At 40.8% G+C, this 52728-nt stretch overlaps 1 protein-coding gene across 1 annotated transcript; it reads right to left on the bottom strand.

Moving 5' to 3' along the window:
• On the bottom strand, window positions 5675-32431 carry MRPS31 (mitochondrial ribosomal protein S31). The gene is made up of 7 exons (XM_005687480.3): window positions 32125-32431; window positions 27134-27418; window positions 22846-23001; window positions 21973-22113; window positions 19381-19460; window positions 15718-15861; window positions 5675-5982 (listed from the first exon to the last, which is right to left on the bottom strand). Exons 1-7 carry the CDS (start codon window positions 32247-32249, stop codon window positions 5753-5755), a joined length of 1161 nt encoding a protein of 386 aa, XP_005687537.2. The 5' UTR covers window positions 32250-32431; the 3' UTR covers window positions 5675-5752.

Below are 52728 nucleotides of genomic sequence, written 5' to 3' on the forward strand. Positions count from 1 at the left end.
CTCTCTCCTGCCTCCGTGACTTAACAGTGTTGTGTTTATCATTCTCATGATCTTTATTATAATCCTATTTAATGCTCTGCAATATATTCAGAATTGTAAAGAGGAGGATATTACATGCATTCTTCTGCAACTTACTTTTCACTCAACGTCTGAATTCATCTGCATTGATGTGTATAGCTCTATTTTCACCGTTTTTGCTTGTATAGAGTCCTGTGGCATGAATAAGCCACAGTTTATTTATTAGCTCTCCAGGCAACAGGCACTTTTCTCCCCTGATTTTCACTACTTCGAACATTTTTTTTTACAGGTGACATTATTTTCTTTTAGCCTGTCGTTTTATCTTCAAAATTTTAGTTACTTGTTTGTGGCTGTGCTGGGTCTTCCTTGCTGTGCGGGCTTTTCTCTAGTTGCGGAGGCGGGGGGGCTACTCTTTTGTTGCAGTGTGGCGGGCTTCTCATTGCTGTGGCTTCTCTTGTTGCAAAGCACAGGCTCTGGGGCACACAGGCTTCAGTAGTTGCTGCCCTGTGGGCTCAACAGTTGCAGCTCCCAGGCTCTAGAGCGCACGCTCAGTACTTGTGGCACTCAGGCTTAGCTGCTGTTCAGCATGTGGGATCCTCCCAGTCCTGGGATGGAACCCGTGTCTTTTGCATTGTGGGGTAGATTATTTACCACTGGGCCACCAGAGAAGCCCTACTTTGAACATTTTTTTATGTGCCTCCCAGCGCATATCTACAAGTGTTTCTTTAGGTATATACACAAGGAGCAGAACTGATTGTTCAAAGATTATATAAATATGTATACATATGATGATAGATGTTTATATATGTATGTATAAATATTCAAATATATAACTGTTTCATGTATAATTGTTCTATATTTATATATTGTATCTGTATATAATATATAGATTATAGATTATAATTATGTAATTCCAAGAGTGTGCGAATTTATACTCCTACCAACATCAACATATGTGTGACATTATCTAACTTCTAATTTTTTAACCATTTAAAGAGTACAAAAACGTTATCTTAATGGTTATCTTATATGGTTATCTTAATGTTATATAGTTTCTATTTTTTAAATTTTTTTATAGCTATACTGTTTTATTAACATTCAAACCAAGAGTTCAAGCAAATGATTATTGAAATAAAATTATAATAGGGAGAGCTTTTACTGGAGCAATGTATTGAACACTGCAGATTACATAGACAACCTCGAAGGTGGTGTTGACTACGTATTCGGCTTTAGAACAAGCCCTGGAATTGGAAGTAAAACCCACCAGTGACTGAACAGAAGTCCTTGGTTGCTGACAAAATCTTCGACTTAAGACAAAACTGAGGGAGTCTGTAATGAAGTCCAGGATCAGTAAACGACAGCAGCTAGTCTAACCACAGATTCCAACCCTTAGATGGTTTTCCCAAGCAGGGTAAATACGGTTTTTACAACAATTTTTTAATTGAAAGATTCTTTAAATTTTAGAGTGCTTTAAAATTTTCAGAAGTTTCACACTGATTGATTTTAAATAATCACATAATAGACTTCCCTCCTGCCTTCCCTCTCCCCACTGGTAACCACAAGTTTGTTGTCTATGAGTCTATTTCTTTTTTTTATTCACTAGTTTGTTGTATTTTTTAGATTTCAAATATAAGTGATAACATTTGAATTTTTCTGACTTATTTCAGCAACATCCACTTGCTGCAAATGGCAAAAACGTATTCTTTTTTATGGCTGAGTAGGATTCCATTGTGTACAGATACATCTTTACCCATTCATCTGTTGATGGACACTTAGGTTGCTTCCATAACTTGGCAATTATAAATAATGCTGCTATGAAGTATTGGGGTGCATCTATCTTTTTGAATTACTGTTTTCTCAATATGGTTTTCATTTGCATTTCCCTCACATTTTCCATATACTTATTAGCCATTTATATTTTTTCTTCTATGAAATGCCTTTTTATGTTTTGACCATATTCTTTGCAACCATTTGTTTTCTTCTAGTTGATTTTTGGAAGTTCTTTGTAAACTCTACAAACTCCTCATTTGGTGATTATACGTGAAGCATTTACCTTCTCCATGTTGGACACTTGTCTTTTTGCTCTTGGTGGTGTCTTTTTTGATTTAAAGTTCTAAATTTTAACATAGCCAAATGTATTAATATTATTCTTGGAGATTGTGCTTTTGGTTATCTTTTTTAAAAAATAATATTTATTTGACTGCATCTGGTCTTAATTGTGGCACACGGGGTCTTCACTGTGGTGTGCAGGCTTCTTTAGTTGTGGTACGCGGGCTTAGTTGCTCTGCAGGACGTTGGATCTTAGCTCCTCCACCAGGGATTGTTCCCTATGTCACAAGGCAGATTCTTAACCACTGGAATTCTCTGCTTTTGGTATCTTAAATCCTTGCCTACACTGGAGTCATACATTTTAAGTTTTCTTTTAAATGTTTATAATTTTATCTTTCTCATTTAGGTTTCAAATTCAATTGAATTGGATTTTTTTTGTATTCTGTGAAGCTGAGAATCTGCTTTCTTTCCTTCAGTTGGATAGCCAATTATCCTAACACCATTCATTGAATATGCACTCTTCCCACTGATTTGCAATGCCGACTTTGTCATATATTGTTTCCATATACTAATGGGCCTATTTCTGCGTTCTCTACGCTCTTCTATCAGTTTATTTAATCATCTGTGTGTAATATCCTGCTGTCTAATCATCATAGCTTTATACTAAGTATTGATAGCTTAAAAATTAAGGCAAATTCCTTATCTCAGTCTTCTTTTTCAAGTGTTTTGACTCTTCTTAGTTTTTTGCTTTCCTTTATAATTTTAACATAAATTGTGAAGTTCTATTAAAAAAACCTTGTCAGAAATTTTAATGAAATTTCATTGAAGCTATAAATTTGGAAAGAATATCTTTATGATACTAAGTGTGCTTACCCATGAACTTTTTTATCCATCTCCTTACCTATTTTTAAGTTTTTATTACTTACTACATTTCATTAAAGTTTTTAAAAGTTTCCTTTATAAATATCTTGCTCATTCATGACTTTTATGGTACTATAAATGGTATCTTATACATTTTATGTAATCTATTTGTTGCTGGTATATAGGCATGCAACTACAAACTTGCTAAACTAGCCTATTCTTTTAATTTATAGATTTGTTTTCTATACAAACACAGGCTCTTAATAATGGCAGTTTGTTTCTTCCTTTTTTATAATATCTATTGGTGCATAAGAAAGTACATCAAACTTAGTGACTTAAGAGAACATACACTTACTATCTCCATGTTTTCGTGAGTCACTTAGCTGGGTCCCCTGCTCAGAGTCTCACAAGGCTACAATTAATGTCAGTTAAGCTGCAGTCCTTTTTAGAGCTTAGACCTCTCTTCCAAGATGACATGACCGCTGGCAGAATTGAGTTATTTGAGGCTGTAGAACTGACATCCCCATTTTGTTGTTGTCAGTTCCTAGTGACTCCCTCAGTTCCTTGCCATGGTGCCCATTCAAAGGCCTTCTTACACGGCAGTTTACTTCTTCAAAGCCAGTGGAACTCTCTCATCCAGTCTTCCCAGGTGGCTCGGTGATAAAGAATCTGCCTGCTAATCCAGGAGCCACAGAAGCGCTGATTCAACCCCTGGGTTGGGAAGATCTCCTGGAGGAGGAAATTGCAACGCACTCCAGTATTCTTGCCTGGAGAATCCCACAGACAGAGGAGCCTGGCGGGCTAGCCTACACAGTCAGACACAACCGAACACGCAGGCATCGCACCACAACCCAGTCAAGAGTGACTATACCCATCTTTGCCATATTCTATTTGTTAGAAGCAAGTCTTAGGTTCTGTCTATTCTCAAAAAGAGGATGTGATTCACTGGAGATTATCTTTGGGTCATAAGGTAATTTGCAGTCCCAGTTGCTTTTCTTGCTACAGTACAGTCTAGGCTTCCAGTATATTGCAGACAATAAATTGTGGTCTCATCTTCAAGGAAGTGGTTTAATGATTCACCATTAAGATGTCTGCTGTAGGTTTTTTTGTAAATGCCATTTACCAAGTTAAAGAAATTCTACTTGAAGTTTTCTAGTTTTAATGATAAATGACTGTTGAATTTTATCAAACTATTTTTTCTACACCATTTGAGGTATGTATTTTTTTTCTTTCCTCCATTGTCAAACCACCCTTGCATTCCTGGAATAAACTAGGTTGTCAACTTTTCTTTCCTATTCATTGCTGGATTTTGCTTGCTATTTTGGACTTTTCAAATGTCTTCACAATTGCAATTCATGTTTGTTATTCTGATCTCTTGAAATTGGGTTGGAATTGATTCCCTTTTTTATATGCTTTGGAATAATTTATAAGGTTAGGGTTATTTGCCTTCTGAATATTTTTAACTCTTGAAATGGTCTGAGCTTACTGTTTTCTTTCTGGGAAGATTTTAAAAATAGAGATCCTATTTCTTCTACAGTTATCATTTCTCTTTATCCAAAGAAAACTTCTGGCCCATTTCTTTTTCTCTTCTTAACATCTCACTGTACAAGTGTTACTATATTTGTCTTTACCTCTCTTTCATATTTTTCTCTCTGCTGCATGTAGCAAATTTCTTTAGATCTATTTTCCGGGGTCTGTTGTTAAAACCCTTCACTAAATTCTCAAATATGTTTAGTCACTTTTATAGTCTCCTGATCTTTACTTCATTCTAAGTTAGACATATTTTAGATTCTGAATATACGCCCAATATTTGAAGGCTTTATGAGTCTGATTCTGTTGTTTATGTTGGTACAAATTCATGGTGCTTTCTTATGTATTTTGTCATTTGAAGAATGGGTTTATGGTGAGTCGCTTCACATTCAATTTTTGTGTGCTTGTGCAAGGGCCTGAAACACCACTTGTCTGAGACCACTCCACTGTCAACTAAATTCTTATTTTGAGGTGTTTGTTTTTTTTTAAAGAATCCTCAATCCTGTCAGTTGTAAGAACTTGAATCGCACTGCTATGTACCATAATAGAAATTATTTCTAATTTGGGGATGATGACCCAAAATACTAAAAGCGATTAGTATAAGTCCTTTGCTTCTACAAGGTTACTTCACTACAGTGATCCAGACTTAGGTAAAAAAAATATGTGTATATGCAAATATTGGGCTTCCCCTATGGCTCAAGGGTAACAAATCTGCCTGCCAATGCAGGAGATTCAAGAGATGCAGGTTCAATCCCTGGGTTGGAAAGATCCCCTGGAGTAGGAAATGGCAACCTGCTCCAGTATTCTTGCCTGGAAAATTCTAGGGACAGAGGAATTTGGTGGGCTACAGTCTGTGGGATTGCAAAGAGTCAGAAACAGCTGAGCACAAATATGCAAATATAGAAACTGCAGTTTACATATAGTCATGCATGTAAGTTTGTAAATCCTCTCAACTGTTATAGCCCTCTGATGACATCAGATATATGACTAATTATATTTCAAAGAAGTATGCTTACTGCATGAAAAGAAAAAGCTTAGAGAAAGTTGTCTTATTACTAATTCTAAGATATTCTTTTTGTTTAGAATTACTAGTTGAATCCATAAAAGCTGGTGATTTTTTTCTATGCAGGAATATTTTTCAATTACTACCATATATACTTTTAAATAATTTAGTATTTATACCATTCAAATCAGATACAATAATGAACACAGTATATTAAAACATCTAGTAAAATTATTTTATTTAGTTATAATATGAATCTCCAACAGCTTGAAAGAAAAATTTCCATGGTCTTCAACTAAAGTGTATGCCACTTTCTTTTAGAATGTCCTGTTTTTCATTAAAATAATTTCTAAACCACTCTATATGTTCAACCTTCTGTTTAACACTCAGATATGGGTTTTTGGAAAGGCCACAGGTCACCAGCTCCATGAAGTGGCGAATTGGTCCTTGTTTCGGAAAACCCTCCAGATATTTATCCAGAAATATATGTTCATGAAATTCTGAACCATCATCATCAAAACCTAGGAAATGAGACAAAATACATTACAATTTTTAATGTAAAACCTACACCAATACAGTACATTAACACATACATATGGAATTTAGAAAGATGGTAATGACGACCCTATATGTGAGACAGCAAAAGAGACACAGATATAAAGAACAGACTTATGGACTCTGCGAGAGAAGGTGAGGATGGGATGACTTGAGAGAACAGCATTGACACACGTATATTACCATGTGTGAAACAGATCGCCAGTCCAGGTTCGATGCATGAGACAGGGCACTCAAAGCCGGTGCACTGAGACCAGCCAGAGGGATGGGGTGGCGCAGGGGGGGGCGGTTTGGGACAGGGGGACACGTGCACCCGTGGCTGATTCATGTCAATGCACCCGTGGCTGATGCGTATCAATGTATGGCAAAAACCACCACAATATTGTAAAGTAATTAGCCTCCAATTAAAATAAATAAATTAATCCAAAAAACCCCACTACAATATAAAACTAACATTAATGAGGTAGTATTACAGTTAAAGGCATGAACTTTAGAGTCAGACAGAGGTTTGCTCACCAATTTAACAACCATGTGACTGGGCAAGTTAACTTCTCTGAACATCAGTTTCCTCAGGCACAAAATGAGTATTAGAACAGCACGTTCTTCATGGGGTTTTTGTAAAGATTAAAGATTAAATAGACAGAAAGCTTGTAAAACTCTTTTACACTGCTTAGCATTTTACAAATATTCAAAATGGGGCAGTAATTATTACTAATGGATATTTTAATATCTAAAGAAACCACTAAGAAAACTATACAAACTACACTAAAAAATACATAAAATAACATGGAATCCTAAGATATATTCAGGCAACTCACAGAAAGCCAAGAAAAGACAGAGGAGAGAGAAACAGAAAAATGAACAGAAAACAAATAACAAAATGAGACTTAAATCCTAACAGATCAATAATTACTTAAACGTAAATGGCCTATACCAATCAAAAGAAAAACATGATCCAACTATATGCTGTATACAAGAAACTCACTTCAAACACCTATAACATAGGTGTTGAAAGTATGGAGGAGGACATACCTTGCTAACATTAACTTTTAAAAGGAATGCAGGAGTGGCTACATGAACATCACATAAAGTAGACTCCAGAGCAAATATCAGAAAGAGGAATATTACATAATAAAGGGATTAACCCACTAAGAAGATAGCAATCTGAATTACGCATTCACCAAACAAAAGTTTCTAAATACATGAAAGAAAAACTGATAGAAACATAGAAATAGAAAAATCCACAATTATGGTTTTACTATCCCCCTGTCAGCAGTTGATAAAACAGCCAAGTAGACAATCAGCAAAGACATAGAAGAACCAAATATTAACCAACAGGATTACACTTGGCATCTACAGAACACTCCCAACTGCTGCAGCACACAAATTCTTTTCAAGCAACCCTGGAACGCTCACCTGGCTTAACCATACCCTGGGTCGAAAAACAAACATCAACACATTTAAAATGACTGAAATAATACACAGTATCAGTAACAGGAAAACAGCAGGAAAATCTTTAAACAGTTAGAAATTAACACAAGTAATTCATGGTAAAAAACACAACTGAATGAAAAGGTGGCCATGTGCTAGCCAAGGAGCGAGACCTCTGGAGGAACTAACACCGCCAACACCCGGGTCTTGGACTCCCAGCCTGCAGACTATGAGAAAGGCTGTTCTGTTGTTTAAGGTACCCGGTCTGTGATATTCTGTTATGCAAGCCCTAGCAGACTAACACGGATCCACACGAATATGCCAACTTTCCACAAAGATGCATAGATGATTCAATGGAGAAAGGACAGTCTTTTTGATGAATGGTGCCAGAGAACTGGGTATCACTGACCAGAAAGAAAAAGAATCAAAGCTTCCTACTTCAAATTAACAAAGAACGGATAATGGTCTAAACTACATATATAATATGGCATAGCCACTCTGAAAACAACTTGAAAGGTTCTTTAAAAAGTAGTATTTAACTACCATACAACCCAGCAATTGCACCCCTAGGTATTTATCCCAGGAAAATGGAAATTTGTATTCATACAGAAACTTGTACATGAATATTTATAGCACCTTTATTGTTAACAGGCAAAAACTGGAAACAACCCAGATGTCTCTTATCAGGTGAATGGTTAAACAATAAGGTACATTCGAACCACGAAATATTACTCAGCAATAAAACAATAGCAAAAAACCCCTACTGACACACGTAACAACTTGGATAAATCTCCAGAGATTAATTATCCTGTGGGGGGGGCACTCGGAAAAAAGGTTACATACTATGTGATTCCATTTGTATGGAAAAAATTAGAGAAATGGAAAATGGATTTGGTGATTGCCAGGGGTCAGAGACTAAGAAGGGGAGGCAGTGGGAGGTGAGCGAAATGTGGCTATAAACGGGCATGAGAGAGATCCTAGAGGTGACAGTGCTGTTCTGCATGCTGACTGTGGTGACAGTCACGTGAACCTACGTACATGGTACAACTACACACAGCACACACACACTCGCCAATAGAGTGCAGGTGAAAGTGGTGACATCTGAACGAGGCTGAAACACTACCGATGCCGAGTGCCCGGCTGCGATGCTGTCCTGTGCTTATACGTGAGGGGAGCACGTACTAGGGGAGATGGGTACAGAGCACATGGACTATTTATCATTTCTTACAACTGCACATGAACCCACAATTATCTCAAAAACTATCTAAAAAATTATCTTAGAAATGCTCTCTCATTAGTTAGAATTATCTTCCACTTATTGAAAGAGACTTTTAAAATTTTATTTGAACACTTAAAGATCTAGTCATCACTTTTATAAAAACTAAAACACACAATAAATAAAACAAGGCATTAAATTGCTAAATGGCCACACACTACTACTATGCTTGTATATATAACCCTTTGCAATGTGCCTTTGCCCTTCTTCCCATAAAGAGGTAGATACAGCCTGTTGCTCCAACCCTTAAATTTGAGGTTGGCCAGGTGACCTGCTTGGTCAATGGGACATTACCAAACTCAACACAAAGGCCTGAAAAGCCTATACTATTGTTTTAGGAACTCTTCTACAGCTAGGTGAACAAGCCCAGCCTAGCCCATGAATGATGAGTGACATATAACTGCCTTATCGCCTCCCCTGACAATAGCCAACACCAGCTAGACATGTGAGAGAAACCAATCGGGAATGATCCAACCCCAGGCACCTACCCAAGCCAACCAGAAAACACATAAGCTCATGAGCAGTTATGACTTGGCTGTTGTTTTACGAAGTTTGGAGTGGCTTATTATGTAGCAAAAACAGAATTGGTTAAGGTTTTCCTAAGACTTCTTCAGGCTCCCCTGGTGGCTCAGACAGTAAAGAATCCACCTGCAGTGTAGGAGACGTGGGTTCAACCCCTCCGTCAGGAAGATCCCCTGGAGAAGGGAATGACAACTCACTCCAGTATTTTTGCCTGGAGAATTCCATGGACAGAGGATGCCAGTGGGCTAGAGACTTAACAGGTTGCAAAGAGCTGGACATGACTGAGCGACTAACACACAAGACTTCTTCACATTCAGAATCCAACTCTTCTGAATTGGCTTCTCAACCCTGAGCTGTCAGTGGCCATGCTTTGCAACATCCCATTAAGAACATCTGTGACGCAGCATTTCTTAAGGGCTCCACTATGGCCTCTTCTGATGCCCCCAATGCAAATTTAGATGCATATCCACAACAGGCAATGACAACTACCTCTTCACTGTGGCCTGACTAGCATAATAAGATACATCAGTTTCAGAGATATTTAGAACTCTGAAAAACAAAAGTATGTTGTATTTGATGAAATACAGGAAAAGAGACGTACAGGAATATTTTAAACAGAAGTTGTTCTCTATCCCATAACCCTCCAAAGTTCCTATTCACATTTTTCAAGGCCGATTACTTCCAAGACTAATCACTTCTAAGGTGTATATCCTTCTAGCCCTTTACCTAAATTCATGTGTATTTTTTCACACAAATTATTGTTTAAAAAAAGTCTTTCCTTGAATCCCATTGAGAATTCTCTACGGTTATCAATAGTTTACATCACCAGGCAAGCAAGTTGTTCCATCTTTACTTTTTTTTGTTTTTGTTTTTAAGGCATATGCACCCGGGGATAGGAACGGGGAAAATGCAATATAGAGGTAAAAATGAAAAAAAGTCTCACTCTGCTAGAGATCTTTTCCATATCATCAAATACTGCTTACAGTTCCACATGACAATATTCTTTTAAAGAAAAAAATATCAGTATGGCTAATATAATATGAAAAACAAGTCAGGTTTCAATGTTCAATAATATTTGGAACAGAGTACGTTAGGGCTAAAAACTAAGGCCTGTAGCATTAGAAACATAATAAATCAAGGTAATAATTGTTCTCAAAAATCTGAGGGTGACTCCTGGATTGAATGTCATGGTTGTTAGTTATTAGTATCCTTAGACGTACTTAAGATATAAGACTTAAGACAGAAAATTGTGCAAGAGAAACTATTTTTAAAAATAGTTGTACTAATACAAGATCAATAATTAGTTTGTTAAATCATTAACAGACCAACTATCTCTGACATAAAGTCATAATGAGTTAGACAAGCACAGAAATTATGACTATGCTCTATTAGGGGGAAGAGCATCTAAGGGCATAGGTGATCTTATCTTGTTACTCTTTCTCTAGATGATAAATCAATCATCTTTTTAACTTAGAAGCTATAATGAACAGATCCTTCCTGAATGAGTCAATGAGTGAAGAAAGCCTAGTACTGGGAAGTATAAAACAAACGAAAAAAAGAGAGAAAGCGATACAGAAGGGATACTATATACAAAACTAAGTTCCAGACAGATTAAACAGGAAAAAGCCAACAGATCGACGTCCCAATTAAAATCTCTGTTGGTTAAAGACACTCTGAACAGTTAAAAGATAAGCAACAAGGACTTCTAGTTAAAATGTAGATAGAACACATGATTTTTAAAGTCTCTGCTCCCTTTTAACACCTACTAGATGGGAGTAAAAGGAATAAAAAGTAAAAAAGTTCAAAAATAAACAGAACAGAAAATGAAACTGTAACAGGATTATCACCAAAATGTTAGAAGGAAAGTGGACAGATAAGTAGTAACTGAGAGTCAGCTGAGTTGAAAAATGCTAAAACCAAATTAAGAAGCAAACAGACATCAAAGGCTTTGGAAATTAGTGGCACCATATACCACTGAAATTAGGAGTGGGGATGAGGGACAAAAAACAGAAGACTAATTAAAAACTGGTTTAGGGGATAATTAGATCTCCCAAGATCCATCTTCTACCTGTACCTCTAGATAACTACACCATCCATCTCCCAAAGAAGATGGGCAGTTTTATTTTTTGGAGAAACTAAAACAAAAAGAGGAATCAATCATTTAATTGATAAGTAGGGTAATTAAGTCTGTATGCTGATTAGTGAATAATTCCTCCCCACTCCCACCAATGGTGGAATCATCCTCACCAGTTGGAGGATCGACTGGCTATCTTATTAGAAGAGAATGTGTCCATATTTATTGCAGTTTAAAATATGCCCGTTGTTTGACCCTTGAATTAACATACTCAGACATGGACAGAAGGATATGTATAACAGGATTCACTAAAGCTCTATTCATCAGTAGGAAAATGGTAAAAATAAATTCCAGTCATTCATACAATGGCATAGTACAGAATACTTAATAGTTCCCATTTTATAGAACTACTAAAACAAAGTTGATCTCTATGTACTGACAAGGAAATGCTTAAGACATACTGCTAAGTAAAACTAAATAAAATTAAAAAGCTACAGGACACTATATGTATCATACGGCCCCATTTAGACCAAAACAAAGATTAATGTGAAACTGTCATTTAAGGTGGATGTGGGGACATACATCAAACTACTGGCAATGGTTGTTTCAAGAAAAGGGAAGAGAACTGAGGGGTAAACTTTATTCTTTATTCTTCTGTATTACGTTTTTGTGAGTAAACTTTCATACATTCATTTCTATAGCTTAAAATACTTTTTAATAAGCAAAAGAAATAATATATAGTAAGGAAAAAATAAGAGTGGAAAATTACAGACAAGAAGGAAACCCCAGTGGTGTACAATTAACTAAAGCAACATAGGTTAAATCTGTGTCTAATTCTACTTTAAACATTAGTAAATGCAATTTAACACATTATTGACTGGAGACGTATTAACGCCATAGGCGTTAGTTTCTACAAAAATCCCCTGGTCAATAATGTGTTAGTATTACTGACTACAGCTAAAAATACAGTATAGCAAATAAAAGGTAAAATCCAGCGAATAGCAACGAACAATTTGACAAAGAGTGTATTACAGCACTGAAGCAAATTCACTTTCACTTTGACTTGTTTTCACTTCTATTTTGTCAAAACTATTATTTCTTTTCCAGGCAGTACTCTGAGGCTCTCGTTCACTGGCCACCATCTGAAACAACCAGCAGACTGTTTCAAACACAGACCTATCATCTTTATATTTGCCCCGATTTTCTCCACACTATATCCTCCCACATAACCACCACTGAGTTTTATGGTAATTCTGAGCTTTTCTAACTATTCTTGCTAGCTCATGTTATAGCACTCATTCAAGACACCCAGGCAAAGCATGGCATGTTATAAGTGAACAAATTTAAACCAACTGAAAAATAAAAGCATGACTGAGCTTTTTTGCCCACTGAAGCCTCCAAACTGAGAATTACTCTTGGAGGGCATTTCAAAGACACCTGTAATTTGGGTGGTATATACATGGCTGATGAATATTCAAGAGCAAGACTCTTGTTAACTGGGTAGTGATAAAAATGGGATTAAGTTTAGATAAAGCCAAATCTAAAATAAAAGTGATCTTATTGGAAAATCTACTGGAAATAATTCCACCTAACCATTCTTATATGGAGAAGGCAATGGCACCCCACTCCAGTACTCTTGCCTGGAAAATCCCATGGATGGAGGAGCCTGGTAGGCTGCAGTCCATGGGGTCACTAAGAGTCTGACATGACTGAGCAACTTCACTTTCACTTTTCACTTTCATGCATTGGAGATGGAAATGGCAACCCACTTCAGTGTTCTTGCCTAGAGAATCCCAGGGACAGGGGAGCCTGGTGGGCTGCCGTCTATGGAGTCGCACAGAGTCGGACACAACTGAAGCGACTTAGCAGTAGCAGCAACCATTCTTATAAATCTCTGGACTGGAAAAGCACATCAGAAGGGACAAGTCAGGTCTTAACTGGCCAAAAAATAATAATAATAATACATCAAATTGGAAAGACAATTTTTACATTTTAAGTAACAAAACAAACAACAGATTTTTTTTTTTTTTTTTAATGTAACAGAAAGACACAACACTGGGAAGTAAATTGTAAACACAGGACATGCCTTTAAGATGTTTTCAGCATTGTGTTCCCAACCTGACATGGTAAGCCCCTGTTTTTTCTTTGGGGGCGGGGGGAATCTTTTTCCAAAAGTATCAAAGTAAATCTTCATGAAACTAATTATTAGGAGAGAGAGCATGATATTTTGTTACTCTTAAAATTGAAGTATAAGAAACATAAAAGAACATTACTAAAGGGCTAAGACTCTGGGTTCTAAGGCCAGTCCTCTTATTAAAGTATTGAGAAGATCTTAAGTGTGTACTGAGGAGGGGTGATCAAAGTGAGAAAGTTTCCACAGTTCCCTTCCTGTTTTTCATTCAGATAACAATTGCCTTCAGGAGCTGGAAATGAGAAGCCTCCCTTTCTGACCCCAAAGCATCAATAATGTGTACAGTGTACATCGACACTTGTCACATTTATCTCCCCAACCTAACCAGAAAACATGTTTGGGTTTTTTTTTCCCCTTTCTCAGAAATCGCACTTTCTCGAAAACCAGGCCAAATCTAAGCTAAATTCTTTAGTATCTGAACACGCAAGATTTTGATGAACTGAAATGTTTCACTGCTGATGACAATGTATCACCAAGTCATGCTTTCCTATGATCCTATTTGGTGGTGCCTAGAAAATACACAATATCCTTGTGAATATTTTAAGATTTTAAAATGTTATAGAAGACAAAATAGTTATAATAGCAAATCCCCTCACAATATCATTGTTGTACAAATAGGGATGATGATGGTGACTTGTATAAGCTGACTTGTTTTTCAGAAGAATTCCGTAAAATAAGTCCTATTATTATTTCTATCATTTTATAAGATGGAGGACCTGAGGCTGGGAAAGATTAAGCCTCACTCAGGCACTTGACCTCTAACCACCACAGTTCACTGTTTTTCTGAAGTCACATATTCTATCTCAATAATGGGTTTTAAAACATGTCTGTCACCATGAGGACCTGGAACATCCAAGCTTCAACAAATACAGAATGAAGTCTTCCCTTAACATCATAGATTGTATTTCTTAGTTTGTTTTTTTTTTTTTTGCTATTTTAAAATTCTATGATCACATACAAGAGGGGAAAGGAACTAACATTTATTCCTAAGTATTATATGCCAAGAACTGTTCTGAGCAACTCACTAACTTAACTCTGATTTAATTATTACATTCTTCCAATGAGGTTTCTTTAATTTACAGATGAGGAAACTAAAGCTCAGGAGGTTAAATTATTACCTCAGAGGCAAATGGCTAATAACTGACAGAGTTGGAATCTGTATTCAGGTTTATACAAACAAGTCTGTGGATCTGGGTTTTTTTTTTTTACCTTACCCTGATACCTTTCAGAATGCACATTATGTAATAGATAAAACACAGATTTCTATATTATTGAATATATCATACAAATATTTAAAATATTAAGAATTTGCTTAAGGATGTGCAAGCCCCTAAACTTTTCCTATATAAAATACTACTATATGAAAATATGAGACTATTTAAACTTCCACCCCACTTATCCAAACAAATGAAAGGTTATCAAAAATTAAAATATTACAGTGCAGAATATTACAAAGGTTAAAATATGGACTACGTTTTCCTAAGACTTCCTGAGGTGTTTGCAATTTCTAGCTAATCTTACCATAAAAGTAAACGAATCTCTAACTGAAAATATACCTATAAATATTCAATGACATGTTTAGCTGATGATATCATGAGTGCCATAAAAAATAAATAGCAGAGTTAATACTGTTTTCCTTTTGACTGAGGAAGAGGTAACACCTCCAGAAAGATCTCCAGGAAAGGAGAAAATATTTTATTACCAGCTCAAAGTATCTAGGTATGCAGCCACAGTTCCAAGGAAGTTCAAAGCCTCCAAACATACTTGCTTTGAGAGGTTTTGAATACAAGAAACACGTGCCTTGTTAATGCAACGGTTTCAAATAAGACACTAGTGTACGACTTAAAGAGTTGTAATGTTGCCCCAAACTGAAGGATGATCTTACCCAGTATTTAATGTATTAGAAGATTTACCAAGTTATCTCCTGCTTAGCAAGCACAAAACTGTCATTTGCGGTTTTCAACACCTGGATGTCACAGAAATTCATGATGTCATTTCTGCCATAGAAATTTACTTTCTTATCGAACAATCAGAATTAAGTGAAATCTTAGTATTCTTCTTAAAAACACCGTCAGATTTCTTTTAGGACATCACAAAGATGTCTACACTAAGTTTTGAAATTCAGATAAATATCCAGAACCTACAACTGAACATCTACCAGATTAATCTCAATCAGAGTTTTATAAACCTCTGGTGTTAAGACTTACCCGCTTCATTATTAATTGGGAACTCCCACAACTTCCCCTCTTTTGTCCACTGGATCATCTCTTCAAAACCATTCTGAAAGGGCTGTTCAGTGACTGCTGCTAACTGCTTAGCAAATTCTACATCCCAAAGAGAAGGTGCTGCCTCTGTAGAATAAAGACATACAAAATACACACAGTTCTATGTAATTATCTTTCTTTTAAAAATGTTATCATCACCTCTGAACTGGCAATGTATTTTGAGATCTTGAAACTCATAATTAAACAGTATGTAATGAAAGGTCACTCTCTGATAGCTAAAATGGAAACAAAAACTATATATAAAGACTACAACCACAATAACTGTAAGCCTCAACTTTTGTTTTTACTACAATGCTAGGTAATTAACCCCTAGTCTCACAGTCCCCATGTGTTCAAGGATCCTTTTGATGAATGTGAGAACTTTTATACAACATGTGATTTCGATCTGTAAACTCTAGACTGTTTTAGTCTGTCGAGATAAGTTATTAATGTAAACTAAATCACAATGACAATGATAATACCGTTAATGTATACTGGGCATTTACTCTGTGCTAAATGGTTTTTATATATTAGTCCATTTAATCCTCACAACCAACTCTATGAGTAAGGTAATATAATGTTAGCTTATTATGATCACTATATCACATTTCAATCATTTATTTCCTTTGGAAATTCAAGACATCTTTGAAGAATGAGTCATATTCTCACCAACTGTTGCTGGTGGAAATGTAAAATGGTACACTGCTTTGTAAAAGAGTTTGGCAGTTTCTTAAGAAGTTAAGAATACACCTATCACACCATCATTTTTACTCCTATTTACTAAAAAAGATCCATACATAGATCTGTACATGGAAGTTCATGTATGACTGTGCCTGACCACATACTGACTGCTACCTATGAATTATGTTGGTCTTGTACGTGGGATAAGGAGAAGATTTCAGTAGTTAGGCTAATTAGCCACAGTTAGAGTAATCATAACAGAAAATAATTTAATTATTATGGATACAACTTTTAGATTTATTCAGTGGACACTGATCAACTTAAGTTTTTTCCATAATCATTATTAAGAGTCACAACTATTTATTGAACGCCCACTGTGTTCCAGACACTGTTGTTTAGTCGCTAAGTAGTGTCCAACTCTTCTGTGACCCTCTGGACTGTAGCCCGCCAGGCTCCTCTGTCCATGGGGTTTCCCAGGCAGGAGTACTGGAGTGGGTTGCCATCTCCTTCTCCAGGGGATTTTCCTGACCCAGGGACTGAACCCGTGTCTCCTGAGTCTCCTGCACTGACAGGTAGATTCTGCCCACTGAGCCACCTGGGAAGTCCATCCAGACACTACTTGACAGTTTAATTCTATTATCTCATTTAATCCTCGAGATGTGTGTATTACCCAGACTTCCTAAGTGGGAAAAGGGAGACTCTGAGAGGTTAGTAAGGCAGAATCTGAATCTGAATAATCAAGATTTATGCAACACCAAAACTCTTTCCATGAGGCTGAACTGCCTCCCAGCTCTAGGTTACTCCAGGATAAGCAGCTGGGTCTAAGATACGCAGCAGTGTAAGAACTTAGCAGGGAGCAAAATCTGGGAACCATGGGATGGAAGAACTCATTCAGTCAGTCAATAAATAATTAACGAATGCCAACATGTCAGGCATTATTTTTATCAACACGTGGTAGGGAAAGAGCAGTGAAAAAACACTAAATGTCAGTTTGCACATTGTTGCTATGATTGAATTTAACTGGGAACAAAAGACTTTCTTCAGATTCATGCAAGCAGAGCTTATTAGAATGCCTTCAATAGAGTACATTTATATAAATCTATGCATTACTTTCCTTAATAGAGCATAATCACTTAATTTTATTTTAGAAAATACATATACCTTCAGTATCTCTGGGTCAGCTCATCTTAAGTTTCAGGAATAGGATACCTGATTTTAAAAAGCAAGCTGGCTCCTTCAAGAATCCATGTGCCCCTTCTGGTTGTTCATTAGGCAGACAATAGCAGCTACCCTGTCAACAAATTCCCTTTCAGAGACAAGTTTAAGAGTTGCCACTTTGTTATTCTCTGGAGGTCTGGTGGTTTAAGATTCACCTTGATAGACCGGGTTCAATCCCTAGTCTAGTCGGGGAACTAAGATCCGCTAGTGCACAGTGTAGCCAAAAAGAGTTGCCACCTCAACAGGGGAGAGGTGATCCATTCTCCATGTCTGTGCTGTTGCACTTCCTTTTCATCAATCATCTATGACAGAATGCAGCTGTCACAGTACAAGAAGGGGGTTGGTCACCTAGTTTCATTTTCAGTTTAAATGAACAGTGACTGAATTAATGCCTTTTCTCCATGGTATTTATTTATAGCTCAATTTGTTTAAAAAAGAGATTTAAGATAACAGATTCCTATTATTTGTAAGCCACTTGGCTAGGGACTATTCATTACACAAAAATCAGTGAGACCTAGCCACTAATGTCAAGAGATTTATTGAACAGTGGGAAAATCAGATGTTTTTATAACCGATAGAGCCACTGGAAGATGGCCTAGGAACTTAAATATCAGAACTAAAATTATTTCTACCAAGGTTCAAAAAGCTAACTTACAATGTTTAGAAATGAAAGTCACTTATAAGCATAGACCATTTGTATGGAGTTTCTTCACTTACTTTATCAGTAAAACAAATTTAATGTCAAGCAAGAGGACACTCTTAGTTCTTTTTTAATTAGGATTAAAATGGTGACTAAGGAATCTGACTTCTTGCCGAAAGAGAGAAGAGAACAAAAACTAACCGATTAAGTGTGTTAAGAAAAAAACACTACAAGCCCACTAAATACATTTTCTGAAAGCTCTCCTTCCCATCTCCTAAATAATCTCTAAACCATTTCTACAAGTTAGCATCTATAAATGACACTCCTCTTCTAGATAGTAAGATGCCTTAGGGCAGACATTACAATTTTTCTTTACTAACAACACAGAGGTATGTTGCAAACAGTCTAATAGTTGATCATTAACATTTTAACCCAGGTTAGCAGCCACTCTATAGATCTGGATTCCTGAAGCAGACAGTACTTACCTCCTGTGTTCTATGGGGCTGCAACATTTCAAAGGGGAAACCTGACCAACACAAGTATGTTAACAACTACGTGAATAAGCACGATCCAGGCAGACAGGTCTTCCCTGATGGCTCAGTGAACACAGAATCCACTGCAATGCAGCACATGGGGGTATGATCCCTGGGTTGGGACAATCCCCTGGAGGAGGAAATGGCAATCTACTCCAGTATTCTTGCCTGAAAAATCCCATGATCAAAACTTGGCAGGGCTACAGTCCATGGGGTCGCAAAGAGTCAGACAAGACTGAACATGAATATGAATGGTCAATGACAGGACAGAATATCAAAATACCCGATTATTATACAATCAAAGTAGGACATTGTTCAAAGATAGAACATTTCCACGCCTGAGAAATAAATAGTGTTACTTTTTTTTTTTTTGCTAGTGTGTGAAAACTCCAGGATTTGGAACTGATGGCTAGGCTCTTCAAACATGGGGAAAGATCTTCCAGCAACTCCTCTCCCTCCAGGATCAATGCTCAGGGCACAGGCAGCCCACGGTCACTTTCGATGCAGCAGAACAGTCTTATTTTCTTAACAAACCTGTTTCAGGTGCCTCTTCAGTAACTGCCTTAAGCTCAAATATATTAAGTCTCTTCCCCTTGTATATATTTTTCCTAAAACTGAAAAAGAAAAAAATTATTTTAATGAATATTTTTATACATGGTCAACAAAAACTGTTTATGAGAGGAAACTTTTATATGAAAGTCAATATAAAAATTTAAAAAAGAAAATTAAAAATTAATTCCACTGACCCACACCAGACATTTGAATTAAACCACATGTCTTTAGGACTGACAATTAAAAATAGGAATAAATTCACCTGAATTTTTGCATCATAATACAGCAAAGCAGTTACAACAATTTAATTTCCAAAATACCTAATTGAAAAGATCAGCTTAATTTACTACAATTTTTATTTGCTCCATTGCATATTAAGGTTTTAGAAAATCTGATGTTGTGGAAAGATATCAAAATATGCTAAGTTAAAAACTGTTAAAGTCAATATTTGTCTTCATTTAAGGGTAGAAAACACTGCATGCTTCTTTTTACAAATTATAATTATAAAAGACTGCACAGAAAAATCAAAACATCTCCACTTGCAAAGTGATCGTTCTGTAATTTTAAAATTATGATTAACTTTATTTACAAAACTATTTAATTAACTCAAAATTAATGTCACAGAGTTAATAGGTAACTTTTCTTTGTATGTTTTACTCAACTGCTTTATGCATCAATTCACATTCTTATCTGAAAAAATGTCCTAGCAGATTAAACACTAGGTTATAAACTGGAAGGTTAGCTCTTAAAATAACTTTGAATTCTTCTCTGGATCAAATTACTTTTTTCTACTAAATTAAACTAACAGAAAAAAATTAAAATATCATATTAAAATTAGATAAGTGAAAAGTGTTAGTAGCTCAGTCGTCTCAGACTGTTTGGGACTCCATGGACTGTATGTAGCCCGCCAGGCTCCTCTGTCCATGGGATTCTCCAGGCAAGAATACTGGGCTGGGTAGCCATTTCCTTCTCCAGGAGATTTTCCTGACCCAGGGATGGAACCTGGGTCTCCTGCCTTGCAGGCAGATTCTTTACCATTTGAGCCATGCCCTAGGGCGTCATATTCAGCACGTCACAGGTAGGCAAACAGACTGAGGGGACTATGAAAGATGTCCAGTCCCGGAATTAGTCAGTTGCATGGTGCAGGCCAGCGTGGCTCCAAAGCCAGCACTTGTGATTCACACTTCTCCATTTCTGATGGAAGGAATCAGTTGAGGCCTGGGTTGTCTCAGGTTGCTCCAACCCAAGTCACAGCAGGTGAACAATCTGGTGTATCATTGCTTCCCCTTATTCTAGAGTCCTGTAAGCAGCTTTTTAATGCAGGCATTATAAGCACATAAACCCCCTCCCTACTTTTTTAGCTTCCACCTTGTCACCTTCTAATTTTTGATGACCGCTCAAATCATTAAAAATCAACCTATGATACAGCATTCTGATGTAGTTGCATGGAATCATTTCAAAGAAGACTGACTCGGAGACTGATTTAAAGATGACTACAGTTAAATATTTTGGGAGAAGCTCTTTGTTTGTGAAGTTTTCTAGGGTGTTTTGTGGAATTTTTTTTCACTTGAGTACAGTTGATTTACAATGCTGTGTTAGCTTCTGCTGTACAGCAAAATGAGTCAGTTATACAAATAAATATAGCAACTCTTTTTTAGATTTTATTCCCATATAGGTCATTATTGGAGGAATCCTAAGTTAAATTCCAAGTGACACATTCTACTTCACTCAATGTCATAGATATACAAATTACTTTAATTCAAATAATCTTCCAAAGTCACTGTAACATCTGAACTTCCTTTATTAACTGCTGACCATCTTTTCCAATCCTCTTGTATAAATTAATAATTTAATACCCAGAAGGTGCTAACTCAGGTTCCTGAGATTATATGTAGAACAAAATCCATGGAATAAGCAACACACAGAAAACACTCCAATTGTAAGCACATCCTGCTATAAAGTTCAGCTAGTGTTTGTCAGACCATGCTAAATATTCGGCTTTCTCTCCCCAACTATCACTTCAAAGGCTTGAAGGAGAAAAAGCAAACTTTACGTAAACACAGACAGCTTTCTACTATAAAATAACTATGTAAGACATGGCTTAGCATCTTTAAGAACTACAAATTGCAGAATTGAGATTGCCACAAATAAGCTACCACTTAAAGGTATTATAATGGATCTTCCTTTTTTTGATGGTGGATCCTTTCTCTGAGGTGTGAAGAAAGATGATTCTAGAAAAAGGTAAAGGCTACATGAACATGCTACATCAGAATGAAAAATAATGCTTCTCACAAAACATTCGTTTGTTCAGAGTTTGGTCAGCTCCACTTACTCTAAACAGGAGACCGCTAATCAGGGTACATGCGAGGCGGGGCCCATTTTGATTTACGAGATAGAAAATGGAAGGCTGCTAAACCCAGTACATCTTTCCCTTTTTAGGAGATGGTAAGCAGAGACTACGGAGACAGATATAAATGTATCCGTGACGCTCAGATACCCAACAGCAAGAATACACACGGCAACAGAGTAAATCGATAGTTCAGCAAACCAAGTAAGACTGCAGAGCCTGAGTACCTTTTTCTCAGATCAGCCATCTTCTCCTGGTCAACAAAATCATCAGCCCCTTCGTCAAACTGAATCTGGTGCACTGGCTGTGTGCTAGCTCTTGCTGTGGAGGATCTGGCAACTTTCATATCTGATATGATGTTACTGAAACTAAGGAAAGAGAAAGGTCAAGTGTGTTAGAAATTTTAGCTATGGAAGAGTAATGAAACATGAGATTCATATAATTCTTACACGTCTATGTACTAATAGTGAACAAAAAAGTTATGTCTAAATAAAAGACTATACATTGTGTATCAATACCACAGACCACTAAGATTGCTGCTGCTCTGTCTTTTAAAAGTGCTATTCAGAAATGTTCATTCAAAACATGATTAAAGGTGTCACTCATGAGAAACTGTCACACATCCAGAGAAGTGGAAATACAATCAGTATCTTTATCCCTATCACCTAGATTAAAAAGCTGCATTACAGCTGAAATGTAGCCATTTTTATTTGCTGCCTTACGTTTGTTCAAATACAAATAAAATGAGCGATCATATTATGCATAAAATCAGCATATTATTTACCTAAAAAAAAATCTTCTCAGAGAAATTCTTATTCTGTTACTTATTATTTTTAATAACATTACTGAATGTACCACTTCTTTTTCAGGGACAAGAATTATGTAACTTCTCAAAAGAAGTTTCAACCATTCCGCTGGTCTTGTAAAACTGTGATCCTCCTTATTAACATGTGAGTTATAACAGAAATCAAACTGCTAATATTTACGAGGCATACTTTATATACAAATGGATATATTACGTATATTGCTCAGCATGCACTGAGTGAAGCCAGTCTCTTGGTGGTATCAGTGCCACTGGCACGGCTATCTGACTCACTAACCTAATTTTGGGTTTCTCTCCATCCTTCTGAGCCTTCGAGTCTTCCTCGTGCTGCCGGAGCTGCCTGAGCAGCTCCGACTTAGTGGTCTGCTTGTCAAAAGGGAGAGAGTCAGCAACTGCAGCCGCAGCCGCCACCAACTCCGGGCTCAGGGACTTGCTTCAGAAAGAGAACACGGAAAACAAATGAGAGGGAGGCATGACTTCAGTGGAAAGTCAGATTTGATTTCCTGGGTAAAAAACTTCTTGTCATTCGAAAAGTACCATTCAATTTCTAACAAAATCAAGGATTCTTAACACAACATTGTAAATCAACTACACTTCAATAAACTTAAAAAAAAAAAGAATTCTTAAATATGAGGTATCAGTTTTATAATAAGTGTTACAATGCTGAAAGTTCGAGTTAATGGATCCTTAATGCAGCACAATACTAACTCAGAATAATATGTGAAGGTGGAAGGATGAGGGATCAGCCTCAAAAAGGATAAATCTGTGGATTTTTAAATTAGATGTCATTTTATTTCAAAAAACAATACAGACTGCAAGCAAATATAAAAGTGGTGAAACCTGTTTATATAAGCTTTCATCAAAATCTCCCCAAACTGGAAACAACCCAAAGCACTATCACCAGAACAGGTAAACTGTGATACATATCCATGCAACGAACAGTACTCAGCCCCCGTCACACGTATGAAAATGAATGGAAGAAGCTGGATTAAATAAAAGTGTATCTTGCATGATTCTACTTATATCAAAAGGCCAAATTAAGGTGAAAAAAAAAAATCAGAACGGCAGCTGCCTCAGGACAGATGGTTACCGATGGGGAAGCTGAAGCTGGGGAATGCTTTGCATCTTGGAAAGTGTGGGTGTTCCACGCGCACATCAATTTGTTAATATCCTGCCGCTAAGATCTGTATACTTCAATGTATGTAAATTTTACCCGGCTGGTGGGGGGACCTTAAGTCATCAAGTGGGAGATGGAAAGCGAGTGAAGGTATAGATGACACGAGAAAGGCAAGATGTGGTAACTGCCACAACTTCATCATAGGATTTCACCTTGTATTTTACATTTTCCATAAGCTAAAAAAAAGGGCTATTCTTCAGGAAATTAGGGTAAGTTACCAGAAAAATATGCCAGCTACAAAAAAGAAGTTATTTATGTTTTTTAACTCACCGAAAATAACTGCCATCTCAATGAGTGGGATCCAAATTATGTTTTATTTTACTTGGCTTTCTATCCCGGGAAATGATGTGTAACATGAAAACTGAGGTTCCCAAATCCCTGAAGCTTGGCCTCAAAGAGACCCTCAAGGAAGCTGTGAGTGAGAGCTGTATGTAAGTCAGTGTTACCTGGAACTGAAAGAAAGGGGACCTTAAAGAACAGGTAGCTGAAACTGGAGCAGGCAGTTGGTTGGTTACGAGGATATTAGTTAACGTAGGAGACAGAAATTTTGGCTACCACTGTGCCCACCAGGGGTCTTATTAGGTTTCATGATATATTTGGCTCCAAAGCTGTGGGCATGACTGTAAAAATCTAAGATCTTATAGAAAGATTTAAGACGATGCCTTAGAGTGCCTTTTAGACAACAGGAATTCTAAGAAACTTAAAGATGTGGTCCCAGGGCCTCTCACAGGGAGCTCAATACAGACCTGGACCTTGGTTCCCAAACTGTGCCCTAAGGCACCCCACAGTACCACAGGGAAATATCAGCCATGTCTGTCAGCGACTGTGAACTACTAAGTCAAGGTAGTTCACAGCTTTAACATTAGACTACCGCATTCCTTTCTATGTCACTGTATCTTTGTAAAGACGGTTCTCCAGCAGCTGCTGTGATTAAAAAGCACAAACCCTTCAAAAATCAGTATGGAACAGGAACGAGAGTGACAGTGTCGAAGGCTAGGTCATAAAAACTACACAATTCCTAGGGGCTCGCTTTCTCTCTGGACACTCCCCAAATTAAGGCGGGAAAAAAAAAAATCAGAACAGCGGCTGCCTCAGGACAAAAGGTTACTGATGGGAGGATGAAGACGGGGTCCAGCCACAATGCAGTGAGGAGGCCCAGGCCACACACAGGTGTTTCTGTAACAGTTCTGGCTAAGGTATCAGCTAACAGCCAGTATCAACTGCCAGACCAGACTGAGCAAACCCACAGATGGTTCCAGCTCCTGAACTTCTGAGTCTTCCAGCTGAGGCCTCAGAGATTGTGGGGTGGAGATTAACCTTCTTCGTTCTGCTCCATCCACACTGCTGACCCACAGAATTTATGAGCATTAAAAAAAATGGCTGTTTTATGCTGCTAACTTTGGGGGCAATAGTTACACATCCATGGTATCTATATAAATGTGCACAGGTTTCAATACATAATACAAATAAAGAAACTAAAAGCAGGCCATGCACGAAGCAATGACAGTGCATCATGAATCAAAGACAGCGATTAACCTAGTTCTGCGCATGTGTCTATGTTACTCGCTCAGTCGTGTCCGACTCTGTGCAGCCCCATGGACTGCAGCCCGCCAGGCTCCTCTATCCATGGACTTTCCAGGCAAGGTAACTGGCGTGGGTTGCCATTTCCTCCTCCAGGGGATCCTTCCTGACCCAGGGGTTGAACCTGAGTCTCCTGCACTGGCAGGCGGATTCTGAGCCACCAGGACAGTCCAGAGGATCTGTGCATCTGGAATCCCTTAAAACACAAAGCAGTCTGAGCACAGAATTCTCCTTTTATGCTTGTCTCATTCATACCTAACTGGAAAGCAATTTTTAAATTACTGAATCTCTTCTCTCATAGCTCAGTTGGTAAAGAATCCGCCTGCAATGCAGGTAGACCCCGGTTTAATTCCTGGGTCGGGAAGATCCATTGGACAAGGGGTAGGCCACCCACTCCAGTGTTTTTGGGCTTCCCTTGTGGCTCAGCTGGTAAAGAATTAGCCTGCAATGCGGGGGACCTGGGTTCAATCCCTGGGTTGGGAAGATCCCCTGGAGAAGGGAAAGGCAACCAGTATTCTGGCCTGGAGAATTCCAGGGACTGTATGGTCCATGGGGTCGCAAAGAGTCGGATACATATGAGAGACCTTCACTTTCACTTTTCACTCACTGAATCTCTGCAAAGCAATCAACATATCTGAACTACTTCATTAACAGTTAACTAAATTATAATAAAAAAGCAAAAGGGATCATAAGCAGGTCTGGAAACGGGAAAAACCCTCATTCTTCATAAATATTTTAAAATGTGTATTTGAATATTATCTAATTATATGTATATATATTTTAATTTGTTTTACATTGTTTCTAAAAAGGAGGAGAAGATACTTACTACAGGCATTTCCTGTTTGAATTAGCTTACTCTCTACCTAGTTATGCCTTCCAGTGGTAGTTTTGATACAATATAGAAATCAAACAATTCCATTAAAATGTTAAGTCATGGTGACCTGAATAGGAAGGAAGTCCAAAAGGGAGGGGATATGGGTATATATATGGCTGATTTATTTTCCTGTACAGCAGAAACTAATACAACATTGAAAAGCAACTGTAATAAAAATTAATTAAAAAGTGTTCAGTCACTCTGAGTACAGAAATCTGTATTATCTGTTTATTCTGCTAAGTGACAGATAGGGATCTTACAGCCACATTTCTTATTATTGATGATGTCGTTGGTGCAATCATTATTTATATACTTATATATAACTAAAACAAAATCTTGACATAGAAACTACAACAAAATGCTAAAATATCATGACTGTACTTAAATTCAGTAAATTACACTCTTTTGACAAGCACAAGGAATTATAATACTTTTAAGAAACCACATAAGCTGAGAGCCCTGCAATTACTGCAAAGGAAGTCATATAAAACAGCTGTAATTAACATGCCAAAATTCTACCCTAAGTGGAATTTTTTAATGAAATTTCAAATAAAGAAGTCTTCCAGAGATACAAAGCTACCTTCAAATCAGGACGTAAATAATGTGCTAATAAACAGCTTAAAGCAATTAAATGTGGTTAACAACTGATAAATATGTAAAAGAATGTGGAATTCTCAATTAATAAATATGTAAAAGAATGTGGAATTCTCAATTAGATCACTATTCTTTTCCTCTCTCTAGACTCTACACAGATATCCACTTATTTTATTTCTCATGTAATTATTAGTCTCTGTGTTTACAAACTAATATTCAGTCTTCATTAATTCCATACCTCCAATGTACTCTAAAAAATTTTTTTTTTCTGAAAGAAAAAGTTTACTGGAATTTCCAAAATTACTTAAAAAAAAAAATTCGAATTGCAATTCAATTTACCTCTTTCTGGGGGCATCTTCTGGAGATTTTTGAAGTCTGCCAATTGCAGCTTCCAAACTTTTAAGTTGTCCTCTATTGGGTGGCTTTGTTGTTTGTACATTTACTGTGCTTAATTCAACTTTCATGCCCTTAATAATATTTACCAAGTCTTTTTTCTTATTCTCCTTTATACTCTGTTGGTTCTCCGTTTCTTTGGAAATTTCACAGGCTGGAACAGACTTATCATCTTTCTTGCTACAGGTCACGCTGTTAGTGCCAAAATATCTTTGGATATTACTTTTTGTCCTGAAAAGATCAAAGGAAAAAAAAATGGAAATATAATGCAAAATAACAGAGCCAGGGCTCAAAACACTGCTTCAGTGGATTTAAATTTCTTTCAGTTCAAACCCTTCCCTTTTGCTTATTCTTGTTGTTAGCAACCATAAGAACAGCACTTAACATTTCTTGAACACATACTGTGTGCCTAGTTATGTGCAACATTTTATGTATATTTTCTCACACCCACATCAACTCCATAAGGCAGGTATTACCCCCATTTTGCAGATAAGGAAACTGGAAACCAGAGATGTAACTTACCCAAGGCCATGTAGCTCAGAGCTCACTAAGGCCTAAGACACACTGGTGAGCACAAGTAAGTTACAGGTGTGCTGAGATGCTGCCCACCTGAGCCCAGCAAAGGCTATTCGGGGCCAGCAGCTCCTGGAGTGCCTGTCTGTTGCCTCCTTCCATTTACCTCAAGGTTTGGTATTAATACAAATATCACTGTCTATGTGTTCCGTAACACTAAAAACTTTGCAAACCACTGACATGGCTAATAAATTTCAATGTATTATTCTTAAACCCGAAACTAACAGACTGCCTAGTTCTTGTTCTTAACCTGACATAAGAATATCTCACAATTAAACACAATGAAATAAAGAAACTTCTATCAATAACAAAGGTTACTTTCTTAAAAAAAAAATTCCTGGCTATGATTCTAATCTTTTCAACTTTCTCACTTGAGCTACCAATGTCATTTAACCAATCACTCTTTGTAAACTACGCTAAAATGGGACAGGAAAAAAAAGAATATTTAGTGGCTAGAGTTGCCATTCTGCTTTCTTCTTTATAGATTCATTTATGAAAAAGAACAACACAAACTATCCCATCTATTTCATGCAGAAAAAGATTTCCCAAATGTCTAAGGAACCCAAATGTCTAATTTTATATTTTGTGGCATTAAGAACCTTTTAATATAGTTAATATTGAAGCACCTTAAAAACTAGTGAATGTGCTAGTCTTGGTAACTGGGTATAACCTATGAAAGTCATTGATTAAATATACTGAATATCTACTCTGTGCTGGGCACTATTCTAGGCACTGATGACACATTAGTAAATAAGAATCTCAAGGTCCCTACTTTCATGAAGCTAATAGGCTAGAACACTTTCACAGACTTTAATAACTACCTAGAGGACTTACTGAAACACAGATTCTTTGGTTCTACCAACAATTCTGATTCAGCAGATTTGAGGAGGGACTTGTAGTCTGCATTTCTAACAGGTTCCCAAGTAATGCTGATGCTGCCTGTCAGAGGACCACATCTGAGTAGCCACGTTATTATGTCATTTAATCCTTACAATCTTACAGGACAGGTTGTCTTATTATATTTTTCCACATTACAGAAGAAGCTGCTGCCCAAATAGGTTAAATTAGTGGTTCTTAACCTCTAGAGGTTATATGAATCAAAAAGGGACCTTATTTCAAACATGGATTCCTGACATTCTCAGTTGGTAAGTCTGGAATCAGGCCCAAGGATCTGCATTTAATCAAGACTTGGTGCCACTGATCTCAAGAAACAGCATAAGACAATGGGTTAAACAGTATCTCAAGTTTTCACAGCTAGTAAGTGGTAGCTTACTGTGTGCCTGCTCAGTCATTCCAGTCCTGTTCAACTCTTTGCGACCCTATGGACTAAAGCCCGCCAGGCTCCTTTGTCCATGGGATTCTCCAGGCAAGAATACGGGAGTGGGTTGCCATACCCTCCTCCAGGAGATCTTCCCAACCCAGGGATTGAACGCAAGTCTCTTGCATCTTCTGCACTGCAGGCAAATTTCTTACCGCTGAGCCAGCGGGCAAGCCCTTTATGAAACCCTTTAATGAAAGAGAAAATGGCTTCTTCCAAAAATGCTGAAAGAAACTCTTGCTCTGCTCATAAAACTGTCAGAGGCTAACACATCGAACAACTTAAAAATCAGAATGAAAACCAACCGCATAATCAGTATCCTTATAATCAGTACACAGAAGCCTCAATATAATACTCAACATGTGGTACCTATGAATTCAGGAAAACGCTAATTACGATTTCCCATGTGAAAGTCAAATTAACACTAAAGGTATCATAACAGAAAGGTGACAATCAGGAGACTGAATCTCATATAACCTGTGCTTCAATGTTTTCTTCCAACACTGCTCTAGCACTACTGAAAGTAACCTATATTATTCCAGGAAAATCATGTATGTATCATTCAGTTCAGTCGCTCAGTCGTGTCCCACCCTTTGCAACCCCAAGAATCGCAGCATGCCAGTCCTCCCTGTCCATCACCAACTGCTGGAGTTCACTTAAACTCACATCCATCGAGTCGGTGATGCCATCCAGCCATCTCATCCTCTGTCGGCCCCTTCTCCTCCTGCCCTCAATCCCTCCCAGCATCACAGTCTTTTCCAATGAGTCAACTCTTCACATGAGGTGGCCAAAGGATTGGAGTTTCAGCCTCAGCATCAGTCCTTCCAATGAATACCCAGGACTGATCTCCTTTAGGATGGACTGGTTGGATCTCCTTGCAGTCCAAGGGACTCACAAGAGTCTTCTCCAGCACCGCAGTTCAAAAGCATCAATTCTTCGGTGCTCAGCTTTCTTCACAGTCCAACTCTCACGTCCATACATGACCACTGGAAAAACCATAGCCTTGACTAGACGGATCTCTGTTGGCAAAGTAATGTCTCTGCTTTTGAATATGCTCTCTAGTTTGGTCACAACTTTCCTTCTAAGGAGTAAGCAGCTTTTAATTTCATGGCTGCAGTCACCATCTGCAGTGATTTGGGAGCCCCAAAAAATAAAGTCTGACACTGTTTCCACTGTTTCCCCATCTATTTCCCATGAAGTGATGAGACCAGATGCCATGATCTTCATTTTCTGAATGGTGAGCTTGAAGCCAACTTTTTCCACTTCCTCTTTCACTTTCATCAAGAGGCTTTTTAGTTCCTCTTCACTTTCTGCCATAGGGGTGGTGTCATCTGCATATCTGAGGTTACTGATATTTCTCTTGGCAATCTTGATTCCAGCTTGTGCTTCTTCCAGCCCAGCGTTTCTCATGATGTACTCTGCACAGAAGTTAAATAAGCAGGGTGACAATATACAACCTTGACGTACTCCTTTTCCTATTTGGAACCAGTCTGTTGTTCCATGTCTAGTTCTAACTGTTGCTTCCTGACCTGCATATAGGTTTCTCAAGAGGCAGGTCAGGTGGTCTGGTATTCCCATCTCTTTCAGAATTGTCCACAGTTTATTGTGATCCACACAGTCAAAGGCTTTGGCATAATAGTCAACAAAGCAGAAATAGATGTTTTTCTGGAACTCTCTTGCTTTTTCCATGATCCAGCAGATGTTGGCAATTTGATTTCTGGCTCCTCTGCCTTTTCTAAAACCAGCTGGACCAACTAGAAGTTCATGGTTCAAGTATTGCCAAAGCCTGGCTTGGAGAATTTTGAGCATTACTTTACTAGCATGTGAGATGAGTGCAATTGTGCGGTAGTTTGAGCATTCTGTACAACACTAAACAAATAATAACTAGTATTTTAATAGTAACTGCATAACACTAAAATAATAAAACTCTAGTCCGACCTAACTTTCTCGTAGTCATGTATGGATGTGATTGTTGGACTATAAAGAAAGCCGAGCACCGAAGAATTGATGCTTCTGAACTGTGGTGCTGGAGAAGGCTGTTGAGAGTCCTCTGGACTGTAAGGAGATCAAACCAATCCATCCTAAAGGAAGTCAGTCCTGAATATTCATTGGAAGGACTGATGCTGAAGCTGAAACTCCAATACTATGGCTACCTGACGCAAAGAACTGACTCATTGGAAAGACCCTGATGCTGGGAAAGAGTGAAGGCAGGAGGAGACAGGGGATGAGATGGTTGGATGGCATCACCAGCTCAATGGACATGAGTTTGGGTGGACTCCAGGAGTTGGTGATGGACAGGGAGGCCTGGCGTGCTGCGGTTCATGGGGTCGAAAAGAGTCGAACACGACTGAGCAACTGGACTGAACTGAGGCTGCAAATCTTTTTCTTGCCTGGCTAACTCAAACCCTCGGGCCCCCTTCAGATTTTACCAGACTTTTTTCCAGAAAGGACATCCCGAACCTCCCCTACAACGGTCAGGCGTCTCTGCTCATCCAGCTATTACCTGTTCGACGACTTCTGCCGTATTCTGCGCTACTCACATTATCTCAGCGGTTACTCCACTATAGTTGAACGGCCTACTTGGTGGAACTCTAAGCTCTGCGATGGCAGGATTGTGTATTCGGGGCATAACCCCAGTGCTGGCATAAAGATCAGCGCTTTCAATTATGAAGGTAGGAATAAGACCATCACAGTCTTGGGAGATTTGAAAAAAAAAGTACATAAAACAAAAGAATTTCGCTTTCTGGAACCTGGATAAAATGAGGGGAGAAGCAGGAAGAGAGATGAGGGGCGGTAGGTGGTAGCGCACAGGGCAGCGGCCCAGGCCTGTGACGGCAGCTGTTCCCCACGCACGCTATGACCTTGGGCAAGTCACCTTATCTTTCTGGGATTTTCCCTTGCTCAGAGTTAAAGCGGCGGCTTCTAAGCTCTCGCGGGTCATAACACGAACCCCAGGACGCCGGAGAAAGATTAAACTTGAACGTGCCGGAGCCGGGACAAGGGGTGCCTGAAGACCTGCGGGCCCACCAGCGCGGAAACGCGGTACCTGACAGTTCCGTGCGGAGAAGCGAGGGGCACAACGATGGCTGCCGATGCCTCCGGGCCTGCGAAGCACAGAGGGAGCTGGGAAAGGGGGCGAAAAGGGAGGACCGCCGAGACCCTCGAGAACATCTCCGAGAAACGAACACCACTAGGGACACCGGCGGACGACGCGTTCTCTACCAAACACGTCCCCCCGGCTCCCGCTTCCGTCCCCCGGCCCGGCGCGCTCCTCTCCCGTAGCGTTCCGGCGGACAACAAGGGGAGAGTAATTGTGTTCCGGATTCGCCCGGAGCCTAGCCGCTGCCTGCAGGCGACTGCGCCCCACAGAGATTTTGGTCCCAGAGGTGGAGTCAACTGAGGTCAGCGAGGGTGCGGCGCAAAGGGTGGGGGGACCCTGATCTCCCAGCTGGGAGTGGAGAAAGCGATCGACTGTGCAGATGCTGCCGATGAAGCGCAGAACTGACCCCAGGGTGCGGCGTCTGGGGGACAAGAGCTCGACTCTCGGTGATGAACGGTCGCAGCGTTCATCATAGTATTCTCAAAATGATCCATGGTGGCCAAGACGGTTAAAAAGCCAAGTTACGGTGGGCATGCGGTCCGGTAAATTAGTAATTCTTTTCAGTCTCTGTTTTTGACACAGTCAAAACGTAAACCATATGCTTCATTTATCCAAAATGGCCTGAGAGATTGAAAAAAAAAAGATGCAACAGAGAGATGTGGCCTTTTCTGCCCTTTATGAAGGCGGTGAACAGTGACCCAGAAGAGATGAGGGGTTCCACAATCTGGAAGCCCATGAGTCATAAAAAAAAAAAAAAAAAAAAAGCCAGCTTTTAGGTCACATGGAAACCTCTAGCTTAGAATCCCATAGTGTCGGTTGAATAGTGTGTGTGTATGCCAAGTCGCTTCAGTCGTGTTCGGCTTTGGCGACCCTATGAGTCCGCCAGGCTCCTCTGTTAATGGGATTCTCCCGGCAAGAATACTGTAGTGGGTAGCCATACCCTCCCCCAGGGGATCTTCCCAACCCAGGGATTACCACCACCCCACCACCCCTCCTGCATTGGCAAGGCGGTTTACCTCTAGCGCCACCTGGGAAGCCCTCCGTTGAATATTAACATCAACATTTTCCCTGCCGCTTCAAAAAAGAATCAAGATTGCTAGGGGATTTTTTTGTGTGTGATGCTGTAAACGTTGAGCAGATCTTACTAAGATCCACTAACCCTGGCAGAACCCTTATGACAATGCTAAGTACAGTACACTCAAGGATGCTTTCCTTTTTTTTTTTTTTTTTTCTTCTGCCTTCAAGAAATACACTGTATTGTTTGGCTATGAGGTTGTTTGTTTTTCTTTCAGTTGTGTTGAGATATAATTGACACAGCATTAAGTTTAAGGTGTGCAGTGTAATGATTTGGCTCACATACGTTATGAAATGTTTGCCACAATAAAGATAATTAATAGAGTAGTTCTCAGTTCAGTTCAGTTCAGTTGCTCAGTCGCCTCTGACTCTGCGACCCCATGAATCGCAGCAGGCCAGGCCTCCCTGTCCATCACCAATTCCCGGAATTCACTCAGACTCATGTCCCTCGAATCAGTGATGCCATCCAGCCATCTCATCCTCTGTCGTCCCTTTCTTCTCCTGCCCCAATCCCCCCCCCAGCATCAGTTCTAACTGGGCGCAAATTAAACTGTAAGAGAAATTCAGTACATTCTAAGAAAAATAAAATAGACCCATCCATTGAAAAACGGTAACTTGTGCAACTGTCCAGAGCAATCATTTATGAAAGCAACAAAAGCATGGCCTAGAAGAAAATGTTTTCCTCCTCCTTTTCTCTGGTGTTGATACACTGGTCATTTTCTTCCCTACCCCCTTGAAATGCACTTTCCAGAGCTGAAAGCCTTTGGCAAGAGGCGGTAAATCAACTGAAAGAGGTCCAGATATACATCAGTGACTTTGTCCTAAATGTCTCATGAAATTCTACACTAATTGACTTGACAAGTCTGCCATGAAAATGAAAAGAAAAAATCATTCTATATTCCAATTGTTGATTGCTGCATAACACACCACCCCCAAATTTAACTTAATGGCTTAAAACAACAATTTATTATCTTTCATGGTTCTGTGGTTGACTGGGCTGAGTTGGGTGGTTCCTGCTTGAAGTATCTCATGTGGTCGCAGTCAGGTAGTAGTTAGTCTGAACTGGATGTCCAAAACAGTTTTTTCATTCATATATTTGATGGCTTAGATGGAATGACTGGAAGATACAGGCTGACGGGGCAATTCTCCCCCACCCCACTCTCTGTCCACATGGCCTCTGAGATAGAGCAGAATATGACAGCTCAAAATATGCCAGCTCAAAATATGCCCCTTTGGTGTAAAGATTATTTTGAGCTGTAAGCATTTAAGAAGATGCAAACACACACACCCCAACTTCTCTGCCCTCCCTATGTCTGCTCAAAAGCAGGATATAAATTTGCAAAGGTGTCCCCTCCCTCCTCTACCAGGAAGGACAAAAATTAATCACTGAAGGCAACTCTAGACCCTTGTTGGCCCAGAGATGGTTCAAAAGGAATCCACATGACCAACTTTACTCACTAACCTCTATCTTGCATTAGTTCCCATATATGTTTACCTTTTTACAATATGCTGCCCTAGAAACTCAAAGCATTTGCTATGGTTTTGTCCCATCTCTAAAAATGTATTGCTTTTTGTTACAATGCTCTATAACCCTGAATTATAACCACTCTTTGAGTTACTCATCTCTGAGTGCTCCCATATATATGCATGATGCATGTGTTAATAAATTTCTGTTTTTCTCTTGTTAACCCGTGTTCTGTCAGTTTAATTTACAGAGGCCCAGCCAATGAAGCTATGATAGGTAGATGGAAGACAGATCCTTTTCCTTCCCTATACCTCTCTGCCTGGCTAGCTTGGGCTTCCTCACAGCATGGCACCTTAGGGCATTTGAATTTCTTACATGGAAGCTGGCTTGCCTTGCAATGAGGATTCCACAGATGTGGGCTAAAGTTGCACAGCTTTTTATGACCTAGCATTGGAAGTCACCTAGCATCACTTCTATGATATTCTATTGGTTAAAAAAAAAAAAAATCAGTTGCAGGGCCAACCCATGTTCTAAGGGAGAGAACTACGCATGTGCATGCTAAATTGATTCACTCACATCCGACTCTCTGCAACCCTTCAGACTGTAGCCTGCCAGGCTCCTTTCTCCATGGGATTATCCAGGCAAGAATACTGGAATGGGTTGCCATATCCTCCTCCAGGGGATCTTCCTGACCTAGGGATCGAACCTGTGTCTCCTGCACTGACAGGTGAATGCTTTACCACTGGACCACTGGAGGAAATTACATTTCCCTTCAAATTCCAGGATGCATGGCTTATTCCAGGAGGCAGGACCATCTTTGAAGACTTGCTACCACATCCAAACACACTTTTAATTAAGGCCATCCACCTTACCAGTATATTCTTCTGGGTTTTTCCCCCCCATTTCCGACTATCCTGATGGTCTTTTAAAGACTTCATATTTCAATCTATATAGAATTTTGCACCCTTCTGGGTACAAAAAAATTTGCATTGCCAGCTCCAGAACTCCTGCAGAAAAAAATTTGGTGTGAGAATGTTTAATTATCTAGAAGGCTATTAAATGATGTCCTTTAGAAGGATATCTTATGATGTCAAACGTGGCACTCCTGGAGAATACCAATGTCGACTTTTTTCAGTAATTACTACTTCTGGACCTAAGAGTGAATTTTCATCAGTCAACCCTTATCAGATGTTTTAGAGAGAATATATTGTGGTTTTTAAAAAGAACTATAATATATTTTTACATGCAGTTGCTAAAGAAGATGAAATGAAAGAAATTTTTTTTAAAAAATCAGGAGAATATTGATCCCAGTCAATTCGTGGTGCTGCAGACCTCTGGAATCTATAATTCAAAGGTGGAAATCTAAGTAAAAGGAAGATTGATATTGCATTCCATTGTCGTGTGAAGCCATACAAATACCTAGCATGTGATGTTGAGAAGAGTTTTTCCAACGTTCTGATCATGGCACATCCTTGGGAGAGGCCAGCCTAAGAGTTTAGCAGGGGCCATTGACACACAGATAGGCATTCTTGGCTCTCTGCAGCAGGATGGGCAGGCAGGAAGGACCAGCTTTGAGAATTAGAACTGCCCTCGAGTGTCACCGGTTACAGAAGGAAAGGGCGGGGCTGGCTGCCAGAACCCAGTATTTGAAGTTTGTGTTGATAGCTGCTTAGAGTCCAATATGAGTTATATATATTTCCATGTAAAACACACCCACACACACACACTCCACCCAAATTATGTATACTACTCTAATTCCAAGGCACTCCCTGAATAAACAGTCGTTTGAAATGTGTTAGCTAATGAGCTCGAAGTGGGATTCGATAACTGGTGATTCACTAAGCTGAAAAACTGTTACACATAGTATTAAAAATTATGTAGAAATAGTGAAACAGGATAAATTATACAGTATTACCAAAGAACAACACAAAATATTTAAATAGTAGCTTAGCTTAATGGTACTTGCCATTTCAGTTCATGTTCATGAACTTCCTTCCCATAATATCTATATATCCCAGATTCATTTCCTACATTATTTAATTGCTATGCTAGGGTCTTCCCTGGTGGCTCAATGGTAAAGAATCTGCCTGTAATGCAGGAGACACAGGAGACATGGGATTGACACCTGGCTCAGGAAGATCCCCTGGAGAAGGACATGGCTACCAGTTCCAATATTCTTGCCTGGAAAATCTCATGGATAGAGGAGCCTGGCAGGCCGTAGTCCATAGGGTCGCAAAAAGCTGGATATGACCGCAACCACTGAGCATAGGAACTTCTCTAGTGGTCATTAGGACTCCATGCTTCCACTGCATGGGGCTGGAGTTCAACACCTGGTTAGGGAACTAAGATTCCTCAAGCTGTGCAGCACGGTCTAAAAATAAGTTTTAAACAAAAATTATTATGCTAATTTTCTGACGCATCTTAGATCTGAGTAAATGATAGATCTGGGAAAGATCTAAATGAGTAATACACCTCTTTGTAGGTGTATTTCCTGAACGTTTCAGTTCAGGAAAAGTTAGAGGTATTATGCTGACCTAACGCTTGCTGCCGACCTGTTCCTGCTAGTGGACCACAATAGGACAGAGAGAAAAGCCACTTCTCCCCAGTCGCAGGAGGGTGGAACACAAATGTCCCAGCACAGCTGTTTTACGGGTACTGTGGCTACTTGCTGACGCGTTCATTGAAAAGGTTGCTGCTTGTTTCACTCCGCTTTACATCAGACTTGCTCTGTCTACATATACTTCACAGGAAACCAAATATAATTTAGATGATGAATTGCTTTTCAGGCACTAGCATCGCCTGTATATGTGACTTCATTTGCCAATAAATATGTTGCCTCATTGTCTATTATATACTAGTTTTCATTGATACCAATCTATTTATTTTAGCTATACAATTTTCTACTTTATTTTCATGGTCAGTGGACATAATTTTTTTCCATTGTGGTTTATCATAAGATATTGAATCTAGTTTCTTAGACGAATTAGGACTTTGTTGGGAATTCCCTGACAGTCCAGTGGTTAGGACTCGGCTGTCTCAATGCTGGGGCCCTGGGTTCGATCCCTGGTCAGGGAACTAAGATCCTGTAAGCCGTGTGTTATGGTCAAAAATAAATAATTAAATAAAGTAGGATTTTGTTGTTTATTTTATGTATCGGTTGACTTTGTTGAATACCCAGGATTGATGATTTCGTATTTCCATTTCATAGAATCAGTGTACTTAATTTGATGTGCAAAATAATCCTTTTTCCTAAAATCGACTCTAAATCAACTTTCAATGTTTCTTTGCAACAGAGTAAAGAAAAGTAAAACTTTTCCCACAAAATTGGGATGTGCCATATATATCTCCAGTGTAGTAACTACTGATAATAATAACATTAACTGGCATATTGAGCACTGAACAATTTATATCTGTTATCTCACTTAGTTTTATTTTTTTAATGTATTTTATTGAACTGCAGTTGATTTACAATGTTGTGTTAATTTCTGCTGTAAAGTGATTCAGTTATACATATATATATACATATATATTCTTTTTCATATTCTTTCCCATTATGGTTTATCACGGGATATTGAATATAGTGATGTACAGTAGGACCTTGTAGTTTATCCATCCTGTATATTATAGTTTGCACCCACTAATCCCAAACTCCAATGCATCCCTCCACCACCCGCTCCTCCCCCTCGCAGATCACATGTCTGCTCTTGATGTCTCTCGATTTTCTGAATGACATCAGGATGATCCAGTGCAGGATATGTGTCACAGCAGATCAGGACACCATGGAACATGGAACAAGGACAGTCAATATTTGGAAATCCAGCTAGGCCAAGTCTCCAGAGGCACAGCTGCACTGGAGTTTGCTCTTTGTGAAATAAGCCTGAAGAAGAAACTCACTTATCTAGCGGTTTTAGCTAACTGCTTCCGTTTACTTTCGAGTCCCCTAGCAAAGTGTTAAATCAGTGTGGGCAATGTACAAGCTAAAGGCACAGAAGGGAAAGGAGAGTGAGACAGGACCACTCACCCAAGGCAAAGCTGGTCCTGAGGTTTCTTTCTCGGTCTGGGTGGGGCATGGCTGTGTGCATGGCAAAGATGTCATATTTGTCTTCTTCCTTCAGAGGTAGAGGAAGAGCAGTTTGGTCCCCACACCTTCCACAGTGGGAAATTTTTATCTTTCTCCCTGTATGTGCGTATATTTCCTGCTAATCTGCTGTGCTGTGTGGTTGGTCGCTCAGTTCTGTCTGACTCCTTGCAATCCCACGGACTGCAGCCCACTGGTCTCCTCTGTCTATGGGGATTCTCCCGGCGAGAATACTGGAGTGGGTTGCCGTGCCCTCCTCCAGGGAATCTTCACAACCCAGGGATCGAACCCATGTCTCCTGCATTGCAGGCGGATTCTTTACCGGCTGAGCCACCAGGGAAGCCCAATCAAATTTATAGACCAGGGCAAACTAGAGTATCAAATACAGCCTAAAACAGATGAATGTATGTGTGAATTTATATAAAATAACTACAGATGTATGGGATCAATATAAACATGGAACATTTATCATGTAAAAACAAGGTTTTAGTCCCCTTGGAATACAAAAATGAGTAAGAATTCATCCCTGCTTTAAGAGGCTAATGATCTGGGCGGGCCCCCAAGCAGGTTAGAAGGTAATAGGTCAAGACACACAGGGCAATAGAGCAAAGTGACACACTCACAAGCTCCTGTCGGCACCCAGGTGGAGGAGCCCCCCAGAGGCCATGCATCTGTTCACAAGGTCTTCAGCGCCCAAAACCAAGGTCAGGGGCGGGGGGAGGGGACTGTGAGACCTGCAGGCACCATGTACACAAGATGAGACGGAAGAGGAAGTGGTTTTGTGCCCTTCAAATTAGACCGTCTAGATGCTTGCCATTTCCCTCTCTGTGTAAAATGACTCATCCTCAGTACGTGTGTGTGTGTTAGTTGCTCAGTTCTTTCTGACTCTTTTCGACCCCATGGACTATAGCTCAGCAGGCTCTTCTGTCCATGGGATTTTCCAGGCAAGAAAACTGGAGTGGGTTGCCATTCCCTTCTCCCATTCTCAGTATATTTATCTGTAAAATTTCTTCGGACTTTCAGTTTATCAGAGAACAGCATCGTGTCATTCTAAGGTGTGTTGCCCAGCAGAAGACAGAGAATTATGTTGACAGCGCTTAGCAAGTGATTTCTGAAGGTGACAGAGATGTCTCCAGGCAGAACTGTTCCTGGGCCACGTTTTGCAGGGTCTGAAATTTCCCTGGCTCCCTACCCCACACCTTCTCACACTCATTCTCTCCAGGCACCAGTCTCTCTGCTGCCCTTAGGCTTCCTGGAGCCCCCGCCTCGGGCCTCCCCGGGCCTCCCTGGGCTTGGCCTGCTGATCAGGCTCCTCTGCAGAGAAGTCATCCCCTCCCTCCTCCACTGGTCAGACTCCCTCTCTCCTGTGTGTCCAGCAGGAGGATGGCTGTATCATTTCACTAACCTACAGTCATGTCTCAAAGCCCAAATTGCTAGCTTATTATATGACCTTTTGCAAGAAAGTTTAATTTTTAAAAGAAGAGGATTTAAGTTCCAGTAAGCAAAGGCAGCAGCTTCAGTTAAGATTGTGTTCTCTGCTTTCCTGGCCCCTCAAATTACAACCTCAGGGAAATGGCTTGTCTGAATTAATTTGCTCTGACCCTTGGAGGCATTTGTAACGTTCAAGTGCCCTCTGGAGGCAAGAATAATCTCATGTTATATAAAATAAGGATGCAGTACTTGCATGCATGTGTGTGATGTGTGTGTGTGTGAGGCAGTGTGTAGTGTGATGTGTGTGTGTGTGTAAGGCAGTGTGTAGTGTGATGTGTGTATGTGTGTGAGGCAGTGTGTAGTGTGATGTGTGTATGTGTGTGAGGCAGTGGGTAGTGTGATGTGTGTGTGTGTGAGGCAGTGTGTAGTGTGATGTATGTGTGTGTGTGAGGCAGTGTGTAGTGTGATGTGTGTGTGTATGTGTGTGTGTGTGGTCTCTGGTGTGTGGGATGTGTGCATATATATATGAGGAGGGTGTGATGTGTGGGAGGTATAATGGGTGTGTGCGGTCTCTGGTGTGGGGGATGTGTGTGGTATGTGTGCATGAGGAAGGTATGAGGTGTGGTGGGTATAGTGGGTGTGTGCAGTCTCTGATGTGGGGGATATATGTGTGGTATGTGTTTGTGTGTGTGTGAAAAGGGTGTGTGGGGTGTGTGTGTGTGGTGTGTGTGTGTTTATGAGGAGGGTGTGAGATATAGTGGGTGTGTGTGGTCTCTGGTGTGGGGGGTGTGTTTGGTGTGTGTGTGTGTGTAGAGGGTGTGTGGTGTGGTGCTCTGAGGGTGTGTGCGGTCTCTGGTGTGGGGGGTGTGTGTGTTCATAAGGAGGGTACGACGTGCAGTGGGGGTATGTACGGTCTCTGGTGTGCGGGGTGAGAGGTGTGTGGTGTGTGTGTGTGTGTGGTATGTGTGTATATGAAGAGGGTGTGTAGTGTTAGTGGATGTGGTATGTGTGATATTATATGTGGGGTGTGAGGGTGTGTGTGTGTGTGGTATGGGTGTGTGTGGTGTGGTGTGGTATGTATGGGGGGTATGTGTATGTGTGGTGTATGTGGTGTGGTGTGTGGTGTGGTTGATGTGTGTGGTGTGGTGTGTGTGTGGTGTGTGTGTGGTGTATGTAGGGTGTGTGTGGTGTGGTATGGTGTGGTGTGTGTGGTATGGTGTGGTTGGTGTTTGTGGTGTGGTGTGTGTGTGTGCTGTGTGTAGGGTGTGTGTGTGTGTGTGGTGTGGTATGGTGTGGTGTGTGTGCTGTGGTGTGGTGTGTGTGTGGTGTGGTGTGGTGTAGTGTGTGTGGTGTGTGTGGTGTGGTTGGTGTGTGTAGGGTTTGTGGTGTGTGTGTGTGTGTGTGGTGTGGTGTGTGTGTGTGTGGTGTGGTGTGTGTGTGTATGGTGTGGTGTGCATGTGTGTGTGGTGTGGCTTGTGTGGTGTGTGTGTGTGCTGTGTGTGGTTGGTGTATGTGGTGTGGTTGGTGTGTGTGCTGTGGTGTATGTGTATAGTGTGGTGCGTGTGTGTCATGTCTGTGGTTGGTGTGTGTGTGTGTGTGTTGTGTGTAGTATGGTGTGTGCGTGGTGCGGGGTGTGTGTGGTGTGGTTTGTGTGGTATGTGTGTGTGGTGTGTGGTTGGTGTGTGTGTGTGTTGTGTGTAGTATGGTGTATGTGTGGTGCGGTGTGTGTGTGGTGGGGTTTGTGTGGTTGATGTGTGGTGTGTGTGTGTGTGTGTGTGTGTGTGGTGTGGTTGGTGTGTGTGGTGTGGTGTGTGTGTGGTGTGGTTGGTGTGTGTGTGTGTGGTGTGTGTGGTGTGGTGGTGTGTGGGTGTCTGTGTGTGTGTGTGTGGTGTGTGTGTGGTGTAGTGTGTGTCTGTGTGTGGTGTGGTGTGGTGTGGTGTGGGGGGGGTGTGTGTGGTGTGTGTGGTGTGTGTGTGTGGTGTGTCTGTGTGTGTGTGTGGTATGGTGTGTGTGTGGTGTAGTGTGTGTCTGTGTGTGTGGTGTGGTGTATGGTGTGGTGTGTTTGTGTGGTGTGGTGTGGTTGTGTGTATGTGTGGTGGTGTGTGGTGTGTTGTGGTATGTGTGTGTGGTGTATGTGTGTGGTGTGGTGTGTGTGCTGTGTGTGTGTGTGTGCGTGGTATGGTGTGTGTTTGTGGTGTGGAGTGTGTGTGTGGTGTGGTATGTGTGATGTGTATGTGTGGTGCGGTGTGTGTGGTTGGTGTGGTGTGTGTGGTTGGTGTATGTGGTGTGGTTGTGTGTGTGTGTGGTGTGGTGTGGTATGTGTGTGTGGTGTATGTGTGTGGTGTGGTGTATGTGTGTGGTGTGGTTGGTGTATGTGGTGTGGTGTGTGTGGTTGGTGTGTGTGTGCGTGTGCTGTGTGTAGTATGGTGTGTGTGTGGTGTGTATGGAGTGTGTGTGAGAGAGAGTGCTCACACACGTGCACGTACTTCTACCAAAAGACTGCTGGGGGTTCCGCCATCTCTTGTCCCGCCGTCCAGGCCCGCATCCAGGCTCTCGTTGCCTTGGGCCTTGCCTGCTTCAGCAGTTACCTGCCCCATCTCTGTCCCCTCATTCTCAGTCTCCCACAATGTTTTCTCTACTCAACCACCAACATGATCCTAAGTAACTTAATTTAGGTCATTTTTTCCCACCAATTTAAAATCTTGAAGTTTCCCCCTTGCACTTAGAAATTTTGCCCCCAGAGGGCAAGATTTCACTTTATAATGTATCAAACCTCACAAAATTAACTCAACACAGCCCAGAAACACTACCCAGATAAAGGACCAACAGAAAGATATTTCTATTCCACAAAAGCCAATATAAGGAGTTTATTCCACAGACACTGATATAAGGAAGAAAAAATCTTACTGGGTGGGGTCTGTGCAGGTCCAGGAAACGGGCATCGATGTGGTAAATGACCAGCCCTTGCCTACTGCTCTGACGGCCTTCCCTACCTCTCTGCACCCCTTGCTCACTGCGCCCCAGTAACCTAGACTTTCTTCCTCTTCTCTGCACAGCCTTGCTGGACTGTTATCTTTGACAATCCCCTGGAGGAGGGCATGGCCACCCACTCCAGTATTCTTGCCTGGAGAATCCCCATGGACAGAGGAGTCTGGCAGGCTACAAAATCCATGGGGTTGCAAAGAGCCAGACACAACTGAGCGACTAAGCACAGCACATTTTGTCCTGGAATATCCTTCGCAAAGATGTTGTATGATTGGCTCTTTCATATCTTCCTGATTTAGCTTAACAGTCACTTCTTCAGTCACTTTCACATCTCGTGAAGCCCACCTGCCCACCCCATCATTGCCTGAAATGATTTATCATTTACTCAACACATTCACTTGGAGAAATGGCAACCCACTCCAGTATTCTTGCCTAGACAATCCTGTGTACAGAGGAGCCTGGTGGGCTGCCGTCTATGTGATCGCACAGAGACACAATTGAAGCAATTTAGCAGCAGCAGCAGCAGCAGCAGCAACACATTCACTGAGCACCTTCAGGGGGCACTATCTTATGCATGTGAGCTACCTCAGGGTAGGAACAGACCTGCTCCTGGCCCCTTGGAGCTTACAGATCTCTCGCCAAACCTGTTTACATATTTATGTCAGCCTCCCTGGCTAGGCTATGACAGCAGAGACCTTGGTCAGCCTTCTTCACTGCTTTACCTAGTACACCATTGATGGTCAATCAGTATTTGTTGAATGAATAAGCAAATGTTCCTATTTTTTTATTAGGGTACGCAGAATTAACATTTTAAATTCCTATCATTGAGATCAAGTTAATTCATTTACCATAAAAATGAGGCAAACAAGAAATCTAACATGGTAGCCACTGCTGCTGCTGCTAAGTCGCTTCAGTCGTGTCCAACTCTGTGTGACCCCATAGACGGCAGCCCACCAGGCTCCCCCGTCCCTGGGATTCTCCAGGCAAGAACACGGGAGTGGGTTTCTATTTCCTTCTCCAATGCGTGAAAGTGAAGTCGTTTAGCGAGTCCGACCCTCAGCGATTCCACGACTGCAGCCTACTAGGCTCCTACATCCATGGGATTTTCCAGGCACGAGTACTGGATTAGGTTGCCATTGCCTTCTCCGAATATATAAAAGCAAATTACCCATTACTTTATTCCTTTAGTGTTATAGCACCTTAACCCAGTTAATGTTATAACCTCTGTGTTTACCACACAGTAAATCCCTACCTACAAATGAGTTCCATCCTGAGAATGCACTCATAAGGCCAATTTGTTCATAAGGCCAATTTGTTCATAAGTCCAACAATGTTAGCCTATTTACCCAACTAACAAAATGAGCTATATATGAAGTGTACTAGGGATACAATAATTTTCACACAAACAATATTCTAAAAAACAAACCGAAAATAAAGAAAGTCTTTTCAATCTTACAGTATAACACCTTGAAAAGTACAGTAGCAGAGTACAACAGCTGGCATACAGGGACACATTCGCAACTTTGAAAGCTCACAATTTGAAGATTCGTATGTAGGGGACTCACTGTGTTTTATGTACAAATGTAATACGTTGTTGGAGTAGGAAATGGCAACCCACTCCAGTGTTTTTGCTTGGGAAAGCCTGTGGATAGAGGAGCCCAGAGGGCTGCAGTCCATGGGGTCGCAGAGAGTCAGACATGACTGAGCATACACAGGCACACAGATAATACATTATATCCTCAAGAACATCAACATGACTTTATGAAAGTCAGAGTGTAAACTTCTGGTTTCCAATCTTCCTGACTACTCAGCTTGCTCCTCTCTCTCTATGCACCAACCCCCAACATTTAGTTTCAAAGTGTTAGGTTTGCCTTTTGAACTGGTCTTGCTCCAAGTTCGTCTGATGCTGGTGGTCTTTGCTGGAGTGAGAGCTCCTTGGGGATGGTGGTGTCGGGGTTCCTCGGGGATAGTGTGCTGGTCACCTCAGCCCCCTCCTTGGTGGAGTACCTCAGAGAAGGGCAGCTGTGTTTCTTTCCTCTGCATCTTTCTTTCCTCTGCCCCCGAGCACCCTCTTCTGGTGGCGTGTCACCTCCTTTGGCTGCCCAGGCAATCTCAGGGCTCCTCTCCTTTCTGTAACACATTCTCCTTCATGTGGAGTCATGAGAACCACTGGGAAACCTGTTGCCTTGCACCAGGCCACTGTCCCTTCAAACCAGCAGGCCAAGCCTCCCCACGTTCAGAATCTCTGAGAAATAGGCACCAGTCCTCCTGTGCGTGAGACCCTTGAACTCCAGCTGTCCCAAGACACACCCCAAGCTCTTCTAAGATCATTGCTGAGCAGGCTGTGCTTAGCTCGGCTGGGACAGTAAGTGCACCGCAGAGGGTGCAAGATTGGCAGGTCAACCAGTAGCCAACTGAGGGGAGAGCCAAGTGGATTCCCTTCAATGCCTTGGTGACCAAAATGATTTTGTGGAGAGGAGGAATAGGCTTCTTGACACAAGCCCTGCCCTCTCCCTGCCGCCTCCTCCCCAGTTGGCCTCTGAAACACTTCACGGCCATGAAATATTTCTCCCTTCACCTGCTTAGGGGCTTCCCTGATGGCTCAGCAGGTAAAGAATCCACCTGCCATACAGGAGACACAGGCGACGTGGGTTCAATCCCTGGGGTTGGGAAGATCCCCAGGATTAGGAAATGGCAACCCACTCCAGTATTCTTGCTTGGAAAATCCCAGGAACAGAGAAACCTGGTGGGGTACAGTCCATGGGGCTGCAAAGAATCGGACCTGACCCAGCGACGAAGCACACAACACTCAATCAATTCCTCTCTTGGTGGAAAAGGAGGCTGGAATGGTAAAGCCTAGTGATGGATGAGGAAGCAGCAGGTTCTGCAACCTCTTGGTTAACCCTACAAGGAGGTGTTATTAACCTTTTTGGTAACTCTCTCTAGAATGCCCTTCCCCTAAGTATTGACTCTTAGCATCCCGTTGGACAAGATAAATCCTACTCAGCGCCCTGTTATACTTCTTGGTGTTAAATCACACATGTAATTTTAACCCCATATTAAATGATTTATACACACAACCTCCCAGGTATACAATATAAAGCCTTCTTTCTTTGGTTGTCTTGTTTGTTTCCTAGAAAGGGATTCTCAACAGGAGAATAGAGACAAACTTCAAATCTCCCATTGACCACAGTGACCAAAATACATGAGAGAAAAAGAAAGATTTAAGAGCTGTGGGCTGGAGACAATCTAGCATGACAGTTCCTAAGGCAACCATCTGTCATCATTTCTGTCACTTAGCCTGTTCTGGTTCATGGTGACCAAACTAGGAACTGCTCTTCCAGATCTGATGATGAAAATATATATTAAGTCCCTGAGCTGATGGCAGCACTTCTTTGGCAGTTCAAGTTGTATTTAATGTTTGTTGACTGAAAAATTGAACGTATGTACCTGATGGCTGTAGATGTGAAGATGAGAAATGACAAGAGGAACCTGCAGGAGAAAATATGTTCATCTGATACTGCTGATAGTTTGTATTTCAAAGGTAATAGAACCAATGATAAGTATCTTTTACAGTTTTAATGATTGAAATAGAAAAAATAAACGTAAAAAAGAAATCACCTTTACAGTTATTTTATTTAAAAAACATATATAAAATGTTTGCAATGCTTACTTTGGATCATTAATTTGGTAAGTGTAAAAAGATTTGCAAGTTTGGTAATGTTTTCCATTTACTATGAGACATTATTGTTCATTCTACCTCTCAAGCCATATTTTATGATCATTTTTGAAATGGTTTTAATCTTAGATCTAACTGAAAGCATCATCAAAGAGTATGCATGTGGCCCTATGAGTTAATAATTGAATACTTCTCACATTTAAAGCAAATCAGCCAGGACTACCCTGGCGGTCCAGTGGTTAAGACTTCACCTTCCAAAGCAAGGGGTTTGGGTTTGACCCCTAGTCAGGGGAATGCCTCATGGCCAAAAAACCAAAACATAAAACAGAAGCAGTATTGTAACAAATTCAATGAAGACTTTAAAAAATGGCCCACATCCAAATATTAAAAAAAAAAAAAGGAAATAGCCTTTAGAAAAGTATCCATTGGAGATAGGCCCAGGTGTGGGAAAAGACACATGTGTACACATGCACGCGCACGTGTGCGCACACACACACGAGAGAGAGAACTGTGTACACCAGCAAATCTCTTACTGGCAAATTCTACAACAGTGATGCAATCCAACAGATTTACACACACACACACACACACACACACACACACACGAGAGAGAGAGAGAGAGAGAGAGAGAGAGAGAGAGAGAGAGAGAGAGAGAGACTGTGTACACCAACAAATCTCTTACTGGCAAATTTTACAACGATGATGCAATCCAACAGATTTATTACAAAGATTCACCAGGTAGTGACGAAAACCTACCATGGGCCAGGCCCTGGGCCAGGCAAGGTGCAAGTCAGGACTTCCGGGTTTCAGTTGCAGATCACTGAGTAGATTAGAGACCTGAGAATTTAGCAGGTGGCTCCTCCCACCTCCTGGCCCCACCTCCCAGCATTTCCTGCTTTATACTCCCGCAGAGCCAAAGAGCTCCGGTTCCCCAGACATGTGGTTCTGCTTGGTAGCTCTGTACCTTCAGACGTGGCCTTCCTCCGTACCGCACCCGCCTCTCCCCCGGAATGCTCAGCCCATCTAGAGCCGGCGTGTGTCATGTCTTCTGGCTACTTGAAATCGTTTGAAACCCCTGCCTACATTCAAAGCATTTTCTAATAAGTGGGTCTTTCCTCTCTAAGACAGAAGCCAGAAAACCACCACGTTCCCAGCCCCCTTTCACAGGTCAGGGTTCAGGCACGTGACCCAGGCTCCAACCATCAGCTGCACCCAAAGGAGAAACTCACTGAGAAACAGGAGGCCGCGGATAGGGAGTGGCAGTGGCTTATCAGGCAAAGCTGGGAAAGAAGATGCTCGCTTTGGAAAAGCAGTAGCAAGAAGGCCGAGGCCCTGACAGAGATGGATCACAGGGACGAACTATACCATCAGATGGGACAGTGGGACCAACTGTAACGTCTAGAGCTCTTAAGGAACTGCAGCATGGTTTCCACGGCTGACCTGCTCTGCAGTGGGTCTGAGGACTTGAAACAAGTCCTCGGGGAGTATCATCTCCCCATTCAGCTGTCAGGAGAGTCACCCAGAATCTTTGTAACTGGCTGCTATTTTGCTCTGTCGGAGAAGGCAATGGCACCCCACTCCAGCACTCTTGTCTGGAAAATCCCATGGACAGAGGAGCCTGGAAGGCTGCTGGGGTGGGGTCGCTGAGGGTCGGACACGACTGAGCGACTTCACTTTCAGTTTTCACTTTCATGCACTGGAGAAGGAAATGGGCAACCCACTCCAGTGTTCTTGCCTGGAGACTCCCAGGGACGGGGGAGCCTGGTGGGCTGCCGTCTATGGGGTCGCACAGAGTTGGACACGACTGAAGCGACTTAGCAGCAGCATTTTGCTCTGTCAGCTAGAATTAGCTTCTGCTGACTGGAGGAGCCCTGAGTGCTACATCAGCAGACGTTTGTTCATCTTCTTAAAAAGGAGACTCTGCCTTTCAAAACATACCCCGATAGGGGGGTCTCCTAGAGGCCTCCCCTGAGATTCTCTTTTCCATCTTTTATTCATGCCCTTCTCTGAGATGCCACACCACTCACACCCCTTTGCCGCACACCTTCCCTGAATTATAATTGTTTTTTCCTCTTCTGCTTGGACTGAGGGCTCTTTGAGGCTTGCCATTGTCTCTTTCTTTCTTAAATATTTGGAAAACCTGAACGAACTCTTTTGACTGACCCAATATTTATCAGCTGGTCCTTTTCAGAAGTTTACTGAAGCCTGTTTTAGACCGGTCATGGTAACTTCATTCTCTTCCCAATGTTTATGTTTGGGGTAGCATGACACCCGGGCCAATGAAATATAAGGAGAAGTTTGACAGAGGGCTTCTAGGAAAACATTTTTTTTTCTCTGAAAAAAGTTGGTATGGAGAATGCTTCCTGACTTTGGATGTTGTGTGTGAAAATGTGATAGGGAGAGCTGTGGCAGCCGTTTTGTGATCATGAAGAAAAGAAAAGACAAATATAGATGTGGACCCAGATGCTTTTGAGCTGTTACATTAACCAACCCTAGAACTTCCTATCTCTAGAAATATTTTTATATTCAAAGTAAATGTACTGACAGCTGAACATTCTATTACTTGTAGCCAAATGTGTACTAAAACATATATGAAAATATGATTTTTTTATATTATGGCATAGTATTTCCTCTTATTGATAACCCATTAACGTTTAACCATTTAGGGGCATTTCTCCTAATTGTTTGCTATAATAAATTATCTTTCATTTTTAACATATGTTTTACCAATTCAAACCTAAGGATCTTAAAACATGTACCTTAGCTGATTTTATTTTTGCTTGTACCATTAAAAAACTGCCAAGGAAAAGATAAATTAAAAAACTGTCCCCCTTTAAAACATTGCCCTAACAGTGCTTTCAAAGGACACAAATTACCCTCCTTTACCACACTGATAGAAATCCAAACATATTAATTTCAAATACAGATTCTATCTAATTCAAAACAAATTTGAGGGTTTTCAATAAAAGTTACATCAGCAGCCAAAAATATTCAGTGGGAGTTAAAATTGTGTGATCAAAGCAGTTTCTTCTTTCTCATTAACAAAAGGTACCCTTGAATGAGAGATAATTTATGTTTCTGAATTATTTGCAGCTCCAGTTAACACTTTGTTAAAACACACTCACATGGTATCGGGGCCCAAAGGCTTCAAGTGGTGAAATTATTTCTTCTTTTAGTATCATTAACCAGCACATTGTGAAATTCTGTTGAAACAGCAGAAGCTCCCTTTTCCATGCAGCCACTCTGTCTGTCCCCTCACCTCTGACCTGCGTCATACCTGCCCTCTCACCCCAGAGCCAGCTGCACTGATGTTCCTGGATTATGCAATCCCAAGTGCTGCACACAGATGCCTGGAGCAAAGAGGTCAGTGCATTGACTTCTTTGCTGTTTTGAACCTGGATTTGAAATATCATTGGGTTGACTAACCTCTACGGAAAGCAGTGATGCATGACTATAACTTTCTTCTCAAGAGGCCAACAGGTCCCTGGGGAATAACCCTTAGGATGAAAACTCATGATTTAATGGCAGTCAGGTGATTTTTCAATCCTCCTCTGAGCTCCTGTGAGATGTTAAACCTTTTCATATCTACATATGTCTCTATTCCTAAAGCAAAGATAGCATATAGGGCCACCAGTGTAAGAGGTGATTTTTAATAAAATATTATGAAGGGAGATACGATGGAACTCTTTCCAGGAGAAAGGGTTCCTGCAACCCTCTTGCTTTTCAGAGGAGGCCATCTGGGAGGTATTACTGTAGAGCATAGCAGTTAACAATATGAACTCTGAGTCCCGGCTCTCCTCTTAGTAACTGTACAACATCAGGTAAGTCACTTGACCCCTTTAGGCCTCAGTTTCTTCACCTGCATCATTTTCCCGGCCATGGGGATAGTAAGCAAGACAGCAAGTGGAGAAGAGAACAGGTGAGAGTTTGTGCAAAAAGGCAACTTTGTAGATGAGGGGTTAAAAACTTGCACAGAAGTTTCCTGATTGCTTCTTAGTTTACAGAATTGAGGCTGAGGGTTGTGAAGAAGAGGTGAGGGAGAGAAGAAATGTAAAAGCCTTGGGGAGAGTGATGAGAGTTAAGGCGCTGAAGCAAGACAACACAATGTCAGGAGACCCTGATCAAGAGTAGTAGTACGCCACCCCACACCCCCACATGCTGGATTGCTACTGCACGCTCCCACAGCAGCGGGATTCAAAGGAGGCCACGACGCTGTCACGTGATAGCTGAGGTTTAGAAAGATTAAATGACTCACTAAAGGTCATCGAGATTTTAACGCAGGTGGCCTTGCTCCAAGTCCAGGGCTCTTTCTAATCTGTAACAGGAGGTCTAAGTCTGCCTCTAGTTAGCTCCTTTGGGCCTCATATTTCTGGTTTGCAAAAGCCACCAGGCCAGGTGCCATGGAAAGTGCCAATCCTCTAGGACATTATACTGAAGGTTCTTCTTCTCACTGGTTATGCTACATGTCACTGGGCAAGTCGCTCAAATGCCCTGGCTTGTTTCTGTAATTAAATTAAGCTTCAGAAGCTTGAGTTCTAAAGTGCTGATTCTTCGAGATGACGATGGTTTTGTGCCACATTGAGAAGAGCCCCCATGCATGTATCAGGAGGTCTGACACCCTCACAGCACTTCCTCACCATTCCCCACTCAGGTCTATTCAGCTGGGCATTCATGTTTAAGCATTAACACGAATTCAGTCACTCAGTTGTGTCCAACTCGTTGTGAACCCATGGACTGTAGCTCACCAGTCTCCTCTGTCCATGGGATTCTCCAGGCAAGAACACTGGAGTGGGTTGCCATTTCCTCCCGCAGGGGATCTTCTGGATCCAGGGATCGAACCTGTCTGCTGAACTGCAAGCGGATTCTTTACCCACTGAGTCACCTGGGAAGCCCTAACATAAGTCACTTTTCACTGGCCTTCACAAAAAAAAAAAAAAAAAAAAATCAGGCTTCCCAGGTGGCGCTAGTGGTAAAGAACCTGCCCGCCAATGCAGGCAAAGAGACATAAGAGAACCCATAAGAGACACAGGTTCAGTCCCTGGGTTAGGAAGATCCCCTGTAGAAGGAAACGGCAACCCACTCCAGTATTCTTGCCTGGAGAATCCCATGGACAGAGGAGCCTGGCTGGCTACAGTCCATAGGGTCACAAAGAGTCAGACACAACTGAAGCAACTTCACATTTAGGACGCAGTCACCAAAAATCACTTAAGTTACACCGGCAGTAGTCCAACACCACATTCAAACAGGGCAGAAAGTTGTAAAAGAAAAATGATAACACAGCTTAAAGAAGAAAACATGGTATAAGAAAGGAAAATGAATTCATGAGGTCTGAACCAAACCACCAAGACCATGACTGTTAATGGAACAGCTGTGAGTCACAGATAACACCCTCCCAAATGAATGAGTCTTTGCCTGGGATACTAGAGAAAATTCCTCTACTCCTGGTGCGCAACAGAAACCTTGAACTGTGCTTTTCAATAAAATGCCAGAGAGGTGCAGAACTAGTCTATAATTCATTGTGCTTGGTCATGCGCTTAGTCGCTCAGTATTGTCCCACTCTGCGACCCCATGGACTGTACCCGGCCAGGATCCTCTGTCCATGGAATTCTCCAGGCAAGAACATTGGAGTGGGTTGCCATGCCCTCCTCCAGGGGATCTTCCCAACCTAGGGATGGAACCCAGGTCTCAGCATTGTAGGCGGATTCTTTATTGTCTGAGACACCCTTTGGAAACTATTCCTTAAAAAGACAGAGTTACAGTTTCCATTGGTGGGTGTGCTTTTCCCAAATGTCTTCGGTGTAGATTTCCTCGCGGAATGCGGAATGAGAAATGTTTGGG

The sequence above is a fragment of the Capra hircus genome, chromosome 12 (assembly GCF_001704415.2).
Source record: "Capra hircus breed San Clemente chromosome 12, ASM170441v1, whole genome shotgun sequence".
NCBI lineage: Eukaryota > Metazoa > Chordata > Mammalia > Artiodactyla > Bovidae > Capra > Capra hircus.

What these genes read in the sequence shown, in the direction of transcription:
- MRPS31 (XM_005687480.3), bottom strand. Translation starts at nt 32,249, where the DNA reads ATGTTCTCGAGGGTCTCGGCGGTCCTCCCTTTTCGCCCCCTTTCCCAG. An exon ending in GGAGAGAAACCCAAAATTAG is followed by an intron (nt 22,114 to 22,845) that starts GTTAGTGAGTCA and finishes CTCTTTCCTTAG; the next exon opens with TTTCAGTAACATCATATCAG. An exon ending in ATGGCTGATCTGAGAAAAAG is followed by an intron (nt 19,461 to 21,972) that starts GTACTCAGGCTC and finishes TTTCTTTTTCAG; the next exon opens with TTTTAGGAAAAATATATACA.